Raw genomic sequence first — 72,089 nt, 5'->3', positions numbered from 1 at the left:
GTGAACACTCTAGAGGCCGCATTGTCCAATCTTCGTGAAATTTGGTCAGAAGATTGGTCTCAATGATATCTTGGATGAGTTTGAAAATGGTTATGTTTGCTTGAAAAACATGGCTGCCAAGGGGCGGGGCATTTTTCCTAATATGGCTAAAAATGGCTATAGTAAAATCTTGTTAACACTCTAAAGGCCACATTTATTGTCCGATCTTCATGAAACATGGTCAGAAGATTCATCCCAATAATATCTTGGACGAGTTTAAAAATGATGCTGATTGGTTGAAAAACATGGCTGCCAGGGGCAGGGCATTTTTCCTTCTATGGCTATAGTAAAACCTTGTTAACATTCTAGAGGCCACATTTATTGTCTGATCTTCATGAAACTTGGGCAGAAGATTTGTCCCAATGATGTCTTGAATGAGTTCGAAAATGGGTATGGTTGCTATAAAAACATGGCCACCAGGGGGCGAGGCATTTTTCCTTATAGGCTTTAGTAAAACCTTGTTAACACTTTAGAGGCCACATTTATTGTCAAAACTTCATGAAATTTGGTCAGAAGATTGGTCTCAATGATATCTTGAAAGAGTTTGAAAATGGTTATATTTGCTTGGAAAACACGACTTCCAGGGGGCGGGGCATTTTTTTTCATTATATGGCTATAGTTTAGTCTTGTTAACACTTGAGAGGCCACTTTTATTTCCGATGTTCATGAAAAATGGTCAGAAGATTCATCCCAATAATATCTTGGATGAGTTCAAACATGATGCTGATTGGTTGAAAAACATGGCTGCCAGTGGGCTCTGCATTTTTTCTTTTATGGCTATATAGTAAAACCTTGTTAACACTCTAGAGGCCACATTTATTTTCTGATCATCATGAAACTTTGTCCGAAGATTTGTCCCAATGATATCTTGGATGAGGTCAAAACTGGTACAAATACATACAGACTTTAATGATAAACACTAGTCTGGCCAATGCCGTCTTACAAGCTGGTATATACACTCACTGCTAGAGCAGAATCATTTGTAGTCTGCTGCAGACAGGCAGTGGTGATCGTTCTTAGCAAATTCTTAGCAAATTGAGTTGCGGTTCTTTCCGTAGCTAAGGCTTCTAAGCACACACTGTGCAAAATATGCTCTGTAAATTCTAAAATGCGACCAACTAAAACAAACCCTTTGCCAACTTCTAGGTCAAAGGTTAAGTTTGAACATCATGATTCCTTTTAAATGGCAAATGATATTCGCGTACGATCTTACAACTGTAACTCCCTATTAATTGTTCCCAACTCGGCATTTTTATCAAAGGGCATGAAGGGTGTCCAAGGTGGACAGGTTGGAATCTTTGAATGGCAGGGTGCTGCGCCCTTCCATTCATGCCAAGCTGGAGCAATGGTTTTGATGGTGTTTCACTTGTAACACACCAAGCATTATGACCCATTATATTTATCAACATTGCTAAAATGAGGCCAAAATAATTGTTAAATGCCCTTTGTTTATTTCCAAAGACATGGATGGATCATCTTTGTCTCTGAATATATTATAAATACTCGTGTTGTTGATTTTGTCCTGTTTGCTTATTGCAGGAAAACTGTTAACGCATTATGTTGTGAAGACTCCTCTGTAATCAGACAGCTAGCAGTATTATGATTATCAAATATTAAAATTTGACTTAACAATATAGCGCTTCAAATTATTATTTTTGTTTCAGATATTTTCCAGTTTCCCCTCACAACAATATGCATCAAACCTCTTGTCTGGTAAGAAATTTCCATTGAAACCAACTGCTGGTAATACTATCTTTTTATACCCCCATTACCATTGGTAATGGGGGCCATATAGGAGCCACTTTGTCAGTCCGTCGGTCTGTCCCGAAATTTCATCAGATCTTCACCCAAACTTGGTCACAAGTTGTATATAGATGATGTATAGGTCAAGTTTGAATATGGATCATGCCGGGTCAGAAACTAGGTCATGGGGTCACTTATTGTGTTTTAAACCTGAAGTTTGTCTGGACCATAACTTTGTCATTTATTTCATACACTGTATGTAGGAAAATTTTATGGGCTACCAAATATTTTTATTGGTAGCCCAGTGGGCTACCTGAAAAATAAGAAATTTGTCGGACACTGCATACAGTATTGTAAATGATTGAACAGTTCATAATGATTTCAAGACATCTTCTGATCCCTGGAAGATAAACTAGGGATTGATCTGTCTGTATATAACAGTTCAGAGCCTTCCAATCTAGCGTGTGAAGATGTAATGATAATGTTAAAAGGAAATTACATATAACAGTTTATACAGTTTAAGAAATACAATACATTTTATACAATATCATTTTTGTGCCCCTGAACCAGCGATTTTGGGGGCATATTAAAATCGCTCTGTCCTTTAGTTTGTTAGTCCGTCCGTCCTTCTGTAAGTTAGTAAGTCCGTCTGTCAGTCGGTCTGGATTATTTTTCACTCAATAAGTCAAGCAATTGTCATCAGATCCTCACCAAACTTCGTGAAAATGTGTAAGGCAATAACATTTAGGTCAAGTTAGATAATGGGCCAAATAGACCCAGACATTCCTGAGTTATGGCCCTTGAATCATAGTAAAATGGGGTTTTTAGCTGGACTATTATATATGAAATATATATAGTGGAGCTTTCCTACTCTCCCCGGGGTTCCAGTGTCCGTGAGCGTTGGAATGAACTATAGTGGGGGACATATTGTCTTTGCCCTGTCTGTTGGTCTGTCTGTTGGTTTGTTTGGTCCAACTTAAATATTTTGCCATAACTTTTGCAATATTGAAGGAAGCAACTTCATATTTGGCATGCATGTGTATCTCATGGAACTGCACATTTTGAGTGGCGAAAGGTCAAGGTCATCCTTCAAGGTCAAAGGTCAAAAGATACCTAGAAAGGTGCAAATTTGCTTCAGTTTTGTGTTTAGGTTCATTTTATTCCTAAAATATCACAGCTATTACACTATGCCTCCAAACAATATACGAAAGCTTGACCCAAACCAAGACACTTTTGATGTTAGTAATGGTAGATGAATACGTCGTAAGAATTAAATGCTGGCAATTTACATGAAATTGACATGAGGGTTTATTAATTATCCATGGTCCTGACCCCTTTAATATCTGAAATCCCTGTTTGTGCATATAACATAATGAGAACACCCTTTGGTCGACCTAACTTTGTATTTCAATCAGTTTCTTGTTTTGACCATTATTTTTACATTATCATCAAAACTTGTTAGTTTCCTACCCTTGAAAAGGGAGAGGGACTTACGGTTTGCGCTCTGTGTATGTCAGTCTGACACTTTTCTGGATCCTTCGATAACTTTAAAAGTTCTTCACCCATTTACTTCAAATTGATACTGAACCTCTCTTATGACAATACGGTCAATCTCAACTATGTATGGCCCCATTACCAACCCTGGGGTGCCCCGCCCACATAGGCCACGCCCACCCAAAATTGCCTTCTACTATAATTTCTTCATTTATACACCGATTCACTTCTAATTGATACTGAACTTCTCTTATGACAATACGGTCAATCTCAACTATGCATGGGCCCATTACCAACCCTGGGGCGCCCCTGGGTCAAACATGCGGCGTGGGGATATGCGTCGGCCTCTGCCGCGCCATTTCTAGTCAACATTGGAAACATTGGCATCTTAAAGGAATAAATTATGTATGAGCCCAAATTTTGCAGAACTATAGTCCTTGCTCATTTTTGTTTAGCTCCTCAGCTGAAATCATCATCTAGCAGTCACAATAGTTGAGCGGTTGGAGAAGCATGCATTGCGTCCTACTACCTGCTCTGACTATATCATGGTAATGCCTTATCCACATAACACAAGTATTCACCATGTGCAAATGTCTTGTTGTCTGTATAACTCTCTCTATTAGCTCAAAGTAAAAAGCATTTGAACTTGCACACTTTGGTATTTAAGTTTAATTTTGTTTGGACATTACAATTGTTTTGAAACTAAAGATTAGTGTGGGGGCATTACACTTCTCTTTAAAATGTTTATTTGTGATTAATATTTTTTCAGTTTGGCAGACAAAACATGCTGATCAAAAAGAATGTGTACCACAGGGGCCAGTGTTTCCATTTGAGTGATTGACAAGAAGAAGAGATGAGAAATGTTATCATCATATTTTAGTCTCTACATTTATAGTGTACAGCTCAATGTATTGAACTGGTGTTGTAGAATATAATTGGAGATACATGCGAACATTATAACATTATATATAAGATGATATTTCAAAAGCAATAAGAAATAAAGAGTATAAAAAGGTCAAAACAGTAGACCTTGTGTTTACAGTGGACAGGTTTAAAGTGGAAGTGACTAGTTAACTGTTGATCATAAGCTGCACTGATGGAAAAAATAGTGGGTAATTACTATCTAGAAAACTGTTTAACGTACGACAACAGTTGTGGAACTTCATAAATGACCGTATGTAACAGGGCTGGGCAGTTTTCCTTATATAGCTATAGTGAAACCTTTTGAACACTAGTGAAGTCACTGTTTTTTTCCAATCTTCATGCATTTTGGTCGAATATTTGTTCAAACGATGGCTCAGTCCAGTTTCAGAATTTTTATGTCTATTCAAAAAACATATCCACTAGAGCGCGAGGCAATTGTCTTTATATGGCTATAATGAAACCTTGTAAATTCTCTAGAAGTGACATTTTTAGCCATATCTCCATAAATTTTGGTCAGAATATTTATTCTAATGATAGCTCAGTTGTCGAGTTCTTAACTGGTTCCGGTTTGTAGACTACATGTAACATGGCTGCCAGTGGACATGAAAGTTTTTCTTAAATTGCTAGAGTAGAACCTTGTTAACACACAATTGGCCCTTTTTATGTGCATTTTTCATGAAAGATGATAAGAGCATTTGGCCCAATGTAATCTCAGCTGACTTTGAAACTGGATCACATAACGTTTAAAAGTGGGTCAAAATGTCAAATTAAAAAAAGCTTGTAAACACTGGAAGTTGCATTTGAAATTGTGTTCCTTTTTTATGTCCGCCACTATAGTAGTGGGGGACATATTGTTTTTGCCCTGTCTGTTGGTTGGTCTGTTGATTGGTTGGTTGGTTTGCGCCAACTTTAACATTTGCAATAACTTTTGCAATATTGAAGATAGGAACTTGATATTTGGCATGCATAGGTTTCTCATGGAGCAGCACATTTTGAGTGGTGAAAGGTCAAGGTCAAATATATGGGTCAAAATCGCTCATTTAATGTACACTTTTGCAGTATTTCAATATTCAAGATAGCAACTTGATATTTGGCATGCATGTGTATCTCATGGAGCTGCACAATTTGAGTGGTGAAAGGTCAAGGTCAGATGTCAAATATATGTGGCCAAAATCGCTCATTTTATGAGTACTTTTGCAATATTGAAGATAGCAACTTGATATTTGGCATGCATGTGTATCTCATGGAGCTGCACATTATGAGTGGTGAAAGGTCAAGGTCATCCTTAAAGATCAGAGGTCAAATATATGTGGCCCAAATCGCTAATTTTATGAATACTTTTGCAATATTGAAGCTAGCAATTTTATATTTGAAATGCATTTGTATCTCATGGACCTGCACATTTTGAGTGGTGAAGGGTCAAGGTCATCCTACAAGGTCAAACGTCATATAGGGGGACATTATGTTTCACAAACACATCTTGTTTAAAGTTTGTCAAAACATTTGCTGTAATGATAAGCAAAGTCAAGTTTATAAATGATTATTTGCCTACAAATTACATATTGTTCATCAAGTAAATTTATTATTCTAAACTTCACCCTCTCAGAATAGTTTAGTTCCTTCTGGTCACAGTTGAGCACCTTAGGGCTCTTGTTCTATAATTTGATTGTTTTGGAAAATTGTCATTTTGCCATGCCAAAATGTGAGCAAGTCCAAATTTAATTAACCCTGCTTTGTAGTATCTTGTTTTCCTTATATGTATAAAGTGGAAAATTATCTATGAATCTGACTGCATAGATATTTGGTATTCAGCATAGCATCGTGTAAATGTAGTAAAACTAAACACAATTGTGTCATCATAAAACTGGCCATGCCATGGGGTCAAATGATTAATACAGACTTGTAGGAAAAAGACTTCTAAAATTTTTATCTGATAAATATATTTTGTGTACATAATGATTAGCTTTTTCCTTCAACTTATCGCTTTCATGGTGTAAAGAAAACATGCCGACTTACTAAGTAAGTAGGAGATCTGGGTTTGATTCCCAGTGAAAGTCAAGTCACAAGGAAAAATGCTTATTGTTGGAAGGATTTATTAGTTATTCAAAACGTAAGATTTTTTTTCTTTGCTCGTTCAGTTACAAATAACAGCAAATGATCTGAAAGTAGTTGTTTATAACGTAGAAGTTAGTGTCATGAATAGTAAATTGGAATAATGCACTTAAAGGGATCTTTTCACGGTTTGGTAAATTGACAAAATTGAAAACAGTTGTTTCAGATTCGCAAATTTTCGTTTTAGTTATGATATTTGTGAGGAAACAGTATTACTGAACATTAACCATAGTCCAATGTAACCATTATATGTATCTTTTGACGATTTGAAAACCTAAAAATTATAAAGCGTTGCAACGCGAAACGATTGAATAATTTGGAAAGTTCTGTTGTTGTCGTTTAAATTTACGAAACTACAAAGATTGCTTATATAATGTATAATACTTGTCCTGTGTATACCCGGCGGAATAGCCGAGAGGGCTAATGCGTTTTTGCTTCAGACTAACTCCAGGACGCCGGGGGTCACTGGTTCGAGCCCTGGTACCGGCTACTTTGTATTCCTTTTTTAAATTGTATTCTTGATTTTTTTACTGGAGCTTTTAAGATCCAATGTTTGCATTTATCAATATAAAGCATTTAATAACAAACTTCAAAATATGCCAAAATCTGTGAAAAGGCCCCTTTAATAGAAACTATACATATTGTATATAAGACTAAAATACACAGAAATGAAATACCAGTAGCATTATTAATACATTTTTATACCGGTTTCCGGATGATAACTTGAGAACGCTTAGGCCTATGATCATGAAACTTCATTGGTACATTGATCATGACTGGCAGATGACCCATCTTGATTTTCAGGTTACTAGGTCAAGGTCACAGTTACTCCAAATAATAAAATGGTTTCAAGATGGTATCTCAAGAATGCTTAGGCCTAGGATCATTGAAACTTCATAGGAACATTGATCATGACTGGCAAATGACCCCTATTGATTTTCAGGTCACTAGGTCAAAGGTCACAGTGACAAAAAACGTATTCACACAATGGCTGCCACTACAACTGACAGCCCATATGGGGGGCATGCATGTTTTACAAACAGCCACAGGGCTCGAATTTAACTTTTCTCTCTACTAGCAAAACATTGCGAGCAGCTTAAATACCAGCTCGCAAAATCAAAAACATTCTCGCAAAATTTGCTGGAAACATAAATAAAAGCAAGTTTGTACATAAGTTTAGTACTATTAAAACAAAATAAAATATGACATCAACCACAAGTTTGGGTGTTATATATGAAGTTCTTTTTCCCACTGTTTTCGTGGAAGAATTTAATTTCCGTTTTTTTTCTCTCAACTCAACGGTTAACTTTGCTTTATATTTCGTTTTGTTATTTCAATCTGTGGCCAAAAAGAAACTAGTTATTTTTCGCTTCGACGACATGACTGTTCAGGTTTTTATGTCTTTTATAGTGAACATGTGTGGATAATCAACTGTTTCATGTTCTTTGTACCAATACCATCCGCATATATGTTCTATAAGTATACCAGTCTACATACAAAGTGCGATCTTCCGCATATGGGTATCCGGACGTTCTATTAATGGACCTGGGGTTTAGCGTTCACAACGTCGAGCGCATTTAGCAATATAACTCTTTTTTTTCACTCTTTCTTCACTCGCAAAAGATTTCTAGTGGCTTAAAAATTAACTCGCAATCGGTATTTTTCACTCGTATTTTGTGTGTGTGCGAGTGTTAATTTCGAGCCCTGAGCCATTGTATATACTACTACCCCATGCTCGTATGTAAGTAATGCCGTATCAAGCCAGTACTATACTAGCGAGTCATGTATCGGATATATCCTACTAACCATGCTCGTGTATAAGTAATGCCGTATCAAGCCTGTACTATACTAGCGAGTTATATAGCGGGTAAATCCTACTACCCCATGCTCGTATATAAGTAATGCCGTATCAAGCCAGTACTATACTAGCGAGTCATATACCGGATATATCCTACTACCCCATGCTCGTACATTAGTAATGCCGTATCAAGCCGGTACTATACTAGTGAGTCATAGCGGGTATATACTACTACCCCATGCTTATATATAGGTAATGCCGTACCAAGCCAGTACTATACTAGCGAGTCATATACCGGGTATACCCTACTACCCCATGTTCGTATATAAGTAATGCCGTATCAAGCCAGTACTATACTAGCGAGTTATATACCGGGTATATCCTACTACCCCATGGTGGTAAACGAGTCTTATACCGGTATATCCAACTACCCCATGCTCGTATAAGTAATGCCGTATCAAGCCAGTACTATACTAGCGAGTCATATACCGGATATATCCTACTACCCCATGCTCGTATATTAGTAATGCCGTATCAAGCCGGTACTATACTAGCGAGTCATAGCGGGTATATACTACTACCCCATGCTTATATATAGGTAATGCCGTACCAAGCCAGTACTATACAAGCGAGTCATATACCGGGTATACCCTACTACCCCATGTTCGTATATAAGTAATGCCGTATCAAGCCAGTACCATACTAGCGAGTTATGTACCGGGTATATCCTACTACCCCATGCTGGTAAACGAGTCTTATACCGGTATATCCAACTACCCCATGCTCGTATAAGTAATGCCGTATCAAGCCAGTACTATACTAGCGAGTCATATACCGGATATAACCTACTACCCCATGCTCGTATATTAGTGATGCCGTATCAAGCCGGTACAATACTAGCGAGTCATAGCGGGTATATACTACTACCCCATGCTCGTATGTAAGTAATGCCGTAACAAGCCATTACTATACTAGCGAGTCATATACCGGGTATACCCTACCACCCCATGCTCGTATATAAGTAATGCCGTATCAAGCCAGTACTATACTAGCGAGTCATATACCGGGTATATCCTGTAACCCTTGGTTACGGGTGTTGTAAACCAATACACAAGATAAATTTATAATTCAAGACAGTTTCCAAGTTCACTTCTTTTAATAAGGTTAGAAGTTCATAATCAAATTATGCAGAAGAAATAACTGGTATCCCAGAGTGAATCTCAATCGAAGGATCTGAAATATATAAAACAATAAAATACTAAACAATAAACAATAGTTCTGTTCTAATGGCCTTAACATGTAATTTATATGACTCAACCATTCATATAAGATCCATGCACAACAATGACAACAATAATCATAAATACAGCAACGCAGCATCAACAACTTTCCAAATAATGAGTTAACAAATATTTCATTCAACACAATACAATTTATACAATTCTTACCAATTTGTGGAATTGAGTCCCCTTTTCTCTTTCTCTTCCTTCAATCCTCTCTCACCCTACTGGTGCTGTAAATTAGAGCATGCAAACAGATATTATGGTGTTTCAACTGAGTGTATAAGTTGTTATCTAAAAGTGAATATACTAATTTGCTGCCATTCTGAACATTCGCGAAATCATATGATTTGAACATTTAACATGTTCAAACCTCAAACAAAATACAAAGAAAACAATGCATTGCAACCGTTTTCAATAACATACAATCAAATACAAACATACGAACCAATATTGACCACTAGAGTGAAGTTTTAACTGGTGGTTTTAGATTACATAAAAATGTCTTCCACCTTTTCCCTCGGATATGATCATGTGATCACACTCAAGAAAATATAATGTTAAAATAATAGGTAAGGGTTATAAACCACTATTAAGACAAATCGGGAGAAAGTCGACCCGGTCACATACTCCCCCACTTCGAGAAATGACGTCCCGTCATAGACCCAATCAGTCAAATCCGTCAATCTTCCATAACTTATCTTCTAGGTACTTATTAAAAGCAACTACATTGTATTTATTACAAATAATACTATACAAGATCTAAACGACAAAAAAATGTCAACTACATTACACTCAATCACTACATAATAGTAACTGCACCAACCAATCCAAGCTCCTCCTCCCCACCTTTTAACTGCGACCTCGCAGGTCTTTTTAAAATCTAAAATATATTTTAATTTTATTTATTTATTATTAACATTTTATTTTAATTTAGTTTTATTATTGTATACATTTATATTAAAGACAAAAGATTACATTGACTATAATTTTGTTAATCATTTATATTTATATTGTTTTGATTAACTTAAACTATAATGAACAATTAAATTATATTTTTAATGATGTTGTTTTTTTGTTGTTTTTTTTTTATTTATTTTTTTTATTTTTAGTTATGCAAGATTATATGTATCTCCTATTTAAGATAAACACAATTTCTATCCTAAATTATGTGATGTTACTGTAATTGATGTAACTGTAAGCAATACACAGTTATATACAAATTAAACCTTAATACAATCTAAAACATGCATGTACATACAACAATATTATATCATGTATTATATACATGTATCAATACTCAACATAGCATTGAACATTTACATGTTGTGAAATGATTTGTATTCAGAAACCAAATATAACAATCAGACAATAATGTCTAAATAATACTTCTATGAAATCATTTCAATGCACATGTAATTGTTAAAACTATATACAAGTTTACACACATATTTTAAAATCAATGTAAAAAAACATATCAAATCCTGTCAGTTTTCACTGAAATATTGCCCCAACTAATTTATTGGCAATTTCAACCTCCATATCTTCCAAAACCCCTGAATTAAGTAAAATATTTAAATTCATTATTTTACTTTCTAGTGTTTCTGGTGTCGTTGAGGTCATTAGATACGCACCATATCTATCGGGTGGTTTTCTAGGCCTCACAGATCTTCGAAGTTGAGGAACAGGTGGTGTTTTACTCTTAACACTTCCACTATGATCTATCTCATGTCTTGAACTTTCTGCATTAATTTCTATACCACTACTGTTCCTATTCTTTTCCTGTGGTTCTATTTTATTTGCCTCTATATGTTCAGATGTAATTCCTGTATTCACTTCATCTGGTACAATATCCTCACTAGCCTCTGAATTATCAGCTTTGGGCTCAACATTCTCCTTTGTATCCAACCCTTCAGGTTGATTACTTACAGCATGTCCCACTGCAACATTATCTGACTCAACATTTGTTTCAGACTCTGATTCTGAATCAACACTCAGATTTTCAATCTCCTGATTCTTACTCTTAGTGACTGAAGCATGGGCGTCCCCATTTGCCAATGTAGTATATACAAAGTACGCTTCCTCTTCACTTTCGGAATCATCATTTCTGGTGACGTCACCTAACTCCTTTTTCACTGAAACGTCTGTTTCATAATCTTTGCACTGCTCAGCAATCAATTCTTCACTTTCATTTTCCTGTCCCTCTATTCGAAACAAATGGTTTCGATGCAATACTCTTTCTTTTCCAATATCTTCATTTCTGACTTTGAATACAGGTATATCATCCCTTGGCTGTTGCACAACTTCATATACTTCATTTTCATATTTGTCTTCAATTTTATGTTTGCCATCAAATGCCAGTCGTTTAACTAAAACTTTATCTCCTACAGATATTTTGACAGCTTTTGCTTTTTTGTCATAGCCTTTTTTCTGTTTAGTTTTGGCTTTTTCTGTATGAATTTGTACTATCTTTCTGGTAGTGTCCATTCTTTCTTTCAGCTCTTTAATGTAGTCATCTGTCTCCTTACTAACTGTTTGGTCTCTGATTTTTTCAAATGTTGCATCAATAGGAAGTCTCGGCTTCCTTCCAAACATTAATTCATATGGTGAATACCTTGTTGACTCATGTGGTACACAGTTATAAGAATATACAAGATGTCCAATGTACTTTTTCCAATCTTTTTTCTGTTCATTATTCAAGGTTCCAAGCATATCCAATAAGGTTCTATTAAATCTCTCAGGCCCTGAATTGCCTTGAGGATGGTAAGGTGTTGTATGGCTTTTTTTAATGTCTGTTAATTTACAAAGTTCCTTGATAATGTCGCTTTCAAAATTAGCACCCTGGTCCGAATGTAAACGTGTTGGTATTCCGTAATTCACTACAAAGTTGTTGTAAAACGCTTCAGCTGTTGTTTTCGCAGTTTGATTTTTTGTCGGTATGGCAACAGCATATTTTGTGTAATGATCTGTGATAATCAAGATGTTACTGATACCTCCTTTAGATGGTTCCAGAGTCAAGTAGTCGAAACAAACTAATTCCAAAGGATATGTTGTGGTAATACTCACTAGTGGAGCTCTACCTACAACAGACTTCCGCCTTAAACATCTATCACATTTGTTCACATAATCATCTATTTCAGCTGCCATCCCTGGCCAGTAAAATCTCTCCCTCATCAACCTCATTGTTCTTTCTTTTCCGGGATGGCCTACATTGTCATGTACTCCTTTTAGGATATCTTTTTTGTAACAGTCTGGTACAACAAGTTGTTCTATAACTTGATCTTCATCATGTATTACTCTATATAAAATTCCACGTTTAATTTTAAAATTGTTGAACTGTTTTTTCATAATAAAATCATTTTTTGTCATGAATACAGATGGAATTGTCTCATCTATTTTGTATTTTCTCCAACGATCAATGAACTGATCTTGCCTTTGCATTCTTCTGATTTCTCTTAATTCTTTTTGTGCTAGTCCTTGACCTATTTCATCAATTTCCTCAAAATTGAGAGAACCCATAGGCAAAGTTTCAATGTATGAATTTACAGTAATCATACCGTTACATATTGCCTTTACCGTGTGTTCATCAATTGTTACCATTTCTGCATTATTATTTACAACCCGTTCATATGGATACCTACTCATCCCATCAGCATCTGTATTTTGCATGCCTGGTCTGTAAGCAATATCAAATGAGTATTGTCCTAATGCAGCTACCCACCTCTGACCAGTTGCATCCAACTTCGCACTAGACAGGATATGAGTAAGCGGGTTGTTATCAGTAATAACTGAAAAGTGATTTAAAGATAGGTAGTCTGAAAACTTTTCAGTCACTGCCCACTTAAGAGCTAGGAATTCCAACTTAAAGGCACTGTAATTTCTTTCGGCTTTGTTCAAGGCACGGCTTGCATAAGCAATAACCCGTTTCTTATCTTCTTGAGTCTGGTATAGGACAGCACCTAAAGCTTTTATTGACGCATCGGTATGCAACTCAAAGGGTTTATTGAAATCAGGATACGCTAAAATTGGAGGAGAACATAAAATGTGCTTCAGTTTATCGAATATCTCTTGTTCATTGTCAGTCCATTTCCAAAGTTTATGATGTTTTGATTTGCCCTTTTTAACTGATGTTGGAGGAAGCAATTCTGATAATGGCCTTGTAATTTTGCTAAAATCCTTGACAAATCTGCGGTAATATCCCGCAAAGGCTAGAAATGAGCGCAATTCATCCGCATTTTCAGGTGTAGGCCAGTCCTTTACTTTTTGTATTTTTGCAGGGTCCGTTTCAATACCGTCTGCACTGACCACATGACCTAGAAAATTGACTTTTGTCTGGAAAAAAGAGCATTTCTCAGCAGCTAGTTTCAGATTACATGATTTCAATCTCTCAAGTATGATATTTAATCTTTCTAAATGTTGTTCATATGTGTCACTATATATAATTAGGTCATCCAGAAATATTACGCAGATTTTCATGTTTAGTCCTTGTAGGCATTCCTCCATTAATCTTTGAAAAGTGGCTGGCGAATTGCTCAAACCAAACGGCATTTTGTTGAACTCATAGAATCCTAAGGAACCAACTGTGAATCCTGTGCGTTCCTTGTGGCTTTCCTCTACCTCAACCTGGTGATACCCGGACTTCATGTCGATAGTAGAGAAAAACTTCGCCCCATTTAAGCAGTCAAACACTTCTTCGATTCGTGGTAATGCATATGCGTCCTTAACTGTTTTATCATTCAACATTCTATAATCGACGCACATCCTAAGTTTACCATTTTTCTTTCTTACTAATACAACATTGCTTGTCCATGGTGATTTTGATGGTCTAATTATTCCCCCTTCTAAAAGCTGGTTAATGTGTTGTATTACTTCTTCTATCATTTGAGGTGGAATTCTGCGATGTCTTTGCTTAAAGGGTCTTTCATCTATTAAATCTATCCTATGTTTTATTTTGTTGCATACTCCTATGTCAGTTTCTGAAGTTGAAAAAATGTATTTATGTGTCCTAAGTAAGTGTTTTAATTTCTCTCTCTGTTCAGTTGACAATATTCTGTGTTCGTCAATGTTCAATGTGTCTATTATTTCTTCATGTTCAGTATTGAGAGTGCAATTTTCCTCTTTTGTAACAGTTACTGGTTGCAGTTCACACAATATAGCTTTTGGTGAAATAACAACAGTGTTGGTTGTCAGATTAGATAATGTAACAATAACATGTTTCTGATCCGACTTCACATTCACAACTGCCGGTGTCACATCGACATATAATGGCAAGTTGCTGTGTTCTGACTCATGCAACAATGCTGTTGTATCAGGGTAATTAACAGTCCGGTCAATGTACCCATTCAATTCCAAGCACTCATTTGGCTTTAATAAAACTTTGTGCGGAACTGCACATCTTATTAAAGCAATTTTATTCTTATTCTTTTTAAGGTCTTTTTCTCTTATTACCATGGATCTTAAACTAAGGTACCAAGGGGTGTGAAGTTTAGCTTTTTGTAGAAAAGTATCTCCAAAGTTTTGTTTGCATTCTGTCAAATATTCTTGTAATATATTGGTGCCTATGATTACTGGTACTCTGGAAGAGTAATGAGTGTCAGGTGACACAAGAAACAAACAATGTTTCAATGTAGACCTAGGCAAACCTTCATCAATCTTCAAATCAATTTCAATATATCCAATATATGGCAATTCTTTACCATCCGCGCATTCAATTTTCAAAAGAGTGTTTAAAGGTTGTATCTCAATATTTACCAGTTGATTTTTATGAAAAGACTCTGATATAACGCTGACACAACTGCCTGTGTCTAAAAGTGCAAGTGTCTGGATGTCATTTATACAAACTTTGACTTCATTTGTTTCGCCAACAAGTTGAGGGTCTATCCTATGTGTGCCTACGTTCGACCCTGTTACCGAGGCACTTACACTTTTGGGCATTGCCATTGTTTGTGCCCTTTTTCTCTACATTTGAAACAAATGACCTCTGCATTTGCAGGACAGTCTCTCATAACATGCCCTTTTTCATGGCATTGATAGCATTCTACATTGAACGCCATGCTTTGAGGTCTAAAGTTTCCTCTAGGTGCATCAGCACCTCTGCCCCTATAGAAATTACCATGGCCACTGCCCCTATCATAAGAAGTGCTACGACCACCTCTAAAATTACTTGTCGCATAAGCACCACGACCCTGACCCCTGTAATAATTTCTTCCTATGTAATACTGGGGCGCTTCCTGCTTTTTCTCCATCTGGTCTATTCGATGGTTCAATTGTTTAAGCAATTCTTTCATTTCCGATAGATCAGACTGCTCTTTCTTTTCAACATTTACAGCAGGTTTACATGTTTTCGTTTCCCCAACTGACTCCTTCATATCTGCTTCTATCTTCCTTAATTCTCGCTTAAATTCATCGTATTCAACCAGCTTGTCACATTGGTAAGTTGACAGATGCTTCAAATCCTTTTTTAATCCAGCATGTAAAACAGTTTTCAACACATCCATGTCAGATCGTTTCAAAGCCTTCAGATGTATGGCAGTTTCAAATAATTCCTCTAACCTAGCGGCATAGGCTGAAACAGACTCTCCTGTCTGTTGTTGGCTAGAATAAAATTTCCGCATTACACTTTCACGCGACTCTATACAACCATATGTGCTGTCAAGCTTCTGCATGACTTCTTGAAGAGTCACATCAGGTCCTAGACGACGTAGTACATCGCCAGCACTTCCTTTCACAGCACGTCGAACACCCAATAAAACTTGTTCTGATTTGAACACCTTGCTGTTGACTGTGGCCTCCACCTCATACTTGAAAGTATCCCATGTGACTTCCCCTTTCCCTTGATCTCCGAAGAATATGGACAGTTTTGGGTATTGATAACCCACTTTAACTTCAGTCGCTTTAGGCACAACATGTTCCGGCTCTTCACTTTTCACACTTCCGAACGCTTGTGCAATTCTTAGCATATCTTGTGGAGTGTCACACTTCGGTTGGATACCAAAAATTTTCAAGGCTTCCAACAACTTAACTTCGTCCTTTGTTAAGTCTACCGGTCCTGTCGCCATGTTGAATTTTCCTTCTTCTTGTTGCTCCTCCTCAGAATCAGCCATTTAACAAACTTTTCCACTAAGCAGTTTAATGTTTATAACTATGCACAAAGTTTAAATGTCACTCACTATTAATTGTCTTTCACACATAAAAGTCAAAATCACTTTTTAATAAGTCTATAATACACCTGTGAAGCACTGAATGGCCGAAGATTTTCACTATGTCTGTAAATTTCAATATCCAAAACAACCCGTTGTACAAAAAATAAAATGTCAAACAGCACAAAATAATACAATCATGATAACATTCATTCACAATAAAATTCACATATCTTAAAATGTAATAGCAGTATACTTTTATGTTACAGTTATAAATGGCATACACTTATCACAGCTATGATCAATGTAATTAAAAAGTTTAATTTTTTTTTTTTTTTTTTTTTATTTATTATTTATTTTATTTTACTTATATAATTAATTTGTATTAAATAATTATTTTATTTTAATCTCTTTAAACAGTTTAAGTGTGTTTAATAAAATTATTAACTTTGATTTAATGAACTATTTAACAATAGCTTTAGGGTAAATACGGTATTGCACAAGGTGCGCTTATTATGAAGTATAAAAACTTTACGGTAAACCGAACAATGTTTGTAATATCTCCTGTCGTTCAGAAAATTCCCAATTTCAATTATACAGAACCAAGTTATAATCCTAATCTGTGGTAAAACTACAGAACAGGATGAAAAAAACACTTAATTAAACTATGAAATGTGTTTGTCATACATGTATTTGCATATATATGTATGAACTCTTTTTCTGAAAAGAAATATCTGACAAAACTGAAATTTAAACAGAATTATATTTATATTGGTTGAATAATTATTTAATAATGTAGAAATTACAATATGTAATACAAAATATTGCAATAAAAGACTTTTGTTTCAAAACTTTTTTTAGTTGGCACAACTACCAAATCTAACTAAATTTCTAATACTACATAGTAAAACTGCTGAACTATTTACTTGTCAATAGTCACGAAATGTCAGCACCAAATGTCAACTTCAAGGTCAACACAGACAGATATTCCAGTTAATAACCAGGAACAGAACAGAAAATATTGAATATGGGTCAGCAATAAAAAAATAACTGAAACGGTTGCAACACTATCAAAAGTAATGTAGAGTAATAAAAGTAAATTCAGAATAGCAGCAATGTGATTATTAATGAAATATTAGTAAGAATGCCAATATTAAATACTGTATTCCGCCACCAATTAATTAAAGTGAATCCTGTGAAATCTCTTCAAAAATCACTTTCGTACTTACAATATCATACACAATGGAAATAAACAAGATGTTACAGTTTTTTCCAACCCACCTTTTTTGTTTTAAAGAAATTAATAAAATATGGCCAAAATCAAAACTGTAACAACTGCAAAATTTCCTCTAAAAATATTACTTACAAATCTGCTGTTTTTCTTTTTCTGGCCACCAGAACACAATATATTTATTAAAATAATAACACTGTTTCAAGTCCTAATTGCACAATAGTTTTGTGCGTTAATAAATGTCCACATGAAGTGTTGGTTCTAGAAGAAATCCTTCGGATAAGTCGTGATGTCCTGTACATGTACAAGTTGGAGCCTAGGCCTGTATACCGGTGACGATGGTCTTGAAGAATGCGCTTGTCTGATCAGATTCCTACATCTGTGGATAATTTACGTTGGGCGCCATTTGTAACCCTTGGTTACGGGTGTTGTAAACCAATACACAAGATAAATTTATAATTCAAGACAGTTTCCAAGTTCACTTCTTTTAATAAGGTTAGAAGTTCATAATCAAATTATTCAGAAGAAATAACTGGTATCCCAGAGTGAATCTCAATCGAAGGATCTGAAATATATAAAACAATAAAATACTAAACAATAAACAATAGTTCTGTTCTAATGGCCTTAACATGTAATTTATATGACTCAACCATTCATATAAGATCCATGCACAACAATGACAACAATAATCATAAATACAGCAACGCAGCATCAACAACTTTCCAAATAATGAGTTAACAAATATTTCATTCAACACAATACAATTTATACAATTCTTACCAATTTGTGGAATTGAGTCCCCTTTTCTCTTTCTCTTCCTTCAATCCTCTCTCACCCTACTGGTGCTGTAAATTAGAGCATGCAAACAGATATTATGGTGTTTCAACTGAGTGTATAAGTTGTTATCTAAAAGTGAATATACTAATTTGCTGCCATTCTGAACATTCGCGAAATCATATGATTTGAACATTTAACATGTTCAAACCTCAAACAAAATACAAAGAAAACAATGCATTGCAACCGTTTTCAATAACATACAATCAAATACAAACATACGAACCAATATTGACCACTAGAGTGAAGTTTTAACTGGTGGTTTTAGATTACATAAAAATGTCTTCCACCTTTTCCCTCGGATATGATCATGTGATCACACTCAAGAAAATATAATGTTAAAATAATAGGTAAGGGTTATAAACCACTATTAAGACAAATCGGGAGAAAGTCGACCCGGTCACAATCCTACTACCCCATGCCTTTATATAAGTAATGCCGTATCAAGCCAGTACTATACTAGCGAGTTATGTACCGGGTATATCCTACTACCGCATGCTGGTATATAAGTTATGCCGTATCAAGCCGGTACTAAACTAGCGAGTTATATAGCGGGTATATCCTACTACCCCATGCTCGTATATAAGTAATGCCGTTTCAAGCCAGTACTATACTAGCGAGTTATATACCGGGTATAACCTACTACCCCATGCTGGTATAAAAGTAATGCCGTATCAAGCCGGTACTATACTAGCGAGTTATATAACGGGTATATCCTACTACCCCATGCTCGTATATACGTAATGCCGTATCAAGCCAGTACTATACTAGCGAGTCATATACCGGGTATATCCTACTACCCCATGCTGGTATAATAGTAATGCCGTATCAAGCCAGTACTATACTAGCGAGTTATATAGCGGGTATATCCTACTACCCCATGCTCGTATATAAGTAATGCCGTATCAAGCCAGTACTATACTAGCGAGTTATATACCGGGTATATCCTACTACCCCATGCTCCTATATAAGTAATGCCGTATCAAGCCAGTACTATACTAGCGAGCTATATACCGGATATATCCTACTACCCAATGCTCGTATCAAGCCTGTACTACTAGTATACTAGCGAGTTATATAGCGGTATATACTACTAGCCCATGGTCGTATATAAGTAATGCCGTATCAAGCCTGTACTATACTAGCGAGTTAAATAGCGGATATACTACTACCCCATGCTGGTATAAGTAATACCGTATTAGTTACACTGTTTGTAACTGATGGTGTATGAGAGAGAAGCTCGAGAAGGGAACTGAGGGTGTATATCCTATACACAATCAGTTACTAACTGTGTATCTATTATATCTCAACCGATTACTTGGGGTGTATGGAAATTTCTCAGGGTGTATGGAAAATACACAATGGGCACATAGCCACTCAAAGCAAATCGAATCAGGTCATTTTTGTAGGAGGCGAGTTATACCTTACTACCCTATGCTCGTATAAGTAATGCCGTATCACATCAGTTGTATTTTTGACGTCATTCAGTTATATACAGGATAGTCATATAGCGGGTATTTCCTAAAACCCCCAAGTACGTACTGTTAATGCTATATCAAACCTGTTATATTCCTAATTTCACAAAGCGGGTATAACCGACTATCCAAGGCTCAAGTTTGCCAAGCGGTATCTACCCATATTCTATATGTCATTATGCGGGGATACTTGACTATCGTATGTTCGTATTTAAGTGATGCTGTAGCACATTAGTTCAACACTCACAAGTCATACCAAGGGTATAGAGGGTTAGGGCAACTAAACCTTATTATATTGTTCACTGCTCGCCTGCATGGTCTGTTCTTCTAAAAGCCATGTAAGAAACACAATCATTCTGCTGTGTGCATATTTTGATCAAATTAATGAATGCTAGTTCGGTTGTTCGGCGTAGCTGTCTTACCAAGCTTTTCACATTAAATAACCTTTATCAACAAACAATTAAATGATGGGGAAATTTCACGCCTGTAGACCCGAATGAATGAATCAGAATATTTTAATTATTGATTTCAGAGAAATCACCCACAGCATTGGCCAAATCACTGCGGAAATCCAGACTTCTTCATGCACGTTTTTGACCAAACAACAATCACTGCGAAATAGCGCAGACCGTGTTTGAGTTACGCCGGCCGCATACGCATTAAGACCTATTTTCGCAAGACGCGACTATAAGTGTGATTTGGTTGTGTTGAAAGAACACTTTGCATGTATGAACTATTTACATCTCATTGCGATGGCGATATAATAAATTCATAATAAGCCTTGTGAAGCCACATATGATCACATGTAGTGTATTTTAATCTAAGGACAAAATTGTTCGGTTTGAATGTACGTGCACTTAATAAGAAACACATCATGCGGTGGATATGCGACAATTAAACCTTTATTTTCTATTTAAATATTTATAAACGTGAATATACGAATTGCTTTAACGAAACAAGCGTTAATGTGTTACTGATAGGAACATGCGGCAGCAATGAATGGACACTCCTCGTGTAAGTAATCATCATAGTCTAGGGATCCTTCAGATTTTGCATCGTAAAAAGTGTGACCCAGTAATATTGCTTAAAATGGTTGAGCTAACTTAATTTTCATCTTTTCTCGTGCTCTCTAATTACCAACATATTTAGGTCTGGTTGATAGTACTTTTACTTCCCACAGAGCAATTCGTTTCAAATTATTAATAACAACAATACACATTTTTAGCTTTATTTCAAATGTGAACATATTTATTTAACGCAGACGTGTACATAATTTTAACACAGAACAAGGGCTGTTTGTAAAACATGCATGCCCCCCATATGGGCTGTCAGTTGTAGTGGCAGCCATTGTGAATACGTTTTTGTCACTGTGAACTTGACTTTTGACCTAGTGACCTGAAAATCAATAGGGTTCATCTGCCAGTCATGATCAATGTACTTGAGAAGTTTCATTATCACAGACCTAAGTATTCTTGAGCTATCAACAGGAAACCATTAAACTGTTTTGAGTCACTATGACCTTAATCTTTGACCTAGTGACCTGAAAATCAATAGGGGTCTTCTGCCAGTCATTATCAATGTACCTATGAAGGGGGTCATCTGCCAGTCATTATCAATGCACCTATGAAGGTTCATGGTTCTAGGCGTAAGCATTCTTGAGTTATCATCATGAAACCATTTTACTGTTTCGAGTAACTGTGACATTGACCTTTGACCTAGTGACTGGAAAATCAATAGGAGTCATCTGCCAGTCATGATCAATGTTCATATGAAGTTTCATGATCCTAGGCGTAAGCATTCTTGAGTTATCATCCATAAATCATTTTACTGTTTTGAGTCACTGTGACCTTTGACCTAGTGACCTGAGAATCAATAGGGGTCATCTGCCAGTAATGATTAATGTACCTATGAAGTTTCAGGATGCTAGGCCTAAGCATTCTTGAGTTATCATCCGGAAACCATTTAACTATTTTGAGTCACTGTGACCTTGACCTTTGACCTAGTGACCTGAAAATCAACTGAGGTCATCTGCCAGTTATGATCAATGTTCCTATGAAGTTTCATGATCCTAGGCGTAAGCATTGTTGAGTTATCTTCCAGAAACCATTTTAGTATTTTGATTCACTGTGACCTTGACCTTTGACCAAGTGACCTGAAAATCAATAGGGGCCATTCGCCAGTCATGATCAATATAGCTATGAATTTTTTATTTTATGATCCTAAGCGTAAGCATTTATGAGTTATCATCCGGAAACCATTTTTCTATTTCGAGTCACTGTGACCTTGACCTTTGACTTAGTGACCTGAAAATCAACAGAGGTCATCTGCGAGTCATCATCAATGTACCTATGAAGTTTCATGATCCTAGGCGTTATCGTTCGTGAGTTATTATCCGGAAACCATTTTACTATTTCGAGTCTTTGTGACCTTGACCTCAAAATCAATGGGGGTCATCTGCCAGTCATGATCAATGTACCAATGAAGTTTCATGATCCTAGGCCAAAGCGTTCTTGAGTTATCATCAGGAAACAATCTGGTGGACGGACGGACCAACCAACTGACATGTGCAAAACAATATACCCCTCTTCTTCCAAGGGGGGCATAAATATAATATTAATTTTTAGTAATCTAAATTAACTAAAAATTGCTAGATTGTATTTTCCGAGAAATTATCGGTAAACATCGTTAAAGTAAAAGGGTATCTGCCAGCTTATGCCATTATAACACAAATGTTAAATGACAAAAGCTGTTGCCCGGTTCACGGCACGCGGAGCCTACCCTATTGTGAACCATAATCTTTTTGTGTATTTCATCCTACTAGTTACCTTGACATAGAACAGACACATTGGTTACTTTTATGAAACAATTATTATAAAACTTGGTATACAAATTGCGACAATGTTGCCGATTTGTCCGTCAGTCCAGGTCCGAATAGTCGCTAAAATTGAGAAAACTCAGTAAGATTTCATGAAACTTAATATTCACATAATTTTTAAATACACAAAATAATACATTGACCATTTTAATTTTGTGATAAAACTTGGTTTACAAATGAACTCAGAAGAGCAATGTGATATTTATTTTGTCCCTACCGTTTTCACATGAAGGGATTTACGGTTGACCCACTGTACATCGGTCTGCCAGTCAAATAAACCTGGATCTTGTTACAATGTTTTCCTAAGATTTCACCAGGTTACCTACTTTTTGGACACACTTAACCCAGGCTTACTCAACCAAGATGAGCATGTCGATCAGGTTTCATCAACATTGAGTCGAAAAAAGCCTGGTTTCTTCCTTCACCTGATTATCTTCTAACACAGCAAGTCAATCCTCGAATGTCCGAAATATGTTCTGGTTCTTTTAATGGCAGACAAAAACAAGAGCTATGATTTTAAGTAAATTTGTTATGTTCATATATACATTAATTATTCCAACTATTTTTTTAGCTTGTATATGTTGTTATACAATTGTATTAAACATGGCCATTTAAGTCTTTCATAACATTCTAACTAAACAAATGAGTTTTAATTTCTTTTAAAACTCTTGATGCAAGCAAACGATGAGCGGCAGTATTGGGGGAAAAAAACTGGCAGACAATATGTATTTGACTATCAAAACTAGAGAATACTGAGATAAAGATATGCAGAAAATGAAGCAACATCAGTTCATACACAGTGCTAAACTCACATCATAGAGATGTTTAAGTGCATGGATTTCAAGACTATTAAAACTCAGAACTTTGGTACAGTCTCCCCATCTACAGCATTTCTCTTGAACCATATGAGAGATGATATGTGCATCTTGCTGCCCTATGGAGCGGAAATCTTCCTTGCAGGATATCCATTTGCATGAATACTCCTATAACAAGCAAATTTGTAAACTGCAGATTGGAAGCCAAAGTCAATTAACTTACAGTGTCTACATTTTTAACTTTAGTTATAATCATTGACCATGTTTTTCACAAATGTTATTTTTGATTGAAAATGTTAATGAAAAGGCAACAAAAAGATATTTACTGTGAAATAAGTCAATGGAGATAAGCTTACTAATAGCTCTTGGTGTGTATTGTGGATTTCACCATGATTTGTTTAACTCTATTTTTGTTTTATTTATCTATATATTGATATTTTCCATGAGTACTTTACGCAGATAAACATCTAATCAGATCCTCTGTTAATGTAATAAAAGTATGTTACTGTTCTGTTCTTCTGTTAATAACTAATCTAAAAAGAAAGAAAAAAAAATAAATTTGCTCTATTGTATGAATATGGCATACACTTATTTTTCCATGTTGAAATCTTATTAAATTCATGATATGAAGCCCTAAAATGTTTGTAACAAACAGATGGATGGACTGACAGACTGACCGATGGAAAACGCCAACACTATATCTCTCTGGCTTTGGCGAGGATAATGATTCACCAGAAAGTAGAAATCATCAATAAATACTTGATGCATCTAAGTTAACTTAGCAATAAGTGAGTTCAATATGTCCTTTAACTGAACAAAAAACAGATGTTTCAAAAACTTAACATGATTTGTCATTTGTTGCAAATATTAAAAAGCACTTACAGGTCCTGGGTTTCAATCACCAACATATGATAAAATAGTTCTCAGTAACAAAAGGCACAAAAATGCAAGAAAAAAATCACTTTAATGTTAAAATAAATATATAAAGTTATTCAATAAACAATGTATATTTTGTCATAAAGTACCGGTCCTGGATTTTTCTCAACATCATTTAAGAGCATCAACATCCGCTGGGACAGGTTAACATGTTGTTGAATACACAGCTGCATCATGATGTAATGAAGACCACCTTGTCCACACATACGACCCAGAATCATCAGCCCAAACATCTTGATCCACATGGTGGGTGGGAAATGTTTGTAAGTTCCTAAAGAACAAAACATGTTAATGATTTATCATTTCAAGTATAAAAGGCAAGCCTTAAAATTCTCAGAAAGCTTTAACTTCTGAAGGTTAATATCATCCTGGCTGTGCAGATCTTGGTAATATACCCATTTAAAAAACATTCCTTAAAGCCACACACCTTGAAATGAAATATCTGGCATAGTAAATTTGGACATAAATAAGAAATATATTTTATCTTTGCCAATTAGAATATATCTGGTGGTTGCAAGGTAGAAATCCGTCTTTTTTGTGCTTTAAAACTTAAAAATAATTGTGTTTCTCGAATTGAGCATGTACGTATACAAATCATACATTCAGTTTTAAAATATTAAAAAATAAATTACTTGCTAACTAGGCTATAGATTTAATGACAATTTTGCACACTTTCAAATTGCATCTATATGTACTGATTAACATGTATTTCATTTCAAGGTGAGTGGCTTTTAATGTAATAAACAAGAGTGCCAAACTGTCACAAGATACACCCGTTTGAAGGTTTTGGACACCATGCTTAACGCTGGAAATGCACTAAGTGACCTAGTTTTCGACCCGGCATGACCTATATCTGAACTTGACTTAGATATCATTAAGACACAACTTCTGCCCAAATTTGGTGAAGATCGGATGAAAACTCTTTCAATTAAAGAGCTTACACCATGCTAAATCCTTGAAATGCACTCTGTGAACTAGTTTTTGACCCAGCATTACCCATATTTGAACTTGAACTAGATATTGTCTAGATACAACTTCTGACCACATTTGTTGAAGATCAGATGAAAACTACTTCAATAAGAGAGTGGACACCGTGCTAAATGCTTGACATGCACTAAGTGACCTCGTGACCTAGTTTTTGACCTGGCGTGACCCATATTTGAACTTGACCTAGATAACATTGTGACACAATTTCTGACCACATTTGGTGAAGATCGGATGATAACTACTTCAATTAGAGAGCGGACACCATGCTTAATCCTTGAAATGAACTAAGTGAACCCCTGACCTTGATTTTGACCCGACATGACCCATAATTGATCTTGACCTAGATATTGTCTAGATAAAACTTCTGACCAAAGTTTGTTAAGATTGGATGAAAACTACTTCAATAAGAGAGCAGACAACATGCGAAATGCATGAAATGCTCTTAGTGACCTCGCGACCTAGTTTTTGACCCGGCATGACCCATATTTTAACATGACCTAGATATCATTTACACACAACTTATGACCAAATTTGGTAAAGATCAGATGAAAACTACTCCAATTAGAGAGCCACCAATGCTAAATCCTTCAAATGCACTAAGTGACACCGTGACCTAGTTTTTGACCTGGCATGACCCATATTCGAACTTGACCTAGATATTGTCTAGATACAACTTATGACCAAGTTTGGTGAAGATCGGATGAAAACTATTTGAATTAGAGAACGGACACTGTTATGGACGCCGCCGCCCGCCAAGGGTGAAACTATAATACGTCCCGTTTTTAAAAACCGGCGTTTAAAAATAAGTAATATCCCTCACAGGGTTCAGGTCACACAATAAACTTATAGACAATAGGCAATACTTAATTCATTCGCTTCAAACTGTTTCTCTTGACAGATAACTAATGTTCAATCAAATTTTCATTTAAGATCTTGTCACTTCATTTGGTTACAAATTTGAAATATACTTAAATTTGCCTTCATAATGGAAACTTCTATTTCCAAGCATGCCTTCCACTTCTTTGAGCTGACTTCATTGAGTTCATGATTAGCAGATGCAATCTGTAAGATTTACTTATAAATAACTCTAAAATAAGTGATTGTTACCCAAAAAATAAAAAAAATATAAATTCTTTTGTCTAATTACACACTTTCACATACATAAATGTGACACACGCATAAAGGCCCATAACCATCCAATCATAATATTCAGAAATAGAGGTGCTCATTATACTAACAGTAATGACTAAGTTTGTATACATGTATGTTTTTTTCAACTATGTTTTGCAAAATATTCTCATGCAAACCAGGGTTTCCAATTTAATAAGTCACATGTACATTGCATGTAACAGGGGTAAGACAATGCTAACAAGAGATGTGGTTGTCAGAAACACAATGCCCACTAATGCGCCACTTTGATTTTTTTTTTACATTTGACCTTGAAGGATTACCTTGATCTTTCACCACTCAAAATGTGCAGCTCCATGAGATACACATGCATGCCAAATATCAAGTTGCTACGTTCAATATTGCAAAAGTTATGAAGAAGGTTAAAGTTTTGGTTAAAGGTTTGGGACACACACACACACACACACACGGACACATACAATGACAGACAGGCCAAAAACAATATACCCCCGATCTTTCGATCCGGGGGCATAAAAATAATCCCGGTTGTGTTTTTCAAGCAATCTAGCTAAACAAACAGGTTTAATAAAAATAGAAAGATTAACTAAAATGAACATACCAGTTATATAGGGCTATAACTATCATATTGAGTATGTCAACACAAAATCGTGTCATTAGTTGCTAAAAGATACAGAAAGCATTATATGGGAAAGTGCATGTGTTGACCTCCTTTTTTGTTACTTTATTTGAACATAAAATGCTTGTCAAGCATACACAAGTTAGTGATTTAAAGTTATACCATTGGTGAGCCTATCAGCTTAATTTTACTCTCTTTTCCAGTCTCTGGTTGCTTGATATGGCGACTGCAGAAGTGGCTCAGCAAAGCGTCATCGTTAAAGCAAACAACCCTGCATTCTGGACACCGATTGTGCGCCTCCTTTAAATATAAAACTTTGTGAAACATGAAATATATTCAACATTTATTTTTCATCATTTTAACCAATAAATACCTACTAAACAAGAACTTTGAGATTAACTTAGATAAGAAAAACATGTATATTATTTTCAATTAAATTGCTACACAAGAGCTGTCTCCATAGGATGACGTATGTCCCCAATAAATGCTTTGATAGAAATTATGAGCATTTTTCGAAATCTAAATGCATTTTTCAAACCCTAAACGCGGACCCTAAGGTCAAGGTCATGGGGTAAAAATTTGTGTGCGTATGGAAAGGCCTTGTCCATATACACATGCATATCAAATATGAATGTTACATCTGAAGCGACAAAAGAAGTTATGAGCATTTTTCGAAACCTAAACACAAAGTGTGACGGACAGACGGACAGACAGACATCAGACAAACAGACGGAAGGACAGTGCGATCACTATATGCCCTCCTTCGGCGGCATAAAAAAGTTAATCCAGAAATGCAAAATAAGTCCCAAACTAGAGAGCGGACACCATACTTAATCCTTGAAATGCACTAAGTGACCCCGTGACCTAGTTTGTGACTCGGCATGACCCATATTCGAACATGACCTAGATATTGTCTTGATACAACTTCTGACCAAGTTTGGTAAAGATCAGATGAAAACTACTTCAATTAGAGAGCAGACACCATGCTTAATCCTTGAAATGCACTAAGTGACCCCATGGTCTAGTTTTTGACCCGGCATGGCCCATATTCGAGCTTGACCTAGATATCGCCTAGATACAACTTCTGACCAAGTTTGGTAAAGATCGGATGAAAACTATTTGAATTAGAGAGCGGACAAGAAAAGTGTGACAGACAAACAGACAGTGCAAAAAATATATACCCACTTTTCTTCGAAAGGGGGCATAAAAAATGTGGAGTAAAATATATACAAATGTGTTCTTTTTCTTTGCAGACTGACTTACCTATCAAAATAGTTACATAAACAAATATTTATGATTATATTGTTAATATTATGCGCATAAATAAAACATTTGCTATTTCATCTAAAATTAATTGTAGACAGAAAATAATGAAACAAGAAACCGTTTGAGACGGGTGATGCTCCACAAAGGTTTTTTTGTCACAATATTGCACTATATATTCAGATAAAAGGAAACGTCTTGAGGGGCATAACTTTGAACTAAATAATACGATGGATGGTTTAGCAACTTATAAAAATTTCAAAGGGCCATAACTCTGTAAATAAATCATCTAACCAGAACTCACTAATAACATGTGCATCTTCTCAAGGTAGTTAAGCTTCCCATAAAGCTTCATTGTATTCCAGTCAGTAGTTGGGGAGAAATAGCCCGGACAAGAATTGCACTATATGTACAGTTTATAGAAAATTTCAAAGGGCCATAACTCTGTGAAAAATCATTCGACCATAAACGGCTGATAATATGCACATCTCCTGTTGGTAGTGAAGCTTCCCATAAAGTTTCATTGACTTCCCAGGATAAATTGCTGAGAAATAGCTCGGACATGAATTGCACTATATGTACAATGGAAAATTTCAAAGGGCCATAACTCTGTGAAAAATCATCCGACCATAACCGGCTGATAATATGCACATCTCCTGTTTGTAGTGAAGCTTCCCATAAACTTTCATTGAATTCCGGTAATAAGTTGCTGAGAAATAGCTCGGACAAGAATTGCACTATATGTACAATGGAAAATTTCAAAGGGCCATAACTCTGTGAAAAATCATCCGACCAGAACCGGCTGATAATATGCACATCTCCTCTTGGTAATGGAGCTTCCCATAAAGTTTCATTAAATTCCGGTCATTAGTTGCTGAGAAATAGCCCGGACAAGAATTGCACTATATTTACAGTTAATGGTAAATTTCAAAGGGCCATAACTCTGTAAAAAATCATCCGACCAAAACTGGCTGATAATATGCACATCTCCTCTTGGTAGTGAAGCTTCCCATAAAGTTTCATTGAATTCCGGTCATTAGTTGCTGAGAAATAGCCCGGACAAGAATTGCACTATATGTACAGTTAATGGAAAATTTTAAAGGGCCACAAATCTGTGAAAAATCATCCGACCAAAACCGGCTGATAATATGCACATCTCCTCTTGGTAGTGAAGCTTCCCATAAAGTTTAATTGAATTCATGTCATAAGTTCCTGAGAAATAGCTCGGACAAGAATTGCACAATATGTACAATGGATAATTTCAAATGGCCATAACTCTGTGGAAAATCATCCAACGAGAACCGGCTTATAATATGCAGATTTTCTGTTGGTAGTGAAGCTTGCCATAAAGTTTCTTTGAATTCCCGAAATAAGTTGCTGAGAAATAGCTCGGACAAGAATTGCTCTATATGTAGAATGGAAAATTTCAAAGGGCCATAACTCTGTGAAAAAACATACGACCAGAACCCGCTGATGATATGCACATCTCCTCTTGGTAGTGAAGCTTTCCATAAAGTTTCATTGAATTCCAGTCATTAGTTGCTGAGAAATAGCCCGGACAAGAATTGCACTATATGTACAGTTAATGGAAAATTTCAAAGGGCCATAACTCTGTGAAAAATCATGACCAGAACCCGCTGATAATATGCACATCTCCTCTTGGTAGTGAATCTTCCCATAAAGTTTCATTGAATTCCGGTCATTAATTGCTGAGAAATAGCCCTGACAAGAATTGCACAATATGTACAGTTAATAGAAAATTTCAAAGCGCCATAACTCTGTGAAAAATCATCCGACCTAAACCCGCTGATAATATGCACATCTCCTCTTGGTAGTGAAGCTTCCCAAAAAAGTTTCATTGAATTCCGGCCATTAGTTGCTGAGAAATAGCCCGGAAAAAAATTATTCACGGACGGACAGACAGACTGACGAAGCGGCGACTATATGTTCCCCCCCCAATTTTTGGGGGGGAGCATAAAATGTCAAATTAACATGGATAATAGAAAATATTGTGAAATGCTTTATTTATAAATTAGAAACTGGATAACACTTCTAAAATGATTGCAAGTTTCCATGACTCATTGAGGAATAAACCATGTAAAAATGTTAGTTTTGCAAATTTATATAGTTATGGGAAACAACTACATTAAATTTAAATATCAAAGCTTTTTTTTATAATTGTATATGTACCGGTAAAACATCGCTTCATTCGTAAGAATGTCATTTGAGCCTAGATGAAGATACAGCTGTTGAACATCCATCTTCCGCAAGTCTCTCAACAATGCATGGGGAAAACGATCACAAGAAAATTTGGCACCTTTGAAAACAGAGTTAGCGAATGTCTGTGTAAATAAATCACAAATTAGATGAATGAATACACAAGGAAAATGCATGCTTTGCCTCAAGATTAAAATGAAAAGTTTGCAAATACAATTCCCTACAATCTGTAAAATATTCCACACGCTTAAATAAAATATATAACCATGCAAATTAGTTAGAAAACGCAGTCATTGCACATCAGCATAATAAGTTTAACTTTATATTGATGACAAATACTGTAATCATACGAAGCTTAGGACTTGACATTTGAACTGTTTAAGTATAAAGAAATGAAATAATTACATCATTTATAGAAACTACGAATATCACGTTAAAATGGTGGCGTTTCGTGTAACAGTAAACATTTAAACGACTGTTGATATCAACATAATCCATTTGAGTTCATTACGTTACAATGTTGCAAAACTTATTAAAAGCTGTTAAAAAAAGACTCGTATACATTTGTATCATGTGTGCCAGATGGCCCTTATTCACAACAGCGTAAACATAACAAAACACCATGTACGACCTAGACGTCTTGAATATTTGACACACGTAGGCACAAAGTGCTCGGAAAATTTTTCCTGCTATTTGTTGCATGATCATTCCCCGAATTGTCTTGAACATTCGACGCGCGTCAGCACAACGTGCATGAGGAAATTTTCGCGACATTTATTCATCCGCATTCATTTTTAATTTAATAAACAGATACTCGTTTTTATGTACATCTTGTTAGGTAGAAAACAATAAAAACATTTACACAGGTGTAGTCTTATTGAAGAAATGTGGGATCAATATTTATTCGTCTTGTTATAAAATACTACGGCATGTAAGTAGAAAATGTGTACCCAAAGACTCAACAACGGCAAGAACAGTTAGTTTTAATATGACGTCATTGCGCAAATGGGTAATGATCTGAATATAACTTCAGGAAATAATCATTAATTTCAGTTTGGAAATGCGATGTCAATGACGCTTTTTTAACTGACATATGGATACCGTTTAAACGGTAAGCTTTTGTTTATTTCATTAATCATTTCGTTTTAAGGTTTAGAAAAGTGTGTACATGTGATACCATTAATAGAAACAAACCTGAAACTGTAATAACTGTTCTATACCATTTTCATTACATATTCTCACCAGAGATAGGCAGGCATTTGACAGCTATATCGTCAGGAAGAATATCCTTAATCCGATGAGCATTGGAGTCCCCAGCAATACGGTTCACTTTTCTCCTGTCTTGGGCACCTGAAAAAATAAAAGGAAAATGCTTCCTGACAAAACGCTGCATCCTGTTCAAAAGAGCCTGCGTAATAAATCTACTAATTTATTATAAAAAGACAACTCTTAACAATCTAAATACTACCTTAACAAAACTATTGCAACAAGACTAATAAGGACGACTAAACTTGTCTTATGTGTGTCTAACTACACAAAAAGAATATAAACAAAACAGATCAATCATGCTTTAATAAACATAAAGGTCACACAAGTTAAAAAGCACTAGTTTTCAATAATCAATAAGTGTCAAATTGCAATACACTGGTCAGTGTTCAGTGCAAATATCACTATGAACATGTCAAGTGTCAATTATTGCACTATTGTGTAACACACTGTATGTGTTCAAATGCGCGAAGCAACTGTTTTTTAATAATTAGTATTAAAGTGTCACTCAAAATTGCAATCCACTGGTAAGTGTTCAATCAATGCACAGTCACTATAAACACATCAAAAGCGTCAATTATTGCACTAGTGTAAAACACACTGTAAGTGTCCAAATGCGCGAAGCACGTGTTTTTAATAGATCACAAAATGGGTAATAAAACACACACAGTTGAACTTAAGGTGAAAAGTAAACACAAATCCTTCGTTCACTCACACCGAGTTACTAGGACTAGGTCGCGAAAATGAATGCCACTTTGAATTATACACTTTACAACGTCGAAATACACCAAATCACAATTAAAAGATAGCTATTGCAAGTTCAAGAACAAAATTGAAATATATAAGCGCCGAAATGACTTCTTGATCTCAAAACAATGTCACAAACGTATACAATACCGGATCTCAACCGTTTGAAAGCTCGTGGGCAATCAGAAGGGGAGATTATTCAAACGATGTTTTTTTATTGTTTAACCCCTCGCACGTTATTTGATTACGCTTTCTTCATATATGGTCATATTACACTCATTCATAACGTTTATTTATAGATGTTTGTGTAGTGACATATATGGTTATGATTACCATATAAGGTAAAGACGGCCAGGGACCAGAGTCGCTCTGTTACTGTAGTCCCGGCGGGGTTATCAACTGCACCAATACACCGGTAAGCAACCAGGGGAATATCATATGAAAAAAGAACTATCATGCATGTTTGATTTGTTAAAGTGTGTCACAAAATTTCCCTAACTGCCGATGTCGGCTATAATTTCGGTATAAACATGCAAAGAAATTAACATATATATAATGTTAATGCCGATATGTTATTGGACATTTTGTATGTCAAATGTTCATTATTTGTATTAAAATTAAGACGATTGTATTGAACACGATACACGTGTGTATTAGCACCCTACTGTAGTCCCGGCGGGGTTATCAACTGCACCAATACACCGGTAAGCAACCAGGGGAATATCATATGAAAAAAGAACTATCATGCATGTTTGATGTGTTAAAGTGTGTCACTAAATTTCCCTAACTGCCGATGTCGGCTATAATTTCGGTATAAACATGCACAGAAATTAACATATATATAATGTTATTGCCGGTATGTTATTGGACATTTTGTATGTCAAATGTTCATTATTTGTATTAAAATTAAGACGATCCTTATTTGCCAGAAAGCGTTTATTTCAAATTCAAAACAAGCAATAATCATACATAATACCAAAATATAAAACTAACAAAATGACAACACTCTCGCTTAACGCAACGTTCAGAAGCACGCGCACTTAACAAAATTATTGCAACTAATGCAAGCTGTAATTAATATGTGACTACTTGCTATACAACCAGTATCATGCGAAAATTGATCTTATTTAATTGTGGTTCCCTCTTTGAGCTTAAGTTGTCAGTCGACTTTTAGAATAATGTGTCAGTAATAAATGTTTTTCTTCAGTTTCACATGTTTTTTTAAGAAAATTTAGTGAAAGATGCAAATGTGTCTTATTTTTTTTTTCTGTGTCTTCAATGTATCTTATTTATATGTGACTGCGTGCTTATTTTTTTTTCAAGAAATGAAAGATGCAAATGTGTCTTATTTGAATTGTATTCATGTCTTAAATGTGGCTTATTTATATAAGATAAAATGATATACTGCCAGTGTCATGCAAAAAAGGATCTAATTTCTTAATATCCACATTCACGCTTTGTTCTTTATTAGCACCGTCTTTAATTAGGCTATCTATTTAAAGTACAGATTACTGTGAACTTAATAATTGTGCAACGGTGATGTTGATCCATTATCGTTGTTAATTTAAAATGTAGACAACAAGTTAGCAATTAATGAAATCAGTTATTTTGGAAGTAAATCTAATTTTTTCTGTACAGTAGCCAGGTGGATGTGTATTGAGCGGATAAGATAGGGATCACCACAACAAGTTTCTAATACACAGTATAGACTTCCCCTATTATTATTAATTACCTGATTGGAATAAATAAAGTGTTAAAGATCATTTCATGTGAAAAGCAGGATTTCTGACATAATTTCAATCGTTTTGCTTTTATACACAATTTCATGGAACAATGAATATATTGGCGCGATGGAACACAATTTATAAATCAAGCTGACAGTATAGTATCATTTTTTAATTATGTGTAATTTAATTCGCATCTCTCCCTTAACTCGTTCAATGACACGTGAACTTATATCAATTATAAAACATCACGTGCATCATTAAATATTTTTTTTAATTATGAAAACATATATGTTCTACATGGTTTTGTTTAGTTTTTTTTCTCAACCAGAGAGACATTATAAAACATTGTTATATATAAAGCGCTTTACTTTTCTACATTACATAAAGATTTATCGATTTTTTTGTTAAGTGTACGTGCTTGACATATTTATGAAAAGGCAGTGTTTATTTTTGTAATAAAATCGAAAATTGACATTTAATTTGATGCAATCCACATTGTTTAGCGGCCAAGCGCAGTATTCCGCTCTCGGCGGCCGATGGTGTATTGCAATATATACAATGAAAAGCTGGGTTTCTGACATAATTTCAATCGTTTTGTTGACGCGGACGTGCTTTTTGGTGGCCAAAAATACTATTGTTCCCTTTATTTAAACCTAAATCAGTATTTTTTTACACTTGAAGGTTTGTACAGCGGGGATTTCGGTACCGGCGCGGGTTTATGTGCTTGTTAAGAATTACCGAAATCCCCGCTAAGAGGCAACATATTATCCTGATTTATGCTTTGATTAAACATTGATAACTAAATTGCAAAAGTGTATAGCATATTGTAAATAAGGTAGTACGATATCATTTGTTTCATCAGATTTGTTTGAAAAATACTTTCTGAAGACTTATTATTACTATGTCATGTTATATTTACATATACTTTTGTGTAACCAATGTTTTAAATGTACATTTTACCTTTTTTACATTCGTTTACACATTTTCACATTAATAAACTATTTAATAATGGAAAAAATATTCTGATAAGAGTGTTTAAATGATTAACACTAATATGATTGTGTACAAATCAACATTAATGCAAAGCCAAAACCCAAACATAATGACATATAGACCCTTTAAGGCGTAATATGGGGGATTGGCGTAAACATGGGTGATTTCGGCTCTGGGCGTACGAATGTAGCAGTACCGAAATCCCCGCTAATTATTTTCCAAAAGAAGTAACCGAATGGGAGATAATACATGTCACTGGTTGCTAATGAAAAAAAAACACTATAATAATTTTGTTGACACTTGAAGGTTTGTACAGCAGGATTTCGGTACCGGCGCGCGTTTAAGTTCTAGTGTAGAATTACCGAAATCCCCACTGAGAGGCAACTTAATGCTGTCAAGAGTGCTTAATAATTAAAATTAATATCATTTTTTTGCACCTTAACATTCATGTGAAGTCAAAAACCATTCATACCGATGACCTATTGACCCTTTAAGGCGTACATATGGGGATTTCGGTACTAGGCGGGCGAATGTAGAATTACCGAAATCCCCTTTTCATCATCGCACATTAGTGTAACATAAATTTTAACACAATATATGTAGGGAAACTCATATGATTCGCGTAATGTGAAAATGATTATTATGCTATAATTCGACCACGAAACTTGACGTGACTTAATACCGGACATTATGGAATGGAGCTACGCTTGCCGTATTTGACATAAGACCCATTTTCGCAAATTATCTTATCAATGCTTATATGAATTTGATTGCTATAATCTAATGCGTATTCGACACGGAATTATTGTCAAGGTTTTTCATTTTGTCAATATTTATCATAGCAGGGGACATTGCTGACATCAATATGGATACTGTTTTCATTTTCTGTCGAGAAATGATATGACTTATTATCAAGATTATTTTATAGTACGGTAGCGTTCTCTTCACAAGTGAGATTTATTTGTACTGGTAAATTGCTCTTATACTCACCATTCGGACTCGACGATCGGCTCGAATAAAAATGTTAGTCGCTTAAAAGTACAAATTCATCATATTGAGCACGATTATTATTATTATTATTATTATTATTATTATTATAATAATTATTATTATATAGCTTTTAGAAACTTATACCTTAAAAAAAATCCCATTGGAAAAAAAATCCCATGGAAAAAAAAATCCCATGGGACAAAAAAATCCCATGGGACAAAAAAATCCCATGGGATTTTTTTATTATTTTAAAACACGATATAACGCGTTGAAATCGCGAGAAATGCTCATCATTTGTTAAAAGGTAGTGTTTCTGAAGGTTACATGAATAAATCTCTAAAAATCAGAAAAAAATCCCATGGGATTTTTTTTTCCCATAAAAAAATGGGATTTTTTTTCTATCAAAGTAAATTGAACGAAAATAAGCACAAATGCTTTAACAATGCTTAAAATCGATAACTAAGCACAAACGAACGTGTTTTATGTTTTTGAAAATCCCATGGGATTTTTTCTCCCATAAAAAAAGCTGGAGAAAAATCCCATGGGAAAAACCAAAATTCCCATGGGCTAATGAAAAATCCCATGGGTTATTACAAAAATCCCATGGGAACCCTAACTTTGCAAATAAAGTTCATAGTGAAGAAAACGCATTTAACAAGCAAAAATAACCAATTATTAATCACAAGTTAGACTTTTATCTTATACTTTATCACAAATAAGCAAACCTTCAAGAAAAAGGGTACTTAAGTTTGCGAAATTTCGGTTTCGCAAAGTTTTTCCGGTGGCCGTTTGATATCATTTCATCTCGCAAATTAATGATCAATAAATTGCTTTATCAAATGAATCGAACACACGACAGAAATTTGAGGAACAAATCGTATGCACACATGTGTATGTTGACCGATGATATGATCATGCAATCAGAGAGAATATCAAACGATTCATTCCTGAGGGGAGTTTCCTGTGTTACATGATGAAGAACTCTTCCTCTGGTAGGTCCGTGGCTTTCTTCGCGAAAACCGTGCCGGGCCTCGATGAGTCGAACCTGAAGTACTGGTACTTCCTGTAACACATTAGCCAGAAACAAATCTTTAGACATGTCTTTTAGCTATGTTTTTCTTAAAAGTATGTGTTTTATTATTAAGCATAATAATTAAATACTGAGTATCTTATAATTATTTACAATTAATAAATAAACATAAACATGCTGAATTTCAAGTAAGTTCTTACACACTGATAAACACTAAAATATGTTGGTGACTCGCATCATACAAATATGTGTGGGGGACATGTGTGCATTTATAAATATTTGTGTGTATTTTCATACATGTGAAAAATGTGAAGCTTATAAAAAGTTGGACACACTACCTTATCCCGGGTATTGCTTTAAAAAATGTAGTCAAGAAAGTCTTCCAGCCACGCCAGCGCCAGGTCGGATATCGGTCAGCCTCGTTTGCAGTAGACGACTTGTTGACAGTATCATCCAGCTGTTGAATGATGTCACAGTCCGAGCGTCTGAAGTGCATGTTCAATAAAATAAGAAAAACAAACCATGTATAACATGTTTTAAGGACTAACATGAAATGATACCATTTACCATGTAATTTATTCTGATATCATCAATAATACTACTTATTATCTTCTTGAATATTTATGTTGCAAATAAAACTAGTAAAACTACTAATGTGTTTTTCTAATAGTAACATATTTAAGAAATCGTTATTAATAAAATAAATGTTAACTTATAACAACGATAAGGTATATTACCTGTACAGCGTTTTAATATGGGCGAACCCACTATCTACCAAACATCGTGAATGACCCGGAACCTGCATCATACATTCGATTGAAGTGTGCCGCCGTGTCAGGACTCGCCATGCGAAGTACCCAAGCACAAACTGATTTTTGTTTTGACCTGAAAGCAACAACAATAACTTTGATCAAGAGATCAAGATCATATTCAGTCATCGTTTACTTAACGGTCATCGTCTTCATCGTCATCAGCATCAACATCACCATTATTACCATCATCATCTTCTTTACCACCATCGTTGTCGTCGTCGTCATAACCAGCACACTTCCATCATCATTCATTTTAAAATCGCTGTAATATGTTATGATCATTCATGATTTGCGTTATTATTATACCGATAAATATAACAAAAACAATATTCCAATATTATCGTTATATTTTGATTTAAACGGTTTTTGAGCAATATGAAATTATAATGATCACAATTAAAATTTAACTCATCCGAACAATTATCGGCGTGTATTGTGCACGATAGATCCTCGCATCCAATGACTCCATGGGCATAAGCATGTAGTCTAACATCGAGATGACAGCGTCCCTGGGCATTAGTTCCATCTGCACCAATGCTCTCATTTTCGTCAATGAGAAAATTTAATTGACGTGATTGTCCATCAATTCTCATTCCAAAAATGTGGACTTAACACTTTGCGCGAAATCAAACGTGAAGTGGTTTGATCGTTCAGCTGGACATATATGTGACGTTTCTTTTGCTTTTTTAATGTGCCTGTTGTAAAGGTCTCTTTCCGTTTATGCCAAAACAATATGAATATGCATTTCTTTAGTGGAAGCTAGTTTGTTCTCTTCCGATACCGAATCCATAATTTTTTCCGCAGCTTCTCACAGGTCGCGCACACATCGTCTCTAGGGGATGCAACCTTTATATGTGGGATGCAGGCACTCCATATTGACTGAAAGGAGCTTTTTTCTACAAAACGCACGCCAGCCTCTCGACAGCTTGTTTTGTACAGCTAATGAATGTTCATTTTCTTTGTACCGCTGTATCGGTGCCGTATCGTCTCTCCAACGCGGAGCTGCAGGTTGTGGAATTCCGAATTCTTCCGCATAGTTGCAGATGAATTGGGCCACACGCTCGACATCTGTGAAGACCAGAGCATGTTTTGGTTTACCTCCTGTATTTCCATGCCGGCGTGGGCCCGGACAAGTCTTGTTCAATGACTGCCTTATTGATTTTAATGCACAGCGTCTTATGTCAAATAACATTCTGAACGTATATGCGCACATTTCCTAAACGCGGAATGTGTATTTGCCACGAATTCGTATTCTCTTTTTCCCACGCTTTGTAGTGTCATTTGTGGTACCTTCGGACAAACAGCCTTTAATATACATTTCTTTTTCTTCCCTCGTCATTTCCCGCGTATCAAGGATGTGCGTTCTGATTTGGGAGGCATCAAATTTATCGGGGCATTTCTTAGCACACCCAGAGCCAGATTCGTGGAAACGTCGAATGCTATCATCCTGTGAAAACGCATCACTGTCATCACTTCCATCATCGTCAATGGAGTCACTGCTTGATTCCGCAGGCTGCCCAGAAACGAAGGACCCAGTGCGGCTTTCCATGACGGCGCTACATGCACCTTCTACTTGGTCATTGTCGTCATCGGATGACAGTTCTTGACAATGTGCAGGCGTACTTAATGGCGTTCTGCCAAAATGCTCAGAAAATAGACTTTCGAGCTCCTGAAAACAATTACGACGTATCGATTCTATAATGTGCATATTACATGAAATTAAAAAAAAATCGTTTCAATTTACATTTCATTTTAATACTTGTTTTATTTAATATTTTGACCTAAAATAATTATCTTACAAAATTAAAAACAGACTTGAATCGAACTCTGTTATTCAGCGTGGTGCGATTCAGGCTTACCATCTGCGCAATTGATGCCAACGTTTTATACGCCTCACACAATAACATAAAGAAATGAAGTAGACTCATTTTACTACAAATAACTTATTTCATATCTCTGTCGTTCATTTTACAAGAAAAATGTAATTCATGATTAATTTTGAAGAAAACATTTAATACCGCAAACATATCAGAAGGACATTGCAATATACAACAGTCAACTTTGAAATTGTTTCAAGCAGTTCAACGTCAAACGAAGATTAATTTGCTCCTTTCAATATAAATAAGTTCAAACTTCAATAACAACTGAATTGCGGTTAAATTATTGAATATAAAACATGTCAATGCTGTTTATTATTTTTGAGGCCTTGTTTTGTAAAGAATTTATCACATAAATCGCAATCGGATTTAAACCCATGTTGTGCATACAAATTGGCGTCATTGTTATTATCGCCACTTTGTCAGCCCGAATTTTGCATCACTATCGGTGCTTATATCAATAGATCTATAAAGAATAAAATTATTTAATACGTTTATACATTTACCTCTATCTACAACTCCATTTATATCCAACTGAACAGAAATAACACTTAAAACCACTCCGTAAATCACAAATAATTTAAGCTCCGCGTAAATGCACTGTGTAAACTCGCATGTGAGGACGTCATAATAAGTGGGATTTTCCCAACGTCATCACTGATGTCACTGATATATATATATATATATATATATATATATATATATATATATATATATAGTTATATAGTTATATAGTTATATAAGTAAAATGTAATAATCCAGATTGTGAATATTATATAATAAAAGTAAAAACACGTGTCTGGGATTTTAAATATAATCCAGATTGTGAATATTATATAATAAAAGTAAAAACACGTGTCTGGGATTTTAAATATATATCGATTTAGCCAACGCGTTTCGCATAGCTCATCAGGGCATAATACAATATATTACAACGTCAAAATGTCATAATTGATATGACGTTATCTCCATGACATTTTGACGTTGTAATATATTGTATTATGCCCTGATGAGCTATGCGAAACGCGTTGGCTAAATCAATATATATTTAAAATCCCAGACACGTGTTTTTACTTTTATTATATATATATATATATATATATATATATATATATATATATATATATATATATATATATATATATATATATATATATATATAGTTTCAGATTGGGTAAAATGGTGGGTCAAACGTCCATTTTACGGCCGTATTGTTGGGTCTTTAGTCGATTGTCGGGTCCCAAAGTCGATTATCGGGCCCTTGGACCCGACAGTTGAAGACCCACTTAAAAAAAGGCTGCTTAACATACTCATGACTATTTTTAAATTCAAATTTGCATATGTAATTTTACTCGAATTGTCGGGCCTATATCTCCCATTAGCACACATTAGGTCAAACTCCACACAGCAGTTACTTCCCTTGGGCATTCGCCAATCATTAATGTCTTTTTCTAGAATAAGGGAGGCCACTGCGTATGAGATTGACCAACCTCGGCGCAGTGATTTACCGGGAACCAGCATAGCAACGAACGACAACTCTGTAATAAAAATTGCCAATTTTCGCGGTTAAACTTAAAAAGGTAAGTGGCGATAATATTTATTAGGTTTATTTATATTTTTGGTTATTAAAATTATTCTGCAAATGACTGAATTTAAACTGAAACTGCAACCAATAATTAGGACACAGTTTCTGAAACGTTTGCTGACAATGAAAACATATTTCAAACATGTAAAGCCGTGGCACGAATTTAGGTGACAACCTTGTTACCGCAAACAAACAAATGTAACCTATAATCTGCATTTAATGCAGATATAGTGACATTCATGAAAGCAAGCATGATTGTAGCATTAGATCATTTCCATGCGATACAAGTTCAATATATGTTTTAGGCTGACTGCAATGGTTAGACTGGGGAAATAAATTATAAAAGAACAGAATCTTTAACCACACAAGACAGTTGGACTAGCCTTAGTGGTACAGTCATGTTACTATTACCGGATCAGTAGCGTAATAAAGTTGTTCTGGGGAAAAGCAATAAATGGTTTAAGACTTCTTTTACATCAGTTTGATAAGGTTTCCAGACAAACGCTCCCACAAACAATCGCTCCTACGCTAAATTAGTTCTGGCTTCAATAACTTTAAAATTCGCTTTCTATGAATTTTGAATGGCGCAACATTAAAGTTATGGACCAACCCCAGTAGGAAAGTCAACCAGGAATATACGAAAAGTTGACAGTTAACAAAGACCGCTCCAAAACAGCTTGTAAAAGCAGTTATTGGCCCAAATCAGCTACTTTATGTCTTTATTGGAAAGATTGACATTTTTCACATTTAACTGATATGTTTTTTTACAAAATACTATCTTAAACATTTAACATTTATCTTTTCTGCTCTAACATATAGACCAGTTGACGAGTGAAGTCACGCGCACCTGCAAATATTACACTCCGCCCACTGGTTGGCAAAAAGAGGTGAAATTCATATAAGCGCTTATAGAGAAAGTTGAAATAATAATCGTTTTTATTGATAATCATGCACTATATCAAATATAATTTTACTAACTATGTCTGAATTAAACATAAGCGTGCAAGGAAATGCATTTTTGGAACGATTATATTGTTGTTATTATTTGTTTTTACTATAAACGAAATCTGGAGTGGAACACAATATACGAGCACGGTATGCAGTTACCATAAAAATCTCTACTTGGCACATCTTCGCGACCATTTTTTAGATAAAAAATTCTCTGATATTGAAATTTTTTCAGAATAAAACAAATTTAATGAACGAACAAAAATAAGGATGTAAACAAACAGCAAATAGATCGACTTTATGTACGCAACATATAGTAACTGATTTGAACATGCCTGTAAAAACTTGCCTTGTTACACATTAAATAAATTCTCTTGATAAATGTAATTGTTTTTATTTAATTATTCACACCAATTTTGACACTCTTTGTTTCAGCGTTTTTAACCCGGTGTTTTATTGCACTTTTGTTCATCATAAAGCGATTATCTCGTTATGATCGGATACTGTCCAAACAATTACAAAGAACACATGGTGTGATAAATCCAGGGACCTATTCTTGGCCACTGCATAAACCACATGTGGCATACAAGTGTCTGGTCATTAAACATCATTTATGATACCTCCATGTCATCTCTTGGCATATTGAGCGATCATCTTAGCAAAATTGTAAAGCCAAAATACGAAACAGTTGCTTTAATAAAATATTTGAACATATTAAAAAATGAAGATATTTGTCCGAAATGGATTAACAGGAATTAGTGTATGTATATATTAGCCTGTTTAATCATAATAATAGAGTGTTAATAACTATAAATTAAAAATATTGTGCAATTTCATTGCTACACAATTAACGTATTTAACGAGTACCGGCAAATGTAAACTCGGCTATTCATGTTAAGATTGTACGTTTCTGTAGTGTATGAAATGACATGAAAACAAGCAAACAACAAAAGGGTAAAAAATACTTGCGTAAAATAAATTAATATATAGATATATTTATCATAAAATGCTAGATTGTTATCACTCCTTACCACCAGTAAAGAGAGTGCATGCAAAGACAGTTTAATTTGCTTAATATGCAGTTCTTGTTTTTCATATGTATGCTAAACTTTATGATATTGTCATTCGATGGAAACGAAACGGTAATTCATTCCATGTAAAATAAAATTACTACAATGTTTATTAATTGTAATGTATTCCGCTTTTAGGGCTTCGTTTTATAATTGATTAAATGCCCCTCTTGCACCTTCGTTCGCTTATGAACAATAACAATATCTGCACCACTTATAATTATAATCAAATTAATGTATGTGTTATTATCTTTGAAATATAATTTACCAAAATCTTACAATCACAAAAAATATGAAAGAATATTTATTGTTTTGTTTTGTTGGATTGCCAGTTTTTAGTCTGATGTATTAATATTATTAATATGTATTTTTATACAGAGGTAATTATATTTATGAAAATACATTTATTGGTACTAAATATTATATTTTTGCACTATTATTTAAGAGTTTTTATGTTTATTTCGGATTTTTGTATCGTTTTATTGACTAAACAAACGACATGTATACATGTTTTACGTTACTGTAACCAGTGTTTTTTGCCAACCAGCCAGTGCGCATGCGCGGAAAATCCCGAATGTAAACAATAACATTCAACTGGTCTATCGAGAAAAACAGTGACGTGACACACATGATTGAAATGCGAATCTCCCGAGATTTCACGGTCATATGATGTTATTTCTATTTTTAGTAACAAACCATGTGCTCAATTGTTTACAAATTCAGAAAGACATTTCCCGTTTTTTTTATAATTATTCTTGCTTGTTTTGTAAACAAATTGTAGTGTAAATACAAAATCAATGTACAAAATATTCAAAATTACCAAATTCACTTTGAAATCAGTGTTTAAATCCACCAGACGTAACTTGTTAATCACAAATAATAGATTTCAGAAAACGAAAGTAATGTTTACAATTCCAGCAAAAAATGTCAAGGTCGATCCGAAAGTATCCAAATGAAAACTCGTCACATGACAAAGCGACAATGGTGCAAAATTATGACTTTCAGGCTGATGAGAGTTATTTTCATCTATTGTAAGATGCATTTGAAACATTTGAATCTTAAAATATGCCCCGATGCAGTAATTTATATTCATTCACCAATATATGAAGGAATGTATCCAAGAAAACATACTGTCTTTGATTTATAGCGTGACATAAATCTGTCACCACTCTGGTTGACTTTCGATACAGGGTTGACTTCAGCGTACAGATATGTCAATACTATATAAACTGTATGCTGAAGTTTCTTTAGCTAACGCTAAATTTGACAGGGCGGACATTCGCTCCTACAATGTTTTGATAGGGCGGACAGTAGCTCCTATATTATTTTGCCAACTCGGACAATCGCTTCTACATTATTTTGTCAACCCAGACAGTCGCTCCTACATTATTTTTATTCAACGGCAAAACGTTCTATATGCCTATCAAAGACTTACACCTATAATTAACCGACAATTAATTTTGCCAACTTGTTGACAGTTAGCCAATTCAAAACATTACATTTCCTACATTACATTTATTGGAATACATGTAAGTGCCATTTTGCGAATGGGATAAACATAAAAACCGCAAATATGTTGTGCTTAATTTCATTTGTTTTTATGATATGACATTTATATGACATTTATAAACATATATATACACAAAATACACAAACGAAAAAACATCCAAACAAAAGGTCTTTTGTGTCTGTCAGTGGCTCACCGTCTTCTTTCTTACGCGTTTTATCACCGATTATATTTATATAATAGCAAAGAATTAAATTGTTATATATTGATAGAATGTTATACCAGAAAAATTATACATTGAAGACGAAATTCATAAAATGCAACCAGGGGTTTTTCAGCACTGTCTGCGCCTCCGGACAACGGAGGCACTCCCAAAGCAAACGGACCCGATCCCAAACCGAAATTATAAAAAAAATCCCAATTTCCAAAAAAAAAAAAAAAAAAAAAAAAAAAATTATTATTTTTTTTTTTTTTTTAAATGAAGTATCTTATAACTTGTGTGACTAACCAGTGTTTTTTTTTTGTCAAAAATATTTGCTATAAGGTTTTGACTGTTCAGTTCTTATCACAGAGTGTAACTGTAACTGAAAAACAATACTGCAGTACTTGAATTAACGTTGAACATGCCCAATATTGCATCTGTTTACATAAAGAAGACAAAATAACCAAATAAAAACAAATTTATTTGTTAAACCACTGAATTATTTAAGCATGATTTATTCACAATTTTTTCCCAAATGAGCCGTTTCATCGAAGCAAAAATTCCCAAAATGACCAATTTTGTTGATAAAAAATTCCCAATTTGGTCAGACTCCTTTTCCCAAAATAGGCAGAAAAACCCCTGGCAACATGCAGGCAAATTCGACTGTACAGACATGTTCGATTTACTGCATAACCATCATATGGTTGACTTAGACATGTGCTTCTTTGAGTACGAGTGACCCTCTAAGCATAGCACAGACTGACTGCGTTTGTTTGTTAGAAGTTCCATGTTGGTAGTAAATTATTGGCGTAATATTGACATTACAATATATACATATTGTTTTCACAGATTGCTAAATTACATTTAAAGAATCGACCAACTGTAACATAGTTTCTTAATAAGTAAATTGATTTATTAAAATCACATTGATCCGCTCATGTTAAATTGGCTTTCTGTTAACAAGTTGGCAAATTTAATTGTCTGTTAATTATAGATGTTAGCCGGGTTGGCAAAATAATGTTGGAGCGACTGTCCGCCTTGTCAAATTCAAAATGTATTTGTGTTACCTTTTTTTCGCCGCAGAATTCATGCATTAACGGATCAGTTGTAGCTATAACGGATCACATGATCAAAACCACTCAAGGAGGGGGGCATTTAACATATTATTTAAACTGTCGAAACATGAACTTTGTTGTTTACAAGGACCAAGTTATATTGCCAGTTATAAATAATATTCATGTTTTTGTTATTGTTATTGATTGTTTTCTATATGTGATCTTGTATTCTTGTGTGAAATATCTGATGAAAATCCTAAATAGATCAGAAAGATATGGGCGTGTTAAAAACCATGAAATTATTTGAATCATATATAATCATCGATATTAAACATGGATCATAAATAAAACTATAAGATTGATGTCATTTATTGTAAGAATCAACAAGATTTTCATATATTTTAATATAATATATTAGCAATACGCATATTATCACGCTTGATCTGTTATTGTCCTTATTCTTTATTTCATTTAAGGTGCTGCAAAATCTTTAAACACGAATCAAAACTGAAATGGACTTTTGCAGGCAGGACTACTAAATGGCCTTAAAATTAATGCTTAAACTTCTTGCTTGCCAACATAGTTATACTAGCATGTGGCCGCGAACAATGTTTAACCTCGATTTGGAAACGAGACAGAAATCAACAAAATTGTATATAAATGTCAGCAAAACATACCGAAATGTTTGACAAAGAGTCTTTCCCATTACGACTCAATCAGTGCGTTTTAAAGAACAGACCTTGAAGATGCTATATATTAAATATCATCTAAAATATCAACTATTTATCGCAATGCGCAGTCTGTAATTTACTGATGTTTAGGAACCAAAAGTTAGGTTATGTCCGGTTATATGATCATATGCTAAAAATGAAGTATGCTTTCTGCTTTCTGTGCATTGATTTTTTTAATCCAAAATGTTTTGGGCCTGCCCAGCTAGCTGAGTTGATGGCTCAGTTGATAGAGCGCCAGACTGTCAATTTTTAGGTTTGAATCTGGGGGTAGGATAAAGTTTCTTCATAGAGATTGGTTCCCGAACATTGTAACATTGTATTTGTAGGTCATTCTTCCCCAACCTCTGAATCAAGTTGGGAAGAAGTGGGTCACTTGTGGTTGGCTAATACTGGTCACAAGAAGTAGGAAAGCTGGTTCATGTCCTGACCACTTGCAAAATGACCTTAATTTGGGTTCAAGAAGGCATTAAACCTGATCAATCTAAATTCAACCAAATTCTTTTGCCCAAAGGTCAGAGTTTCAAATACATTCCAACACAACAGCTGTTGGCAGTCACCTCGATTATTGATTATAAAGCCCCGTCCAGTTCGATTGTCAGCGGCTAGCAGTCAATAGTATGGTCGTTTCAATAACATTGCCAACAACGATCATTTGTCTAAACTGTTTTCAATTTTCTAAAGATTGACTGTTTCCAAAACACAATTTAATAATCTTAAAGAACTGGACCAACGTTATTCCTTCTTCTGTTTGAGATTTTGCAGAACTTCTCCCTAAAGTGACTAGTCTTTATGACATTAAGTGAGTAATAAGGCCTTTCAAAATTTCATTCTCTACAGTTATTTGATTAATCATTAAATATTATGAAAATTTAAATATCATTTATGTTAGATATAGAGCCATGTATTAATCTTGCATGATTTTCATGTCTGATAGATGTTTCACTCAACAGTTTGTTTATGCAGAAATAAAACAAGTAACTGATTTTTATGCCCCCCTTCAAAGAAGAGGGGGTATATTGCTTTGCACATGTCGGTCTGTCGGTCCGTCCACCAGGTGGTTTCCGGATGATTATTATAACTCAAGAACGCTTGGGCCTAGGATCTGTGCAAGTGGAAGTCAAGTTCTTAAACCTTTGCATGCTGGGAAATTTGTCGTCTACTAAAATGTTGTCTGCTGAATTTCTCAAATTAGCGTTTTCTTTGAATTTTTTCAAAGAATACTATAAGAATAGCAAACAGTTTGGATCCTGATGAGACGCCACATTCTGTGGCGTCTCATCTGGATCCAAACTGTTTGCAAAGGCCTTCAAAATTCAGTTCCAGCACTGAAAGAGTTAAGAAAATCCCTGGAGTTGGTACTGTGCATCATTTAAGATTCCTCTTTGTAGCCTTGACCTTGACCTTAAGTCATTTAATCTTGTTTGTTAATTTCAATTTCAGCTGGCACTACATGTTTTTGCCTTTATATGTTTGAACAAATAAAATGGGCATCAAATCCTTTAAGCAAACAAACAATTGACTCTGGGATACGGGATACCTTTCAAAAGGGGAAAAATACCATGTGACGGGCACTTTTGGGGGAAAATTGCAATAAATTGTCATAAACCGAAGGTTAATTACATGTAATAACCATTATTTGCTCCACTTAAAAGCTGTAGCTTTTTTATATGGCTTTCCCCTACCACAAGTGATTGGAGCTATACTGCAATCACTGTGTCTGTCTGTCTGTCCCACATGGGTTTATGAATAAAATAAAACATTTCAAGTTTCAAATGCTTAACTGTTCCCTGGAATTGTTCATGAAAAATGCCTTGTAATTTGTTTAGCAGTCACATAAACAACCAAGCTATGTAATATGGAATTTTCACACCCATTATTGCTGCTTCTTCCTGTATTTGCGCGATGATTATCTGAGATATTAACTCTATGATTCTATATTCTCAAATCTTTTCTATAAAGAAGGAATGTAGTTGACAATTGTTAATAGTTTTATTTGATCGTTCGTCAAAAAGTTGTAATTCTGTTACTCTTGTATCTTCAATGCAATTGAGTAATTAAATAGCAATTAAATTGAATGCGTTTTAATTCCCTTTTATTATTGTTTAATTTGAGTAACAATGCTATGACGTTAAATTTTATTTACACTTAAATGTATTATGAATATTGCTGGGCCAAGTGTGAGGTTGAGCGCTCTATAACCAGGTTTAAACCCCCAATGCTTTGCATTGACCGTTCCAAGGCGGTGACCCCAGCTTTATTCATATTTTGTGTTTATGTTGGTTTGTATTGTGCTGTATTGTGCTGTTTTGTACTGTTTGGGCAATCGGTCACTTGCCTTAAATAAAGGACCTACTAATTGTTTTAAATGAAAATTCAATACTGCTCCAGCAGCTGGAGTTTCACTTCTTTATATTGTATTATTTTTTAACCGATTTTTTTTCAAAACTTTCCCTCTGTGTCTTCTGTAAAGGACTAAGATTAATATTTCTTTGCCAAAATACACAGGAAATTTTTAATGGAATATTGATTGTTGCTTTAAAGCTTTTATGATAATCAGTAACAGAAGCAGTAACATTCAGCCATAATTATGTATCCACACGGCTATAAACTAATACCAAGCTTCCCATTCCCCTTCTCTTCAGATACTTCCTTTCTTTCAAAGGGAAACAGTGGTGGTAAATAGATGATATTGCAATATTGCAATACTTCTTCATACATGCCATAATTTTTCAGACCAATTCCGGGACATTGTGTTAAATTGTCCGGGACTTTTGCCGATTTTCCGGGACATGTATAAAATGTAGTGATATTTATAGACATATGCATTTTTGGTACGTTTTGTTTTGTTTCGCATCGTTAATTGCAAAAGTTCGAAAGCCTATCCGAAATATACTTGATCTATTAACGTCAAATTAAACATTACTAGTTCCTTTACTAGATACAGGCCATGTGTTTTCAGTGTAAGCGTTCTAAACATAGATGGTGACGTCACTGCGTTATTGTTATTAAGACCGGTGTGTAACGCGTAGTTGTTGATACACCTTTATTCATTTATAACATTTATATAATAAAAAATACAACAATACAGTACCGTTAGATTGTCAACTCAAATCAATTCACAATACATACAACCAATCACATAAAACAAATACAACAAAACAGTACCGGTAGATCGTCAACTTAAAATCCGTACAGTCACACATTAGTTACACTCTTGTTTCGATGTAGATATAAGTCAATTAACAACCAAAACAATGCCGCCTTTTCGGTTTGACAGCGAACGTGAGACAATCAATATGATAACAGGACCCCTGTTAATTGATCGATTTTGACACGTAGCGTAGTCTGCCTATTCGGGTAGACATTGTTATGGAGACGCTGCATATATACACAGATTCGAGGTGCAGTTAAGCCTAAGATAAGGTACATGTATATATGGATTTTGTAAATTCAGGGACATTTGACAGATTTCCGGGACAGCGGGACAAGTTCTTCATTTCCGGGACTGTCCCGGAAAATCCGGGACGTATGGCATGTATGACTTCTTCCTCTGCCAAAATACATGTTATAAACATTGTTGGGCCTCTTATCAGTTATAAAAATTGTAGGGTCCCATATAAGAAATAAACATGTTGACACTAATTTTCAGATTTCATATAAGTCATATTGTTGAGTCTCATATATGAAATACTGTTGGGTCCCATATAAGTAATATTGTGGGGTCCCATATAAGGTATATTGTCAGGTACCATATAAGAAATATTGTTGGGTCCTATATAAGAAGTATTGTTGGGTCCCGTATAAGAAACATTGTTGGGTCCCATATTTAAGAAATTTTTCAAGAAATATTGTCAGGTACCATATTATATAAGAAATATTGTTGGGTCCTATATAAGAAGTATTGTTGGGTCCCATATAAGAAACATTGTTGGGTCCCATATATAAAAAGTATTGTAAGAAATATTGTTTGATCTCATATAAGAAACATTGTTGGGTCCCATATACGTAAAAAGCATCGTTTGGTCCAACATAAAAGATACAAGTTGACATTCTAGGGTCCCTTATAATTTAATTAACATTAAATGTATAACTAACACTTTAGGTATCCATATAAGTAATGAAAATTGTTGGGCCTGGCCCTTTATTAGAAGTAGACATGTTTACACTTAATGACTAATGTTGAGACCCATATAATTAAAATATATTGCTAGTAGACTGAACTGCAATTTTCTAACACTGGTTTCAGTGACACACATTCACTGTGCAGATTTCTACTAAATATGTGTTGTTTTAATCTCAAAATTAGTCTTGAGGGTTAATTGACACGCCCATTAAATTATTTCCTTATAACCATATGGTATCCGTTGTTAATTCGAATGTTATTTATCATTTTGCCGTTCATCGTAATTTCTTTTCTGCTTGCCACCATCTTGGACGATGACGTAAATACAGGCATGCTCAATCACTATACATTGACCACTGCCAGTATCCTCCGCAATATAGACAATCCCAGAATCGATAATAAGGGCGCCGCCATATTGGCTATTACGTATTTTTGAGTAGTGACTTAATGGACTTTCCTACATTAATAGATAGTGACATCTACAATTATTTTGTGCTGAAAATGAACACACAAAACCATACCTATGCTTATTTGCTCAAAGAGACATTCAGACAGGAGAGGAGCTTCTTTATGACTATAGTGTGTCTGATCTACCATGGAAGGTTAGTTATATCATATACATCATATTTAATAAATAGATGATGCCATTATCATGAAAAAGCACACATGAATGGATGTCAAACTACTAACATAACTTTTGTCATCAAACAGCTTATGGCTTTTCGCTAACATAATTGTATCCTCAAAAACAGCTGTTAACCCTTTGCATGCTGGGAAATGTGTCTCCTGCTCTAATTCATCTGCTGAATTTCAAAAATTAGCATTTTCTTCGAGTTTTTTTCATAGAATATTATTAGAATAGCAAACAGTTTGGATCCTGATGAGACGCCACATTCTTATTTTTTCCCTGTAACAAAAAGGAAAGAGCATTTATACATTTGTATTTGGTATCTAGCGTCTCTAATTGGTCCACTATCAGGATTGTTTAAATAATGCCCCTTTGGTTAAATTTGCTCCTTCCTTGGAGATCACATCTTTTACAAAAATTAATGAGCTATCAGATTCATCTTATGTTCCAAGTTAATCAACCCCACAAATCAATAAGAGTTCAGCAATCTTTATTATAGCTGTTGAGCAATATTGGGCTTTTTTATGTCCCCCACTATAGTAGTGGGGGACATATTATTTTTGCCCTGTCTGTTGGTTGGTTGGTTGGTCTGCTGGTTGGTTTGCGCCAACTTTAACATTTTGCAATAACTTTTGCTATATTGAAGATAGCAACTTCATATTTGGCATGCATGTGTATCTCATGAAGCTGCACATTTTGAGTGGTGAAGGGTCAAGGTCATCCTTCAAGGTCAAACGTCATATAGGGGGACATTGTGTTTCACAAACACATCTTGTTGGACCTTTTGTTTAGTCTTGTGTTATCTGGTACCTTTTATAAAATCAATATTAAGTTACTTTTGCAATAATTTGTAGGAAAAGAAAGCCAATGGTATGTTTAGTTCACAGTTTTGAATGGATGTAATGATACTTTGAATGGTAATATTGGGAAGTAAGTAGGTAAATATTCTTGTTTAAATTGTCTAATTATTGAGTAAGCCAATCTTGTGAAATACAATTTAGCAGAACGTTCAAAGAAAATAAGTTTTTATGGCCAACTTCGCATCATGGTTGTCAGTTTTTTTCAAGGCTGATAAATAGTTATGATAATTTCAATACTGTCAAAAGTATGCAAATGATAGTTGGCACACATATTCATGTACATCTCTTAGGAAAAAAGCAACATAACTTTAAGCGGGTATATTCGATTTTTAAATGCGTTAAATTGTAATATATTGAAACAAATATGCTATAATAACACGCAATATGCAAGAAAAATGATACATTTAAGATGAATTTCATAAAATGCAGCAAATGCAAACTTGCGCACCAAGCTGATTGTGACGAAGATAATTCGTACATATTTTCCTACAATAACCGATGCATTCGTCTTTTAAGTAAGTGTTCGTGTGTCGTATGAATCAATATCGCTGCAGGAATTTAAAATGAACCGTTAAACTAAATTTAGATTCACATCTTACATGCATGATATACATGCTGGCGAATTCGACTGTACAGGCTTTTTCGATTTCAATTTTAAATATTCTGCTTATTTCGCATTTTCCGACAAATGTTCTTCTTTACTTGTATTTTAGTTTATATTGAAATATATGTATAATAAGTTTTTTGCACATTTTATATTAATTAATAAATATTTGACAAGATCGTATATACCCGCTTTAAATGGTCTGCCACCTAGGGCAAACATGTATATGATACTTGAATTATCCAGTGAATGGCAAAATCAAATTCAAAGGTATCATTACAGCCTGCTTGTTAAGATTTAATTTTCATGTTAGTTTGCATGTTTTCATTTTTAGCTCATCTATTTTTTGAAAAAAAATTATGAGCTATTGTCATCACCTTGGCGTAGGCGTCCGATTAAGTTTTGCATTTACAGGGGTTTTTCTGCCTATTTTGGGAAAAGGAGTCTGACCAAATTGGGAATTTTTTATCGACACAATTGGCCATTTTGGGAAATTTTGCTTCGATTAAACAGCTCATTTGGGAAAAAATAGTGAATATATCATGCTTAAATAATTCAGTAGTTTAACAAATAAATTTGTTTTTATTTGTTATTTTGTCTTCTTTATATAAACAGATGCAATATTGGGCGTGTTCAACGTTTATTCAAGTACTGCATTTTTGTTTATTAGTTACAGTTACACTCTGAGATAAGAACTGAACAGTCAAAACCTTATAGCAGATATTTTTTACCAAAACAAACACTGGTTAGTCACACAAGTTATAAGACACTTCATTCTTTAAAGAAAAAAAAAATTTTTTTTTTGGAAGTTGGGACTTTTTTTTAATATTTTGGTTTGGGATCGGGTCCGTTTGCTTTGGGAGTGCCTCCGTTTTCCGGAGGCGCAGACAGTGCTGAAAACCCCCTGATTTAGGTCCACTTTTCTCATTAAGTATCAATGCTTTTGCATTCAAACTTGGTACACTTACTAACTATCAAGAGGGGACTGGGCAGGCAAAGTTAGATAACTCTGGCGTGCATTTTGACAGAATTATGTGCCCTTTTTATACTTAGAAAATTGAAAATTTGGTTAAGTTTTGTGTTTAGGTCCACTTTATTCCGTAAGTATCAAAGCTATTGCTTTCATACTTGCAACACTTATTAACTATCATAAGGGGACTGTGCAGGCAAAGTCATGCAACTCTGACTGGCATTCTGACGGAATTATGGGCCCTTCATACTTAGAAAATTGAAGATTTGGTTATGTGAATTTTGTGTTTAGATCCATTTTACTTCTAATGTATCAAGGTTATTGATTCTAAACTTCAAATACTTTCATGCTATCATGAGGGTACTGTACCTGGCAAGTTAAATTTTACCTTGACCTTTGAATGACCTTGACTCTCAAGGTCAAATTATTTAATTTTGCTAAAATTGCCATAACTTCTTTATTTATGATTAGATTTGACTGATAATTTGACAAAACAACTCTTAACTGACATACCACAATAGACTCCCCCCACCTTATAAATGACCACCACACCCTTACACTATACCCCCCTCCCCCCCACCACCACCCAGCCCATTTTATTTTTTATGTTCCCATTCACTATAGTGGGGGACATTTGGATTTTCCCCTGTTGGTCTGTTTCTGCCAACTTTAACATTTTTCAATCACTTTTGCTATATTGAAGAAAGCTACTTCATATTTGGCATGTATGTGTTTTTCATGGAGCTGCACATTTTGAGTGGTACTTTCTGATAATGGGTTAAAATGAAAGTGAATATCTGTTAACAGTTGCACTGCATAAGCATGAAATAAATTGCCTGGATTATTTCATTTATTTTTCTTACACATACTGCTCTGATAGGGAATACATGTTATAAACATGACTTGCGAGTTTTTCACACCTTTATTGACATTACACAACAGATTAACACCAATGAGCTGTCGAAAGTCGTTTAACCTCTATGCCATTAAAATCTGTTAAATGGACGAATAAAGCAATTAAGCTGTGATCTTCGCCATCTTTGTACCAGATTGCAGAATTTCCAATTTCAGATTTCCAGTTTGCGAAGTCATTTTTGCCAATTCCCAATGGGCAGAATATTTATTTATTAGGTTGTTTACAATGTTTATTATTGCAATATTTCTGCCTAAATACATGTAATAAGAATTGTTGGGCCTCTTACAAGTAATAAACATAGTAGGGTCCCATATAAGAAATAAACATGTTTACACTAATTTTCGGGTCTCATGTAAGTAATATTGTTGGGTCCCATATAAGAAATACTGTTGAGTCCCATATAAGAAGTATTGTAAGAATATTGTCAGGTACCATATAAGAAATATTGTTGGGTCCTATATTAGAAGTATTGTTGGGTGCCATATACGAAACATTGTTGGGTCCCATGTATAATAAGCATTGTAAGAAATATTGTCAGGTACCATATAAGAAATATTGTTGGGTCCTATAAGAAGTATTGCTGGGTCCCATTTTAGAAACGGGTTTTTTACCTTCTATAACAGACGCCGAACTAGGCTGTTTGTTTCCCCTTTCTGGTCAAAAAAATTCCACCTAAAAAAAAATATATATTTATTTTTAGCTCCATCTGGCCAGCGGGGCTTATGTCATGGTCCTGTGTCCGTCGTGTGTCCGTGCGTGCGTTAACTTTTTCTTTAAACATCTTCTTCTTCTTCTTTTTACAGTTTTGAGCACGAACAGTCCGTTTTTCACGATTTAAAACGGCCGTTTTTGTAAATATTCACGGACATGAAAGGATTGTGAATTGGCCGTGTCAAAATTGTGAAATGTCCGTCCATGGCCAATCGCAAAGAAGGAAAAAAAGCCCTGAATCCACAACGAATACAATGACACAATACAACATAAAGCTAATTATGGCATGTTCACAGACATTCAAATATTTTGCAGAAATGCATTTGCCGTTGTTATACATTTTTATACACGTATAATATGTACGTAAAAACGACACCCTTCTATTACTCATCATATTAAGGGTTGCGGCATGTGGATATTGTCTTTAACATCTTGAATGGCAAAAAGGGATATTTGTCCGTTAAATGAAGGATTTTTTGGCTGTTTTAAAGAATTTGAAGTATTATAAAATTGTTTATAAGTTTTTGTCACAGTGTATATGGGTTCCTCTACCCCTCCAGTGCACATATTACTCCTCGTCAAATTTTTCTTGGTCATACGTGCACTGTTTGGGTAGAGGAACCAATATACACTGTAAACAAAAAACTATAACTTATGATATACATAACAGCAAAACTTCAGTTGTAATGTCCAATATACTTTTCTGTAGATTTCAGTAAGACCCACCAATGGATAATAATATCAAGGCCCAACTGTTGACTATATATTTATATATATGTGGCGCGTTTCTGAAAAAGGCCCCTTTTGTGTGAACGTCAAATAACGGAGAAATGACGTTGTGAAGATATGCATTATTTTTCGACGTTTAAAAATTATTTTAGACAAACATCACACAAATTTAATCACTATGCTAATTCATTTATTTTAGAACGTGTAACAATACAAATTGGCCATATTACATGTATAGTAATAAACAACAGACAAAACTTCTTGCAAAATTATATCGTCAAAATAGTTGCATTGATATAAAAACATTTTTAGAGTTCACACAGCATCTCTTGAAAATTATAGGTTTGAACAAGTTTTCATTTGATCATATAAAACGTGTACATTATCTGAATAGGAAAAGAACGAACTTTAAGAACATTTTAAAAACTCAATTTATTTTTGTCACATTCATATGGCCTTTTTTTCTAAACCATGTCACGTAAACATAATAGCAAAACCTTCTGTTATCCAAGCCAATATATATTTTCTATAGATTTCAGCAAGACCCACCAATGGATAATAGACATACAAGACCCCACTGTTGACATTATATGTTTACAGTCATTAAGGCAACTGTTGAAGACACCCACAGTCTAGAATCTATACAGGAGTCAGAGCCTCTCATGATACAACATGCCAGTGTTGACTGTGCTGATCATATGCAATCTACAGGTTTCACTTTGGTTCTTTCAGAGTCCATGTCAACTGCTGACAGTGAAGAGCCAGGCAGTCTGACCCATGATAGGAAGGAGCCAAGTGAAGAGCCAGCCAGTCTGACCCACGATAGGAGGGAGCCAAGTGAAGAGCCAGCCAGTCTGACCCATGGTATTTCTGTTATCTGTTGGGCCTCTTACAAGTAATAAACATCGTAGGGTCCCATATAAGAAATAAACATGTTTACACTAATTTTCGGGTCTCATATAAGTAATATTGTTGGGTCCCATATAAGAAATACTGTTGAGTCTCATACATGTATAAGAAGTATTGTAAGAAATATTGTCAGGTACCATATAAGACATTCTTCAAAAGTTCCAAGGTTACTTTGTCATGGCGATTTGCCAATCATTGGTTCAGCATTTCTTACTTGCTGTCAATATACCTTGAGCGACCATTGCAGTCCTTTTGTTTACTTTAGTCTTTGATACATAGATTTGTTATTTTATATTAAACTTTGCTGTTAAATCAAGAAATTGTTGTGTTGTTTTATATGCATGTATTTGCTTTGGTTCGAATATGGCCATATTAAATGTATGCAAATGTGTTATCCTTGTCAAATAAAAAATCATTTCTTGAAACATTCAAGGTTCAATATTGAACTTTCTATTTATTATTCAGTACTTATTTTTTATTTTACAAACTGGTACAATCGTTCACAATTACTTCTAAAGTCTAGTTGTGCAAATATGGGATTGCTTAAGCCATTTAAGAATTATGGTCTTTGTTTCATATCCCTGTACAGATGAGATATTGTGACCTGAAGGTTTCTTTATTATGGCACAATATTTATTTAGACTTTCAGCAATTATACTACATTCTCTTCCAGTTTAATGGCATACATACATACATGTATACTTCGGCTTTTATACAGAAATAAGTAATTATGTTGAATTTGCTTGCCATCAATTTGTGAATAAATTATAATAAAAACTTTTATGGAGACCTTTGATTTTGGCAGCTTTTGTATGACAGAAAATGGTTATCTGTGAGAACCCAATAATTGATTTTAAATTGTTAGACCCAATTGTTATATTTAACATAAATTTTGGCATATATACAGGAAGTAGCTATTTTCAAAATGGCGGATCATGTAAATACCAAACCATGTGTTGGCTTTTTCAGAATTAAACATTACAAAATTTTTGACTCTGTAAATGCATGGTGTGATTACAAGAATTTGGAGCACCATAATGACTACAACTATACAGATAAAAGCTTTCTTGTGTACATCTTTTCTGTAGAAGATGCAAAACAAATTGTTAAATTGGCAGCAAACTGGAATGATGACTGCATATTTGTGAATATAATCAAGAATTAACATGCTTTATAGATTCTTGACATGACTCATGGTGAACTAAAATTGCTTGCAAAGCATCTGGGACATGATGTGAAGACCCACAAGGAATATTATCAGTTGTCTTCCAGTACCATGGAACTCTCAAAGGTATATATTTCATTAATAAAAATCTTTAAATTTTCCATACACAGATATTTGAAAAACTAAATGCTATATTGTAACTAAGAGGGCTAAAAGAAAGAATAATTTAACAGGCAGCCACAGTAAGACCATATCTGATGTTGACTTTGACTAGTATGCTTTGCATTAATGGCTTTTTATGCCCCCCTGGATCGAATGAACGGGGGTATATTGTTTTTGGCTTGTCTTTCTTTGTATGTGTGTGCGTGTCAAGGTGTGTGTGTGTGTCCAAAACTTTTACCAAAACTTAAACGTTTGATCATAACTTTTGAAATATTGAAAACAGCAACTTGATATTTGGATTACATGCGTATCTCATGGACCTGCACATTTTGAGTGGTGAAAGGTCAATGTCATCCTTCAAGGTCAAAGGTCAAATAAAAAAAAGCGGCACAGTAGGGGCATTGTGTTTCTTACAAACACATCTCTTGTTGTGAGTGTGTTTTGTGCTACAACCAATGTCCATGCCAAGGTGTAAACTCTCCAGTTCATGTTATTGTTGTTTTGTCTATTTAGCCCTCATTGTCATACTGTTTAGTGTTGTCTGCTAATTTGTTGCCATTGTTGACTATTTTATATTATTGTGGCTTTTCTTCATTTATTCAATGGGAATTTTGGTCACTGACCAGCTTTTCATTAATTAAGTTCTTTTACCGAAATGGTATCAATAAATGCAATATCTAAAGGCATGTACATCACACAAGCTAGCATTAATATAAAGCGTAATTATACCCACTTACCTATGTGTAATGGGGGCTATATAAAAGTCACTTTGTCGGTCTGTCCCGAAATTTCATCCGATCTTCACCAAACTTGGTCACAAGTTGTATCTAGATGATGTCTAGGTCAAGTTTGAATATGGGTCATGCCTGGTAAAAAAACTAGGTCACAAGGTCACTTAGTGCTTTTAAACACAAAGTTTGTCTGGACCATAACTATTTCATTTATTGTTAGATTTTTAATTGACTTGGTTTTGATTTGTTCACCATCATGGGACCGTGTGTTGCGCGAAAGAATTGCGTCGATATCTCCAAGAACTTAGGTCAAGGTCACTTTTGGAGTTCAAGGGTAAAATGCTTGTCCGGGCCATAACTTTTGTCATTCATTGTGAGATTTTAAAATCATTTGGAACATTTGTTAACCATCATTGGAGGGTGTGTCGCGCAAAGAATTTCATCTTGTCCGGGCAATAACTGTGTTGTTCTTTTGAGATTTTAAAATCAGTTGGAACATTTCACCATCATTGGAAGGTGTGTTGTGCGAAAGAATTACGTCGATATCTCCAAGGTCAAGGTCACACTTTGAGTTCAAATGTCAAAAATGGCCATAAATGAGCTTTTCTGGGCCATAACTATGTAGTTCATTGTGAGATTTAAAAATCATTGGCACATTTGTTCACCGTCATATGACTTGTGTGTCACGTGAAAGAGTTACGTCAATATCTCGAAGGTCAAGGTCACACTTTGTTCAAAGGTAAAAGAAGGCCATGAATGAGTTTGTCTGGGCCATAACTATGTTGTTCATTGTGAGATTTTAAAATCATGTGTTCACCGTTATGGATGGTGTGTGGCAGGAAAGAATAATGTCGATATCTCCAAGGTCAAGGTCATGCTTTAAGTTCAAAGGTCAAAATGGCCATAAATGATAATGGCATAATAATTCTTAAAAATAGCCATTAATTAGATTCTCTTGTGTGGATGGGGCACGTGGGGGTATAGGTCACGTCTGTGACAAAGCTCTAGTTTCTTTAAGTGTTGTGGCAGATAATTGAGATTATATTATTTGTAGGGCTGTGTAATTTACAAATATGGTACTGTGCAGACTTTCACAAGCTGTCAACAAAATAGCATATGGCAACGTTTGTGTTCAATTATATTGATATTGAAATAAAAAGTGAGGTCAGGGAACTATGGATTGCTACTGTTGTTATGATGGAAGTATTGTTGACACTGGAATATTATGGTCTTCTTGAAATTTTATAGGTTGCCCTGATGTTGTATGCTGTTGAAAATGGTAAAGTCAATGAGTGGAAGGGAAGGCAGATGAAGGACATAGTAGTAGAAGGTTTGATTATAAGAATTTTATTAATATAATTCATTTTACTGAATTGGGATGGAGAATTTTTGTTACTTTCTCTCCTATGGCTGTCAGTAAATTCGACTGAATGATCATTCTTCAGAACAAAACAGAGCGCTTGAGAACAGACAAACGATGTAAAACATTGTTTGAAAGGCGGGGCCCTTGTTTTGGCCACGTTAATTCAATAAGTCTAAAATTTACGTGGTAAAAATAGGCAAACCTATTTTATGTGCCTTGAAAATTGTTTATCCTCTTAAAGAAATGCTAATGCAACAAAATACTTTTTAACAACCTTGAAGTATTGAAAATATTTACTGTCGTATCAAGAGTGACTTCTGGTTATTTTTTTCTAAATAGTTATTTCTAAAATAAAAAATCATTTTTTACAGATTTACCTCTTCCAATTGAAGACGAAGATGGCCATCAAGAAGGTAAAATAGTTATTTATACCCATGATAGATCATTGGCCACTGTTCATTTGTATTATGAAAGTGGTCCATAACAGAGTCATTGTTATGGTAGCCCATTAAAAAAAAAAGGAAGTATAGGAATACCTTTAGATTTGGACACCTTATGAAATAGTTTATATGCTCAATTAGACATTTCTGTTTCTGAGTTATTTTAATGATTTAAAGGATAAATAACTTACTTGCAAGTATGAAGATTTTCTGATTTAAATTGTAAGCAGGTCTTATAACATATTTTAGTGGGGGATATGTGTGTTGTTATTTTGTGTACATCTCATACCTTATACCGAAAAGCATAAAAAAACACTTTTAGAAGTGCTTTTGGAAAACAAAACATTTCCTTTGGTATTTCTATTATCATATAATAAAGGCCCACCTATTGATGATAAAGACATGACCCAACTGTAGACTATATATTCTAGTACAATTTTCTGTTGTCCAAGCCAATATATATTTATGCCACCCTTCGAAGAAGAGGGGGTATTTTGCTTTGCACATGTCGGTCGGTCTGTCGGTCGGTTCGTGAACCAGGTGGTTTCCGGATGATAACTCAAGAACGCTTTGGGTTAGGATCATGAAACTTCATAGGTACATTGATCATGACTTGCAGATGACCCCTATTGATTTTGAGGTCACTAGGTCAAAGGTCAAGGTCACAGTGACCCGAAATAGTAAAATGGTTTCTGGATGATAACTCAAGAACGCATACGCCTAGGATCATGAAACTTCATGGGTAGATTGATCATGACTCGCAGATGACCCCTATAGATTTTGAGGTCAAAGGTCAAGGTCACGGTGACCCAAAATAGTAAAATGGTTTCCGGATGATAACTCAAAAACGCATACGACTAGGATCATGAAACTTCATGGGTAGATTGATCATTACTCGCAGATGACCCCTATTGATTTTTAGGTCACTAGGTCAAAGGTCAAGGTCACGGTGACCCGAAATATTAAAATGGTTTTCGGATGATAACTCAAGAAAGCATATGCCTAGGATCATGAAACTTCATAGGTAGATTGATCATGACTCGCAGATGACCCCTATTGATTTTGAGGTCACTAGGTCAAAGGTCAAGGTCACAGTGACCCGAAATAGTAAAATGGTTTCTGGATGATAACTCAAGAACGCATACGCCTAGGATCATGAAACTTCATGGGTAGATTGATCATTACTTGCAGATGACCCCTATAGATTTTGAGGTCAAAGGTCAAGGTCACGGTGACCCGAAATAGTAAAATGGTTTCCGGATGATAACTCAAGAACGCATACGGCTAGGATCATAAACTTCATGGGTAGATTGATCATTACTCGCAGATGACCCCTATTGATTTTGAGGTCACTAGGTCAAAGGTCAAGGTCACGGTGACCCGAAATATTAAAATGGTTTTCGGATGATAACTCAAGAAAGCATATGCCTAGGATCATGAAACTTCATAGGTAGATTGATCATGACTCGCAGATGACCCCTATTGATTTTGAGGTCACAAGGTCAAAGGTCAAGGTCACGGTGACCCGAAATAGTAAAATGATTTTCGGATGATAACTCAAGAACGCTTTTGCCTAGGATCATGACACTTCATAAGTACATTGATCGTGACTCGCAGATGACCCCTATTGATTTTCAGGTCACTAGGTCAAAGGTCAAGGTCACAGTGACAAAAAACGTATTCACACAACGGCTGCCACTACAACGGACAGCCCATATGGGGGGCATGCATGTTTTCTATAGATTTCAGCAAGACCCACCAATGGATAATAGACATACAAGACCCCACTGTTGACATTATATGTTTACAGGCATTGAGGCAACTGTTGAAGACACCCACAGTCTAGAATCTATACAGGAGTCAGAGCCTCTCATGATACAACATGCCAGTGTTGACTGTGCTGATCATATGCAATCTACAGGTTTCACTTTGGTTCTTTCAGAGTCCATGTCAACTGCTGACAGTGAAGAGCCAGGCAGTCTGACCAATGATAGGAGGGAGCCAAGTGAAGAGCCAGCCAGTCTGACCCATGATAGGAGGGAGCCAAGTGAAGAGCCAGCCAGTCTGACCCATGGTATTTCTGTTGTCATATAATAAAGGCCCATCTATTGATGATAAAGACATGACCCAACTGTAGACTATATATTCTAGTACAATTTTCTGTTGTCCAAGCCAATATATATTTATGCCACCCTTCGAAGAAGAGGGGGTATATTGCTTTGCTCATGTCGATCGGTCCGTCTGTCAACCAGGTGGTTGTCATACGATTACTCAAGAACGCTTGGGCCTAGGATCATGAAACTTCATAGGTACATTGATCATGACTTGCAGATGACCCCTATTGATTTTGAGGTCAAAAGGTCAAGGTCACGGTAACCCGAAATAGTAAAATGATTTTCCGATGATAACTCAAGAACGCTTTTGCCTAGGATCATGACACTTCATAGGTACATTGATCGTGACTTGCAGATGACCCCTATTGATTATCAGGTCACTAGGTCAAAGGTCAAGGTCACAGTGACAAAAAACGTATTCACACAATGGCTGCCACTACAACGGACAGCCCATATGGGGGGCATGCATGTTTTCTATAGATTTCAGCAAGATCCACCAATGGATAATAGACATACAAGACCCCACTGTTGACATTATATGTTTACAGTCATTGAGGCAACTGTTGAAGACACCCACAGTCTAGAATCTGTACAGGAGTCAGAGCCTCTCATGATACAACATGCCAGTGTTGACTGTGCTGATCATATGCAATCTACAGGTTTCACTTTGGTTCTTTCAGAGTCCATGTCAACTGCTGACAGTGAAGGGCCAGCCAGTCTGACCCATGATGAAATGAGGCAGCCAAATCCTCAAGGTATGAACTAAATTTGAAGACGGGTTTCTCTGCATTTTCTATCATTATGTGACAGAGTCTTATGTCATGACTGTATTAAAGTAAATGAGTAGTCCAAGTCAAGTGTGATGCTCTAGACGACCTCCTCTGTGATCTACAGGGTTACAACAATGTGCTTGTAAAAGTCCTTGTAAAGTACAAAGTAGGCAGTTTGCTATGAAAGTTAATGTTTAGTACTTGTTCTTCCAAGAAATGATAGTTCTGCGAACTGTCAGTTCTTATATGTGTGAAAAATTGTTTTAAACTGGTGTTAAAACAGTTTCAGTTAGTTCATTTTACCTCCGAACATGTTCAGGTTTTGTGCATTTTTATCAGGAAAACCTTGCTCTACAATATTCAATCATTGTATCACTTGCAGTGTTCTGCCGTGAAATTTTACTGTTGGGGACCCTTTAGGATTACAAAAGTGGGGACAAAAAGAAAAAATATGGGGACACAGAAATATTTTTGTAGCAGAATTAAATGTGTGGAAACTAATAACCTTTAACTTGAACTTTTAAACGTGCTTAAACTTCTTACAGTCAGGTTGTAACATTGTTATTAAAACTGGAACATTCAAAAAACTTTTTAACACTGTCAAACAGTTGTCAACATATTTACAAAACTTTGAACAGATTTATGGTCATTGGACTCCGCATGTCAAAGTACTTGTTCGATAATTAGAAATACCGATAGTAAAGGCGTTTTCTTTTTTGCTTTATGCACAATCTGCATGTCATTTTGTTGTTGTCAAACAGTGACCAAGGACATTTTTGAAGCCAATTTTCTTGGAATGTACGTTTAGGGGCAGACTTTTTTCGTAATTGCTAAACGATGTTGGGACTTGGGAAGACTCTGTTGGGTTGTTAATATTATTGTCATATTTTCTAATTTTACTTGCCGGAGGAAAAAAAATAAATGGATTTTGTTTTCTTTGGCCTGTCACTTTAAGCCATTTTGATAGGTTCGGAAATTTCCTTGATATCTGATTGGTTGTTATAATCTTAACTTACCAATGAAATAGAGTGTTAATATTAAATAAATTAACCATTGGCTGCGAAATGACGTCATGTCCAATGAAATAGTTTGTTCTGGTTACACATTCACTCGATTACTTTACCGACTTACAAATTGAATCGATTAGTTTTTATTTCTAATTCATGTGCGCCCGCGGACCCATATACAGAAAACGGGTGGGGACAAATATTTGTTTTTTGCGACAATAACACAAGGGCGCATCCACGGCAGAACACTGACTTGTTATGTTGATACTTTGTGTGCAAGGATCAATTCAGTAGAAAAGTCAACAAAATAAAGGGCTTACAGTCACTGAACAAATGAGTTTGCTGCTTAGAGTGTATATTTTTCCCAAAAATATTTGAAAATTTCCCCTCTTGGAAGTGTAGTTCAATTTTAAATCCTCGTTTAAATAATTCACAGAAAAGCCAAAAAATGTTGATCTTTGAACATAAACATAACATGTTGATGACAAAAAAAGTTGGAATAATGTTTTTCTCTCTGTGTATGGTGAATTATGGTGTTACAACTTGATTTTGTATGTTACTTGCTTAGCATTGAAATTTCCCCTTTTACACGTGAATTATCCCCCTCTCAGGGGACCCGACCCCTTTCCCCCAAAACTGAAGAAAACACTGACATGATACTCATTGCTATTTTATTTTTTATATCTATTCTTGTTTTAGGGACAGGGACAAGAAAAGGAATGAAACGAAAGTGGGCCAGCGAAGAGAACATATGTTTCATGAACTTTTTTAGAGATGAATTAAGAGAAAAAAAAATGCCATCTGGCTCAAAAATAATGGGGTCCCTAAAAATACTTACCGGAAGAACAGTGGCCCAGATAAGGGCAAGGGTCCATAACATTATTATGGAAAAACAAAAATGGAAAAAGAATTGTTGAATTGTGGAATATGTTTATGCCCCTGGTAGGGTGGCATATAGCAGTTGAACTGTCCGTCAGTCAGTCAGTCTGTCCATCTGGCCGAAAACTTAAATGGCCATAACTTTTTCAATATTGAACATAGCAACTTGATATTTATACCCCTATTACAATTGGTAATGGGGGCTATATAGGAGTCACGTTTGTCGGTCTGTCCCGATATTTCATCCGATCTTCACCAAACTTGGTCAGTAGTTGTATGTAGATAATGTCTAGGTCAAGTTTGAATATGGGTCATGCCAGGTCAAAAACTAGGTCATGGGGTCACTTAGTATGTTTTAAACTGTAAGTTTGTACGGACCATAGCTATGTTATTTATCGTTACATTTTTAAATGACTCGGTACATTTGTTCACCATCATGGAACGGTGTGTCGTGTTAAAAAAAATTACGTCAATATCTCAAAGGTCAAGGTCACACTTGGGAGTTCAAAGGTCAAATGCTTGGCCGGGCCATAGCTTTGTTTTTTATTGTGAGATTTTAAAATCATTTGGCACATTTGTTCACCATCATTGAACAGTGTGTCGGGCGAAAGAATTACGTCGATATTTCCAAGAACAAGGGCACAATTTGAGTTTAAAGGTAAAAAATGGCCATAATTGAGCTTGTCTGGGCAATAACTATGTTGTTTATTGTGCGATTTTAAAATCGTTGGCTCTTTTGTTCACCATCATTTGACAGTGTGTCGCGCGAAAGAATTACGTCGATATCTTCAAACTCAAGTTCGTAGTTTTAGTTCAAAGGTCAAAAATGGCAATAAATTATCTTGTCTGGGCCATAAATATGTCATTCATTGTAAGATTTTAAAATGACTCTGTACATCAATTTTGTTCAAAGTCATTGGAAGGCTTGTCATGTGAAACAATTCAAGAGTTCAAAGGTCAAAATGGCTATAAATGATAATGGCATAATGATTCTTAAAAAATCGCCATAAATTGTATTATCTTGTTTTGTGAAGACAGCATACAAAATAGTCTGTGTCAATGCGTTATGTGGGGGTATATGTCACGTCTGTGACAAAGCTCCAGTTGGCATGCATGTGCATCTTGTGAAGCTGCACATATTGAGTGGTGAAAAGTGAAGGTCAAGGTAATCCTTCAAGGTTAAATGTTAAATATATTGCTTCTGTCCGTCCGTCTGAAAACTTTAAAATTGGCCATAACTTTTGAGCTCACCTGAGTGCAACATGCTCATGGTGAGCTTTTGTGATTGCCTTTTGTCCGTTGTGCGTTGTATGTCGTCAACATTTTGCCTTGTGAACACTCTAGATGCCACATTTATTGTCTGATCTTCATGAAATTTTGCAGAACATTTGTCACATTGATACCTCGACTGAGTTCGAAACTGGGTCATGCTGGGTCAAAAATTAGGTCACTAGGTCAAAAAAAAAACAAAAAAACTTGTGAACACTGTAGAAGTCCAATCTTCATGTAACTTTGTCAAAATGTTTGTCTAAGTGATATTTTGGTTGAGTTAAAAATTGGTTCCGGTCCGTTGAAAAACATGGCCGCCAGGGGCGGGGCAGTTTTCCTTATATGGCTATAGAGAAACCTTGTGAACACTTTAGAAGTCAAAATGTTTGCCTAATCATCATGAAACTTGGTCAAAACATTGGTTTTATTTATATTTTGGACGAGTTCGAAAATGGTCCAGATCAGTGAAAAAACATGGCCGCCAAGGGGCGGGGGAGTTTTCCTTATGTCTTTAGTTAAACATTGCTAACACTCTAGAGGCCACATTTATTGTCCATTCTTCATGAAATTTGGTCAGAAGTTTGGTCTCAATGATATCTTAGACGAGCTGAAAATGGTTACGTTTGCTTGAAAAACATGGCTGCCAAAGGGCGGGGCATTTTTCCTTATATGGCTATATATGGCTATAGTAAAACGTTGTGAACACTCTAGAGGCCACATTTATTGTCCAATCTTCATGAAATTTGGTCAGAATATTTGTCTCATTAATATCTTGGATGGGTTTGAAAATGGTTATGTTTGCTTGAAAAACATGGCTGCCAAGGGGCGGGGCATTTTTCCTTATAAAAATGGCTATTGTAAAATCTTGTTAACACTCTTGAGGCCACATTTATTTTCCGATCTTCATGAAACTTGGTCAGAATATTCATCCCAAAAAATATCGTAGACAAGTTAAAAAATGATGCTGGTTGGTTGAAAAACATGTCCGCCAGGGGGTGGGGCATTTTACCTTATATGGCTATAGTAAAACTTTGTTAACACTCTATAGGCCACATTTATTTTCTTATCTTCATGAAACTTGGTCAGAAGATTTGTCCTAATGATATCTTGGATTAGTTCAAAAATAGTTTTGTTTGCTTAAAAAACATGGCCACCAGGGGGCGGGGCATTTTTCCTAATATGGTTATGTATCATGCTTTACTAAAACATTGTTAACACTCTGTAGGCCACATTTATTTTCCGATTATTATGAAACTTGGTCAGATGATTTGTCCAAATGATATCTTGGATGAGTTCAAAAATGGTTCTAGTTGGTGAAAAAACATGGCCACTAAGGGGCGTGGCATTTTTCCTTATATGGCTAAAGTAAAACCCTGTTAAAACTCTAGAAGCCATATTTATTGTACGATCATCATGACACTTTGTCAGAAGATTTGTCCCAATGATATTTGGACAAGTTTGAAATTGGTTCCAGTTGCTAAGAAAAACATGGCCACCAGTGGGCGGGGCATTTTTCCTTATATGGACTTATGAATCTTCTTGAAACTTTGTCAGTATATTAGTTTAAATGATATCTTGGATGTGTATTTCACGTTGACATTTGAAGCTTTAACTTTGTATGATTCTAAATATGTGTCAATGCTGTCAGTTGAATTTTGCAATATGAAGTTTTACATTTTTTGTAGATTAAATAATTTGTAAAATGTTGCAGTTTCGTCAATCAGTTTTATAAGATATTGAGCTTTAAATATGATGCAGATTGTAAGATTCTTAATATCTTTCAATATTGTGGATAAGTTTTTGAGATATCAAGCTTTGAGTTTTATGCAAATTGTATGATTTTAAAATGTTTCAATGGTGTTGATCAGTGTAATGAAGATTGCATAATTTTTATGCTTTAATTCTGTCTATTGGTTTTCAAAATGAAAGACTTTGATTTTGTAAGTGCACTTTTATCTCCTGAAAGATTCTTTTCTAGTGTTTAGTTTATATTTTAAGGCTGTTTGCAAACTCGAAGTGAAAACAGTTCTATTACAATTTGGTAAGGACATGACATTGCATATCTGATTTTAAAATGTACTTTGCTGGCAACGTGTAATTTTCTGAAATGTCTTAGTAAGACTGTTGTTTGCAATCAAAAGGTCTGTGCTTCAAATACAGGGTAATGCATGTTTTTTGTCCAAATTTATGGCGATTCAGACATTGTTCTATGTAAATTTGGGGTTTGCTTGAAGGTTCAGTCTATTTTTATGTCCCTCACTATAGTAGTGGGGGACATATTGTTTTTGTCCTGTCTGTTGGTTGGTTGGTTGGTTGATCTGTTTACGCCAACTTTAACATTTGCAATAACTTTTGCAATATTGAAGATAGCAACTTGATATTTGGCATGCATATGTATCTCATAGAGCTGCACATTTTAATTTTCTGAAAGGTCAAGGTCAGAGGTCAAATATATGTGGCCAAAATCGCTCATTTTATGAATGCTTTTGCAATATTGAAGATAGCAACTTCATATTTGGCAAGCATGTGTATCTCATGGAGCTGCACATTTTGAGTGGTGAAAGGTCAAGGTCATAATTCAATGTCATAGGTCGAATATATGGCTTCAAAGCGGCGCAGTAAGGGGGATTGTGTTTTACGAACACAGCTCTTGTTGTTAACTGCCTTTTTAGTCCCTTACCAGTGTTTCACTAAAGTCCGTGTACTTTGGACTCATTTCAAGTTGACATTTGAAGCTTTAACTTTGTATGATTCTAAATATGTGTCAATGCTGTCGGTTGAATTTTGAAATATGAAGTTTTTCATTTTTTGTAGATTAAATAATTTGTAAAATGTTGCAGTTTAGTCAATCAGTTTTATAAGATATTGAGCTTTAGTTATGATGCAGATTGTAAGATTCTTAATATCTTTCAATATTGTGGATAAGTTTTTGAGATATCAAGCTTTGAATTTTATGCAAATTGTATGATTTAAAATGTTTTAATTTGTTGATCAGTGTACTGAAGATTGTATACTTTTTATATGTTATAATTCTGTCTATTGGTTTTCAAAATGAAAGACTTTGATTTTGTAAGTGCACTTTTATCTCATTATGCCCCCCTTCGAAGAAGAGGGGGTATATTGCTTTGCTCATGTCGGTCGGTCTGTCGGTATGTCAGTCTGTCGGTCCGTCCACCAGGTGGTTGTCAGACGATAACTCAAGAACGCTTGGGCCTAGGATCATGAAACTTCATAGGTACATTGATCATGACTCGCAGATGACCCCTATTGATTTTGAGGTCACTAGGTCAAAGGTCAAGGTCACGGTGACCCAAAATAGTAAAATGGTTTTTGAATGATAACTCAAGAAAGCATACGCCTAGGATCATGAAACTTCATGGGTAGATTGATCATGACTCGCAGATGACCCCTATTGATTTTGAGGTCAAAGGTCAAGGTCACGGTGACCCAAAATAGTAAAATGGTTTCCGGATGATAACTCAAAAATTCATACGCCTAGGATCATGAAACTTCATGGCTAGATTGATCATGACTCGCAGATGACCCCTATTGATTTTGAGGTCACTAGGTCAAAGGTCAAGGTCACGGTGACCCGAAATAGTAAAATGGTTTTCGGATGATAACTCAAGAACGCATATGCCTAGGATCATGAAACTTCACAGGTAGATTGATCATTGCTCACAGATGACCCTTATTGATTTTAAGGTCACAAGGTCAAGGTCACGGTGACCCGAAATAGTAAAATGATTTTCGGATGATAACTCAAGAACGCTTTTGCCTAGGATCATGACACTTCATAGGTACATTGATCGTGACTCACAGATGACCCCTATTGATTTTCAGGTCACTAGGTCAAAGGTCAAGGTCACAGTGACAAAAAACGTATTCACACAATGGCTGCCACTACAACGGACAGCCCATATGGGGGGCATGCATGTTTTACAAACAGCCCTTGTTAAAGATTCTTTTCTAGTGTTTAGTTTATATTTTAAGGCTGTTTGCAAACTCGAAGTGAAAACAGCTCTAGTACAATTTGGTAAGGACATGACATTGCATATCTGATTTAAAAATGTACTTTGCTGGCAACGTGTAATTTTCAGAAATGTCTTAGTAAGTAAGACTGTTGTTTGCAATCAAAAGGTATGTGCTTCAAATCCAGGAAAATGCATGTTTTTTGTCCAAATTTATGTCAATTCAGACATTGTTCTGTGTAAATATGGGGTTTGCTTGTAGGATCAGTCTATTTTTATGTCCCCCACTATAGTAGTGGGG

At 35.1% G+C, this 72,089-nt stretch overlaps 1 protein-coding gene across 5 annotated transcripts; it reads left to right on the top strand.

Moving 5' to 3' along the window:
* Positions 1–41,624: 41,624 nt before the first annotated feature.
* LOC127872958 (uncharacterized) lies at positions 41,625–71,409 on the top strand. Of its 5 annotated transcripts, none has more exons than XM_052416477.1 (8): positions 41,631–41,949; positions 57,741–57,872; positions 59,095–59,208; positions 61,224–61,305; positions 61,710–61,751; positions 63,721–63,852; positions 64,573–64,647; positions 66,369–71,409. In XM_052416477.1, exons 2-8 carry the CDS (start codon positions 57,870–57,872, stop codon positions 66,584–66,586), a joined length of 666 nt encoding a protein of 221 aa, XP_052272437.1. In that variant the 5' UTR covers positions 41,631–41,949; positions 57,741–57,869; the 3' UTR covers positions 66,587–71,409. The 5 variants fall into 5 exon arrangements, with proteins under 5 accessions (XP_052272441.1, XP_052272437.1, XP_052272439.1 ...); XM_052416479.1 differs by lacking the exon at positions 41,631–41,949 and adding an exon at positions 44,952–45,003; XM_052416478.1 differs by lacking the exon at positions 41,631–41,949 and adding an exon at positions 47,458–47,571.
* Positions 71,410–72,089: the final 680 nt, after the last annotated feature.

Source organism: Dreissena polymorpha, chromosome 3, assembly GCF_020536995.1.
Source record: "Dreissena polymorpha isolate Duluth1 chromosome 3, UMN_Dpol_1.0, whole genome shotgun sequence".
Classification (NCBI taxonomy): domain Eukaryota; kingdom Metazoa; phylum Mollusca; class Bivalvia; order Myida; family Dreissenidae; genus Dreissena; species Dreissena polymorpha.
This window is presented reverse-complemented; position numbering and strand designations above follow the sequence as displayed.

Coding starts and splice junctions, on each gene's coding strand:
- LOC127872958 (XM_052416477.1), top strand. Junction 61,752..63,720: donor CGAAGATGGCCATCAAGAAG/GTAAAATAGTTA, acceptor TGGTTCTTTCAG/AGTCCATGTCAACTGCTGAC. Junction 64,648..66,368: donor GAGGCAGCCAAATCCTCAAG/GTATGAACTAAA, acceptor TTCTTGTTTTAG/GGACAGGGACAAGAAAAGGA.